This window comes from Phyllostomus discolor, chromosome 7 (genome assembly GCF_004126475.2).
Source record: "Phyllostomus discolor isolate MPI-MPIP mPhyDis1 chromosome 7, mPhyDis1.pri.v3, whole genome shotgun sequence".
In the NCBI taxonomy this organism is placed as follows: Eukaryota; Metazoa; Chordata; class Mammalia; order Chiroptera; family Phyllostomidae; genus Phyllostomus; species Phyllostomus discolor.
Genome location: NC_040909.2, coordinates 20,657,850 through 20,729,938, shown reverse-complemented (window position 1 = coordinate 20,729,938; position 72,089 = coordinate 20,657,850). Strand labels below are relative to the sequence as shown.

General features: G+C 39.5%; 1 long non-coding RNA gene across 1 annotated transcript; it reads left to right on the top strand.

The window, feature by feature from the left end:
* Positions 1-15,906: 15,906 nt before the first annotated feature.
* Positions 15,907-48,922, top strand: LOC118501584. The gene is made up of 3 exons (XR_004904207.1): positions 15,907-15,990; positions 44,261-44,339; positions 48,910-48,922. It is a non-coding gene; the product is annotated as an uncharacterized LOC118501584 (long non-coding RNA).
* The last annotated feature ends 23,167 nt before the right edge of the window (positions 48,923-72,089 follow it).

Here is a 72,089-nt window from a genome sequence, read left to right as displayed (position 1 = left end):
ATACTATAAAAATGTCTTATACCCTGTAGAGTTAAGAGTGTCCGTTCAGAAAGATTTTTAGGATTTTATTCATCTCTACAGTAAGAATTGTCCTATTGGTAGTAAATTCATTTCAAGAGTTTGTATCCGAAAAATGTTACCACTAATTGAAATACAGTTGAAAGAAGAAGCCATTTAATGAGCAGTTACACTGTATGCTCAGAGAAAGTATTGAGGAATGACAATTCATAGTTCTATAAGATGGAAAAATTAACGGTGCTTGAAGCATGGGGTTGAAAAGCCATACAGGAGGCCTAAATTGTGTGACCCCTATTGTTAGCAGTGTGCTAACCACAGACGATGCAACATGGTATAGAGCTATGTTTGACATGTAAAAATATCACAGTATGACTTTCTCTTCACTTTTAATTTTCATCAGAGTGACATAAAACCAGAATAAAATATTTGGGCCTGATTCATTTCAGTGGCAGTCTTGACATGGCTTCAGTGGTGCTTTCAATACATGTCTCTGAGTCCTTTGACATTCTTCCTTTCAAAAGGTGGGAGCTCACTCATTTCTCCTTGAATGTGGACCAGACTCAGCGCCTTGCTTATAATGAATACTGTGTGTAATTGGATATATAATGTAACTCTGAAAGCTAGGTCATAAAAAGTTGAAGCTTTCACTTGGTCATGTTCTCTCTGTGTATGTGTAGTCTCTGTGTGTTTCTTTCTTCCTTTCTTCTCTCCCTCACTTCCTCCCTTTGCTCCTTCATTTCTATTTCTTTTTTCCAGGGGGAATCAGCCACCATGGTGTGCAGACATTCAAGGAGGCCTTCCGGAAGAGTACCACATGAAGACTAACTGAGGATCCTGCTAAAAGCTTTCATAGACTTGATGGTCATAGTGGACCACCTTGGAAGTGAATCCTGCAGCCCCAGGCCACTTCAGATGTTGGTAGCTGTAACCAACATCTTAATGGCAACCTCATGAGAAACTCTGAGCCAGAAATACTCAGCCAAGGTGCTTCCCAATTATTAACTATTGACAGTCTGAGCTGCAACAATGTTTGTTACCATTTTAAGCTATGACATTTCAGGGTAATCTGTTACATGGCAATAAATAGCCAATAAAGCAGGGCTAACCCATGCTACCAAGACTTTCTAAAGTTTCTTTGCTTCTTTTCACTTTTTGAGTCTTCTTCAGTCTTCCCTATAATTCTATAAGCCTCTTCCAACTTCGTTCTGATAAACTCAGTTTCAATTGCTTGTTATTTAAAGAAGACAACTTTAAGGCAGTAGAAATTATGAACTTAAACCAAAATAAGAAAAATAATTTTTTAATTTGAGATGCTTTAATTCAATACATTAATGTATTGTGGATTTTATATTTTAAAACCAGAGTTTTATGTACCTATGAATTTTAGAGGTACTCCCCTAAAAGTGTGCACTTTGTCTGCTTGGCATTGTACAATTGTGACTCACCATTGCTATATATGTCTCTTGATGAATATTCTAAGGTTATATGACAGTTCTTTATCATGTATCATTTATAAAGAATTAGGTGATCACAAGCTATAAAGAATATAAGTGTAAGCTTATAAAATGAAATGAAGTGTTTTTAAACTAAAATATATTCATTATAGATTTATTACCAAATAATTGTGTTGATTTATCCACACAAGTGGTTGTTTCAGACAAACTTTGAATATCCCGAACTTTAGCATTTACCCTATGATTCTATGATAATTTTTTTATTCTCCACCTATTTCTATAAATTTATGGATAATTCAAGGACAAAAAGGAATCAATGTAAAATGAAAATGCATGCTCATTATGTTAAAATCAAATGATTTTGTTTAGTATGTTTAAAACAACAGTATGAGCTGTGCTTTTATATCAAACTCAAGGAAACTGGTCATTATTTTTTGTGGTCATTATTTTTAAAACATTGTTTATTGCATTATTCTCTTGCCCTCCTCTTTCTGTGCCTCTTCCTCCTCCTCTTCTTCCTTCTCATCTAAGAAATCATTCCACAGGCCCCACACTGTCCATTTTGTTTTGTATTATTCCTTCTCAATTCTTTAAATTGCATGTATTGCATATTGATCTTTCTCTAAGCTCAATAACTTTTTCTTCTGTTGTTAATCTTCACTTAAAGCTATCAAGTAAATTTTTAAATACCTTTGAGTTCTACAATTTCCATTTGATTTATCTTTATAGTTTTCATTTCTATTCTGAGATACTCATCTTTTCACTCATCATGACTATATTGTCCTTTAAAATACAACCATGTGATCTCACCTATAAGTAGAACCTAATCAACAAAACAAGCAAATGAGCAAAATAGAGCCAGAAACTTAGAAATAAAAAAAAAAACAAATTGATAGTGACTGGGGGGGAGGGGGAGGGGGTAACAGGGGAAAGAAGAGTAAGAGGCAAAGGAACACCAATAGAGGACTCATGGGCATGGACGAAGGGGAGGAATGACTGTGGGAGTTGGGGTAACAGGGCAGGGAGAGCAATGGGGAAAAAGGTGGGAATACTGTAACTGAACAACAAATAAATAAATAAACAATAAATAAATAAATAAAATATTTTTAAAAGCTGCTTTAAACTCTCTGTCAGCTATATCTAACATCTGGATATTTGGTATTGATTTTCAGGGACTGCTTTTTCTCTCAAATATGGTTCACATTTTTCCCTTTTCTTGCTAACTTTTGCTAAGTGCTTGACATTATGGATGATAAATTATCAGAAATCTGAATTACATTGTCTTCCTTAAACAATGTTGATTTTTTTTTGTGGCTGACAGATGAATTATTGATGGACACTTTTGTTCTTGTTGGGCTTATATTTATGCTTTTTAAAAAACCTCATTTAGACACAATTCAAATGCCATAAAAGTCACCCTTGAAGTACATGGTGTCGTGGTTGTTAATGTTCACAGAGCTTTGCAACTATCACCATAATTTAATTTAAAGATATTACAACTTTATTTATACTTACTTTAAATTTATGCTAGAACATGTCCTTCACTAAAGCATGGTTCTTATGCTTAAGATATTTCTCTAAAGTCTCAGCTGAGTCATGAATGAAGCCTCTTCAGTTTGGCCAGACCTCTAATTAATTCCAGACCTTTGTGCCCTCTAGTCTTACTGTGTAGCTCTCAGACTTGAAGAAGCAGTCATCGCTAGTCCTTGTGAAGTCTCACTCTGCACACATGCAGCCCAGCCCTTGGCCAACCGTTAATCCCACACATACTTCTGGGGCCCCATCAGCAGAGCTTCCTTTCTAAGGCAACATGTCGTGCACATTCCAGATTTCCTCAGTGGCCTGGATCACCAGTCTCTTTGTCTTCAGATGAGTGAGACCACCAGCCCTGTTAGCTCTGCTTTCCTGCCACTGGGGAAGCTGAGCTGAATGGCTGACTGTGGGGCTCATCTCTAATATATATATTCTTTCAGAAATGACCATCTTGTCCAGTCTGTTATTTATTTTATGAAAACAATGACTTCATATGTTTTCCAACTTTATAGTTCTTTCTTTCTTTCTCTTTTTTTTTTTTGGTGAGAGGACATGTCTGGTACCAGTTACTTTGCCATAGTTAACAGTTGAAGTTGCTTCCAAATGGATATTGTAAACCAGTTTGCTATAAAATTTCTGGACTTTCTTGTTAGTTTTTTGTTTCCAATAAACATTTATTAAATAAAATTGGGCTCATTCCAGATCATGACATTAGAGTGTTAAAAGAAGAATTAAAGCCTTGGACAAGTAGCTCAGTTGATTAGAGCATTGTTTCCATATGCCAAGGTTGTGGGTTCGATACCTGATCAGTGCACATACAAGAATCAACCAATGAATGCAGAAATAAGTGGAATGACAAATTTCTCTCTCTCTCTCTTTCTCTCTCTCAAAATAAATAACTAAATAAGCATTAAAGCTCATATAGTTCAATCCTCCATCTGATCATAAGGTTTCCCACTAAATATCAGCATGTACATGTTAACAAGTAAATACAGATAGCTTGTTAGGATGCTTCAGATAACCCTCCAAAGAAATACACAAAAAACTTAATAACCCCTAGTACATATACACCTGCCATATACATGATCAAAATAGGGAACTTGAGAATTTTTAATACAATGGATTTAATCTACTTCAAAAAATAGTTTAACCTATAAGTTGTTTCACAATTCAATTAATGTCAATATTTTGTGTTATAGACAAAGATATAATTATGTCATGAAAACCCTATATATTTATATTTGTATCCTATATTAAGTATTCTATTTTAAAATATCTTTCCATAGAGAAAAACTCAATTATTTTGATAGTTCAAAAATTACCTCTACAAATGATGGAGTCTACAAATTATGCCTAATTCAGGTAGAGATCTTTGTTCCTAAGGACAGAGTTCAACTTACCAAACTCATTTCACCAGGACCTTTCCTCTCAGTGGAAGAAAGCTCAATAAATGATTCCACCATTAATCTTTCTGTAGTTCTAAAATATAGTAACAATATACTAAAATTTTAAACCTATACTAAAAGACAGAATGTTGTATCTCAGATATTTTAACTATAAAATTTAAGTCAGAAACAGGCTTCAAAAGTATTTACGATCTGTTTTACAAATTGTAGCTAAGAGCTTTGCACAATTCATCTTCCAGATGTAGACACACTAATGAATTTAAGTGTATTAATTTTCCTCTAGCATTTACAATTAATTATTGCCTTGGTTTGGCAGTGAAATGTTAAAAGGGGTTCAAAGTCCAAGTGAAGTGATTTTTAAGTGCATTGGGAATGATGAGTTATATCCATTTTAACAATGCCAAGTTCTTTTAAAAGCTCCATGCTGTCAATGTTAAAGTTTTTAAATCAGAATTTCCTGTGATAAATGCCTCACTGAAACACAGAAAAGTCCAGGACAGGCATTTAACAAACAAGGAAATACATTACGATAATAAACTTATGAAAAGTGTGATGTTTTAGCATTGTCATTTATAACCAGAGAAATGAAAAATAAAATTAAATTGAGGTATCATTTTCTGTCCAAGAAATTGGTAAAATTTTTTTAAGTTCCATGATTCCAAATGTTGGCAAAGACATGATGCAACAGAAGACTCTTATGCACTTAATCTGGAGCATAAATTAGTATTTCCATACTTTGGAAAATGGGCATTTTTTTGTAAATTTGACTAAATACATACCCTACAACCTTGTAAATACACTTATAGCTCATACTGTCAGGAAAGTGGTGGATAATAACCTCAGAATATATAAACAGCAACAGATATAACAGCATTGTTTACAATAGGCAAAATGTAGGTACTAATCATTTTCCATCCATGGCATATGCATAAGGAAATTGTGTTATATAAATATACTGGAATATTGTACTACAAAACAACAGAAATAATTAACTGTACTCAAAATGGCATGGGGAGCCCTGGCTGGCATAGCTCAGTGGATTGAGCGCGGGCTGCGAACCAAAGGATCGCAGGTTCGATTCCCAGCCAGGGCACATGTCTGGGTTGCAGGCCACAGCCCGCAGCAACTGTACATTGATGTTTCTCTCTCTCTTTCTCCCTCCCTTCCCTCTCTAAAAATAAAATAATAAAAAAAATAAATAAATAAGTGCTAAAAAAAGAATAAACCACTATTCTCAGGAATAGCTTTGCCTCCTGGGTAGTATCAACCTAATTTAAAAAAATGGCATGGAGAAGTATCACAAACAATGTATGAAAAAATCAGACTTAAAATATTATTTATTATATATTTATATCATATAAAATGCAAATGAATTCAATTAAACTACACTGTTTAAGGATGCAGGGACCCGTGGAACAAGTATAGATACATTTTTTAAAGTAAGTATTGCAGAAGTTAGGAGAGCGATTACTGCCATGGGGAAAGGCAAGGACTGTAAGTAAAGAGTGGAATGCTGAGGCTTCTGGGTTGCTGGCTGTGTATTATTTCTGGACCAAAGTGGTATTTATAGTAGTGTTTGCTTTATAACAGTTCATTAAACTCCATGTTTTATATCATATTCTGAAAATATGCTATCTTTTGTAATAAAAATGTCTTTAAATATATCCAGAAGATTCTATATAAATGATTAGGAACAGAAAAAAGAAAGAATAGATAAAAGAGCATTGAAAGGTATTATAATTCTCTGTCTGTAAATAGAATAAAACAATTCAAAATGATTGAAATGATAATTTGTGTTATCTTTTAAAAAATAGGATGGCTCCAGGTTAGATTCATATAAGGGCCAAACAGTATCATCACAGTTTCTTTCAGCTCTTCACTGCATTTTTCAGATTATACTATCTGGTGGTTATAGGATGGTGGTCACAAAAGCAGAACAAATATTGCATCATCTTTTTTTTTATTAGTTAGGAGAGCCTTTTTCCACATGTCTCTTTCACCCCCTCTTCACACACATACAGATATTTCCTCTTCACTCATTGACTGAAATTGCATCTCAGCCGCAGGCCCCCCATTCAGGAATGGGGTCACCATTGCTGACTTAGACCAGTTATGTTTTACCCTCTTACCTCCTCTGAAGTGAAGTCAAGGGAAAGAATGCAGATAACTAAAATTGAGGTTCTGTTATATAGAAGGAAGAAGTTGAAATGTTGTCTGCTACAAATTTAAGACTATGGAAAATATCCCTGAAAATCATAAGACTTGAGGTCACTCTGAAGGGTACTAATCAACGTTCCTGAAAATGGCCCATATTGAAAATTACTCTAATGTACTTTTAAAGAATTAAATTACCAGCAGGTAAATATCATACTACCCAAAGAAAAAACACAATGAGGTTACATACGAATCCAAATGTTACAAAAGAAGGAGGGACCACTACAGAATTTCTAGGGGAAATATTCCTTATTTCTAATTATATTCCTGGTTATGCTATTGTTTATAGCAAGGGACAACAACAAAAATAGACTGTGAGACATGTATAGACTAAAAAGTGTAACCACCCCACAAACCTTGTTGAAACAAAATGCCTGAAGAGGATGTTCCTGGTTTTCTAGTCAAGAAAGGGCAAATTAAGTTGAAAAACTCAACTTGGGAGAGAATTGCATTCAAAATAGCACTGAGTAGTGAAATTTAAAATTTAGACTCTGTACTATACAGGTAAAAGAAGTGACTACACAAATATTAATTATTTTAATAGTTGTAGTTAATATTGTTTTTAAAATGAACTTTACTTTTAGGAAACTTTTAGATTTACAAAAAAGTTATGATGATAGAACAGAGTTCTCATAGAGACAGCACCCATTTCCCCCTATTGTTAAAGTCTTAGTTTAGTTTGGTACATTTGTTATAATTAATGATCCAATATTGATGCATTATCATTAACTGAAGTCCATGATTCATTCAGATTTCCTTAGTTTTTAACCTAAGGTCCTTTTTCTGTTCCGGGATGCCATCCAAGACATCACAATACAGTTAGTTGGCATTGTCTTTGGTCCCTCTTGGCTGTGACAGTGATTCAGACTTCCCTTGGTTTTAATAGCTTTGACAGTTTTAAGGGGTGCTGCTTAGGTGTTTTGTAGAATGCCGCTCAGCTGGAATGTGATATTTGATTAGACTGGGGCTATGAGCTTTGGGGAGGAAAACCACAGGGGCAAAGTGCCGCTCTAATCACATCATATCAAGGGTACATACTATTGTTGGAGGAGCTGACCTAGGACGAGACCTCCAGGTTGACCCATCAGAGACTCCTCACCCCATCCGCTGTCCTCGGAATGTGTGCCTATAGCAGGAGCTGTTTCAAGGGTGTAGCCTTGAGGGGGTAAGGTGCTGTTGAGTCTACCTGGACTGTATACATGCGTAACCCAGGTAAGGCCTCTAGATAAACTCTAAGATTCCGGTGGATGAATGCAGAGTTCTGCTCACCTTGTAGCCACCCCAGACAAGCCTTGTCTGTAAGTTCTCTTGCTTATTACAACTGTCGTCTGTCTATCTCAATAGTCTGTCTCTTTCTCCAGCATACCAACAACTACCAGTGTGACTTATGACTATTGATGTTAACCTTGATGACTTTGCTGGGGTTCTCCACAGTATAGGTACAGTTTTTCTAACCCCTTTCCACACTGCACTCTTTGGAATTCACTACGAGCAGCCTACCCTTTAGAGTGGGCATTTATGCTCCTCTTTCTTGAGGACAGAGTATCTACAGAGGTTATTTAGAAATCTTCCACATGGAAGATTTGCCTCTTCTTTCATTTATTTATTCATCTAATCATTTATTTATATGAATATGGTTATATTGTTTTGCATATTTATTTTTATTATAATCCAATAATTATTTATTTATTGTTCCAATTGCTCTAATTTTGCCCACTGGGAGCTCTTTTAGCTAGTTTCTGTGTCCTTCTGACATAACCTAATGTCATCACACTTCCTTACTTTCAGGCATGACAAGATGCTCCAGGTTCATCTTTTATATTTTCTGCCCCAGTTCTTTAGAGCCTTAGTACCAGGAAAATATTTATATCTCTTAAAAAGTTTGTGCTTCTTTTAGAGAATGGAAAAGTTTCCCTCTTTGCCTTCTCAGAAAGTCCCTCACTGACTTTGTGGCTTAATAACCAGAGCAATGTTAGCTTTCTTTGCTTTTTCATGGTTTTGATAATACACTTTTATTTTAACAGTAATTATTTATCCATTTATCTTTATGCATTCTGTTGTAAGAGATCTCCAACATAGATAGAAACAGATAAACATGTGATATATATAAAACAGATAATAAAATCTCCAAGATTCTACATATTCTTATTCTTTAAATTAAAAAAATACTGATTTTCAAGGATTTTTTTGCATTTTAAGGATTTTTTTAAACATCAGGATTTGAAATTTGTATTACCCTTTACAGTCACTTAAAAATGAATATATACAGAAATGGTTAGACTTCATTTAATAAATGGACTTTATAATGTATCGCTTGCTGGATAAAAAAAAATTAGTCCAAAATCTAGAAATTTTTAAAAAACAAAGATTTATCATTCCCCATCATTTCTGAAGGTTAAAATTCCAGGGTAGCCAGGTAGTTCTGGCTCAAGTGGCAGCCAAAGCCATGGTCATCTCAAGAAGTCCAGGGCTGGAAAGTCTACTTTCAAGTTTACTCAGGTGGTTGTAGGCAGGCCTCCGTGCCTAACTATCTATTGACCAGAGGCCTCCATTGCTTACCATGTGGGTCTCTCCAGAGGGCTGCTCGTGCCACACCAGCTTACTTCTACCACAAGGAGAAAGAAGGACAGTCCAAGACAGAAACCACAGTGTTTTATAACCTAGTCATGGAAGTGACATATGGCATGCCAACCATCCCACTATCTAATTTTAGACCATTTTCATAACCCAAAATAAGCAACCGTGAAAATTTCTGCTTGGTGAAAGGAACTGTAAGAAAATGAAAATACAAACCATAGCCTGGAAGAAAATATTTGCAAAAGACATCTGATATTAAAATATACAAAGAACTCTTAAAATTGAATGATAAAAAATAAACAACTGAATTTAAAAATGGGAAAAAGATCTGAACAGACATCTCATCTAGGGAGATTACAGATGGCAAATAGGCATGTGTCATAATGATGCTCAACATCATATGTAATCAGGGAACTGCATATTAAAACAACAATAAGATACCACTACCTCCTATCAGAATGGCCAAAATTAGGCACACTGACAATATCAATTGCTGATGAAGATACAGAGCAACAGGAGCTCTCACTCATTGCTAGTGTGAATCAAAACTGATACAGACACTTCAGAAGACAGTTGGGTGGTTTCTTACAAAACTAAACATACTCTTATCATGTGATTCAGCAATTGAGCTCCTTGGAGTTTACCCAAAGAAGTTAAACACTTATGTCCATGCAAAAACCTGCACTCAGATGTTTATAGCAGCTTTCATAATGCCAAAAATTGGAAGTAAGCAAATGTCCTTCAGTAGGTGGATGAAGAGATAAACTGTAGTGCATCCAGACAATGAAATATTATTCGGTGCTAAAAGGAAATGAACTTTCAAACCATGAAAACACATGGAAGAAAGCTAAATGCGTCTTCCTACATGAAAGAAGCTAATCTGAAAGGCTACATACTATGTGATTCCAAGCATATGGTATCTTGGAAAAGGCAAAACTATGGCGATAATGAAAGATCAGAGGTTGCTGAAGGTTAAAAAGGATGGGAGGGAGCACAAAAGATTTTTAGGGCTTTGAAATTATCCTGTGTGACACCGACATAATGGCAGACACATGTCATTATACATTTGTCCAAAACTATAAATTGTACAATACTAAGAGTGAACCCCATAGTAAAGTATGGGCTTTGCATGACACTGATATGCCAGTGTAGGTTTATCATCTCTGGTGAGGACTTTCAATAGTAGGAGAGGCTTTGTGTATGTGGGGAAAGAGTCTATGGGAAGTCTCTGTACTTTTGCTGAATTTTTCTATAAACCCAAAGCTTCCCTAAAAAATAAAGTCTAAGTAAAAGAAAAACCAATAAGAAAAAAAGAAGAAAAAACACATACCTGTTAGCAACCATTCATCATTCATTCATCCATCAGCCCCCCAAAACCACAAATTTATTTTCTATCTCCATGGATTTGCCTCTTCTGGGCCTGTCTTATCAACTGAACCATGTAGTGTGAGCCCTTTGTGTCTTCTTGCTTTAACTTACAATGCTTTGAAAGTTCATCCACATTGTAACATGTATTAGTACGTTATTCCTTTGTATGGCTGAATCCAGCAATGTACGAGAGTTCCAATTTTTCTACATCCTCACCAACACTTACTATTGTCCATCATTTTTGTGCTCTGTTGCCATTTTCATACCTTCCTTGGGAAAAAGTCTACTCAAAACTTTTGACAAATTTTAAATTTGTTTTTTATCTTTTCTTCCCGTTGAGTTGTGTTACTTGTATCTTCGAGGTGGAAAATCTTATCAGGTATATGATTTGCAAGTATTTCCTCCCATTCTGTGGATTGTCTTTTCAATTTTTGGTAGAGTCCATTGATTCTCAAAGGTATTCAGTTTTGATCAAGCCTAATTTATTGATGTGTTCTTTTGTACTTATGTTTTTAGTGTCATATTTAGGAAACCGTTAACTAATTCAAAGTAAAAAATGTGTACTTCTGTGTGTTCTTCAAACCATTTTAGAGTTTTAGTTCTTACATTAAAATCTTTTATCCATTTTGAGTTCATTGTAGATGGTATATGGCAGGGTCCGACTTCACTCTTTTGCAAATGGATATCCACTCATCCCAGTACCATTTGTTGAAAAACTTGTTCTTCATGGAATGTCTTGGCACTCTTGCTAAAAATAAATGTGACCACAAATGTACAGATTTATTTCAGGACTCTGTTTTCTAAACCGTGACCTTATATGTCTATCCTGATGCCAGTACTACATGGACTTGATAATTATAGCTTTGTAGTAAGTTTTGAAATAGAAAAGTGGAAGCTCCCTTAACTTGTTCTTCTTGTTTAAGATTGTGTTGACTATTCTGGGTCCCTTGCATTTCCATTTTAGCATGTCAGTTTGGGCAAAGAAAAAGTGGATGAGGCATTCTGCATGCTAAAAAACTAAACCATATTGAAGATTATTTAGCACCATAGAAAAATGCCTACGACGTGACTGTGGTCCATGAGTATACAATTGTATTGCACTCTGATGTGCATAGGTATGAATTAAAAGTTAAATAAGGGATTGTTATTAGAAAGATGGGATTAGGCATTGTCTTCCTTTTTCTTCCATAATTTCTAATGCCACTTTATAATAAGGAAAACATGCTTGAAAGTTTTGAGAAAATGATTTATTTCTGAATTCCTTAAAGCACCTGGCACATTGCATTGCACATAGTAGACACTTGGTAAATACTTCTTGGAATGAAAAAAAGTGAGTTAATTTATATGGCAGGTAGCTCAAAGTTGCTCTTTCAAAACAACTATTTATTCCAGCTAAATTCAACAATTTGTGCATACAATCTCCATGAGTCAACTATACTATAAAAGTAGTACATTCTTCATAATACTTATTTTTCTTGATAGACTCACATTTTCTCATCATTGTTACTGATTCCCTGACAACTGGGCCTTTAAGAAATAATTTGAAATATCAGGAAAAAAATTTTTTCAAGTGGGCAGGGTGAAGTAGATCTTATGATTTTTTTGCCCAAACAATTCTATTCTTTGGGAGATTAGTAGCTCAACTCCTCCTGAGATATCAAAATCTAAGACTGTGATCAGTGATCAACCTTGACTACCTATTACAGTATTCTTGGAAAGCTTTCCTTGGAAAATAATATGGCACTAATTGACACCCTGAAGAATTGTATCAACAGGGGGACACGGTAATTGTGAGATACTCACAGGTAATGAGTTGATTTTACCAACATTAATGAAAACCAGTGAGAGTTAGTGGGAGACTGAGAAGCAAGTGGAAAACAGCCTATCTGTATGGAATTCTAGTAATACCTACCACAAACCACTCCACTTTTACTTCCATGATTGATGATGCCACTGAAAGCACTCCATGGGATGACTGCACTTTCTTGAATCTGAAACTGTAGACTATTCATTATGCTATATATTTTGTACCAGGACCTGATATTGATGTACACTGTGTTAAATGAATCATATTTATCACTCTCTGTTGTAGCACAGGATGTACTGTGTATCTTATCTTACAGTCATGGTCCAAGGGGAAAAGGAGCCAGTGAGGTCCGGGAATAGACTTGGACTAGAAGGCAGATTAAGGATCTATGGAGAGAAAACTTGAGCCAGAACCTCTAGCAGGAACAATGCAGAGCACTCCAAATACCGATGAAAACCAACAGTGGGCTCCTGCCATCTGCATGGTGGCAAAATGACAACATCTGCAAAACCAGGTCCTCCCAGCTTCAGATTATCATCAGAAGAAGTTTCCGATGAATGGCCATACCATTTCCCCAAGTGTTGAACCCTTGGGTATATAATCATAGCCACACATTCTAACCAAAGTAAAAATGAAGTATATATACAGATATTTGAAATGAAATTACAGGTGAAAACTAAGGAGAGGAAAACATCCTATGCATATTTCTAAGCTAGTACTTTAAAAGAAAGCAAAACAACTAGATTTATGCATGGTGCTTAACCACATATAATTACACCATAGCTTTTGCTTTGTGTCTTGCCTTGCTAATATTTCCAGCATTTCAGGGCATATGACATTCAGCCAGGATGTGTCCTCAGGCGGTGGGTGAGCCTTGCCAGACCGCTACCATCCCCATAGACAGTGGTGTGGAGTCTCACCTAAGAGAGAGGAAGTTGCCTGCAGATATAGCATGGGAGGCAGCCAGGAGAAGTAAACAATTCCAATGGTTACTGATGTGTTATACAAAATAAAGTGGAAACACGAAACTACTATATCTTTTTCAAGTCACTGGTTCCAATGTGTATGTGAAATCTCTCTTCCTTACCAGGTAGAAGATCACTTAACAGATTTCATAACTTCCGGGTCACTTTCAGTTATTCACTTACATGTATTAAAAGTCCACCAAGGTTAAATTTCCAGTTTTATTTCCACCTGAGAGCTTTCTCCCTGATGACAGGCCAGTCTTAAGTATAAGGAGCCATAAAGGGTACAGGGCGTGCCTGGCCTGTGCTTATTTCTCTTATCAAAGCAGCACCTTGGATTCCAGGAGAATCAATGTTTGGTTTTTTGGATATTGTTTTTCCTTCTATTTCCAAGGCATAAGTCCCCTTTCCTCTGGTCTTAGGGGCTGAGAGGGGCAGAAAGGGGAGGAAGGAATTCTCAGTATTCAGCTGCTGTGTGTGGGTTGTCACAACTCCTCTGGTTAAGATGGGCTGATCATTTATACATTTTCATGCCAGGCAAGCAAATGGTGGCTCTCACAGGCAACAATGTTACAAGGACACTGCGAGGTTGGACTATACTTACCTCCCTGTGATGACTTGAGCTTGCCCCAGCCTCCTCAATGCCCTCACCACCTGACCCATAGGGCATCCCATAGTTGCTTGCTGCTGAGCCTCCTTTTCCCAGTGTTAACCCCTCTTGGGTGGGATTGCAGACACTAGTTCATGCCAATGGCCCCAAATGGGAAGCTCACTTATTGAAAGATGAAGTCAGTGCTCAACTCAGATACTCTCAAGTTCATTTTGCTACTTTTGTGTGATACCTCACCTCCTCCAGATTTCTGATTCCATTGCTTTAGAGAGCTAGCAACCTTGACTTTCCTTTGAAGGACTGCCTTCAAACCACTGGAGCCTACAGAGGTACCAAGACGTTTATTTCCCATAGGAGGTTGTTAACTGTGTAGAAAATACACTGTCCAGAAAAGGAACATGAATGCCCCGCTTTCTTAATTCAGTCTGAGCTCATTTAGAGGCTTAACTTAAACTCCGAGCTTCCCTGCAGAGTCCGGCCAAACCCTACTTGCTGTGGGACTTCCCAGCCCTTGTGTGGCTTTCTCCTCTTCCTTATTCTGCTCTCCAGTTCCCTTAGTGGGTCCCCTAGGAGTGCTTTCATAATAAATCACTTGCAGGATTTCTTAGTAAGTCCCCACTTGGGGCCTGTTCCTTACAACCTGACCTAAGAAACCTACACTTGCCATGGAGCTGGGTAAGAATGGAGGTCTGCCACCAGTGCCCCCGTGGTTCCAAATCTACCAGAAAATAGGTGTTCGGAGCCAGAATCTATCCATGGAGCCAGCAGTGGAAGCCAAAGAGCCCTCTCATGTTTTCTACCTGGCAAACGATAATCAGTCCCTCCTGTATTTAATAAGACCTGACGCTCTGGAAAGTAGAGTAGAAAATTGGGTGGGGTAAGGGGACTGAATGGCTGACATTCGTTTGGTTTTTAGTTTAAGCCAAGTTGTGTCTTAAGATGTTGAAACAAGAAGCCAGGACAACTGTTGGGTAATTCCAATGGCCTACATTGGCAGAAGGGAGGATACAGGACACGGTTCCCCTTGTCTCTGATACATAGCATTTATGAATGAAAGTGCTCAGCATCTCAGTGGCTCTCCTTTCAAACTGGCTCATCCATTACTGGGGTAATGATTTTCCGTCTGGGCAACAGCAAAGCCAAAGGCCTATTACACAGGCAACATAAAGTTAAAAAGACATTATGAATAAAACGTTGGCTCGTGCGGCTTTTGCCAACTCCAGAGAAGATTGCCTGGTGCCGACACGTGTTTATTACACTTAATAATGTTTACATAATTCTTCCTTGAGCTCATTAGAGCTGTCAGATCAGAAGTAAATGTGTTCCCCCCTCTGTTTATCTCTAAAGACTTCGCAGTCAATAAAGCAAGATGAATGGCATCCAGGGCGCAGACACGGTACTCTCCAGCTTTGCAAACACTGCCAAGTTAAACCGGGGCCCTGGCGGGCTCCTGGGTTTTAGGATTGCATCTGATCAGCCCCTTAGTTCTTGACCAAAAGAACAGTGCTTCTCCAACTTTAATGTATGCCAGCAGCTTGATAAAATACTCAGTGCCAGGGAGGCCTCACCCGCGTAGATTCTGATTCAGTTGATCTGGGATGGGGCTCAGAAATCTGCATTAAGAGCAAGCGCCTCGCTGATGCTGATGCTGATGCTGCAGGTGTATGGTCCATACTTGTCCTGTTCTAGAGGGCATTTCCAATCATTTCTTGGCGGGGGTACCCCTTAACAATTTGGGGCATCTTGGCTTATGGGATGCTTCCTAAGCCTCGGCCACGACAGCGGTGACAGCACCAGGAGCAGCTGCAGCCGCCTCATCGCCGCAGCGCGCGCGAAAACCCCACTGGGCCAGCGTGGCTCCGCGCGGTAGTCAGCCGGCGTGGAGGGGCGGGGCCTGGCGCCTGGGGGCGTGGCGTGGCGCCCGGAGGCGGGGTTCAGAGAGCCCGGCTCCCGCTGACTGCTCTCAGCGACGGAGCCAGGGGCTGAGGGCACAGCCAGCGGGCGGCGCGCCGCGGACTCCCAGGCAGCCCGCGGAAAGGTAAAGGCAGGAGAGCGCGCCGGCGGGTCTTCCCTCCCGGCAGCTGCTGTCCAAGTTCCGGAACGTACCTGGAGCCCTGAACTGTGTGTCTGGGCGTCCAGGGGATTTGCCCAACATCCAGGGAACGGCTGCCGAGCTAGGGTTTTGCGTGTATCGCGGAGGGGCCAGGGGCCGGGGGTGTTTGGGGTCTGCAGCCGGAGCCTGCTGCCATCCCAGGACATCCGGAGTCGGAGACAACTTTGAACAGCGGCCCTCCTCCAAGTTCCCTTTATTGCTATTGTCTTAGCGCCTCCAGTCTGACAGTCTCCCCGGACTCCAGCTTTGTTCTCATCAGGCCAAACCCGCGGTCCCCTAGGGCGTGAACCCGGGAGGCGCTGGCAAGTTGCACCTGCCAGCCGGATCCGCCCAAGCTCCCTTCGAATCCCTGCCAGGTCCAGGGCCATCCTGCGTACATTGGGGCAGGGTACCTCGAGACCTGGCGCCCACGGGGGCAGCCGTCCTCGACCCATTCCTCTGTGTGGTCTGGGATCCAGACTAGGGCATCAAAGCTCCGGAATACGCGTGATTTGGGGCAGGAGAAAGGAAGAGAGAAAGTTTGGAAGCCTGGGCTGGCGTGAGGGAGTCGGGCTGCACATGGTAACAGTTGGAGACAGTGCTAGGGGCTTGGCGCCGGGCAGAAGGACTGGGACAGAGACCGAATCTTGGGGGCTGAGGCTCCAAGCCTGGGATGTCCGCGGAGATGGGGTGCTCGCCGTGTGCGCGTGTTGGCATGAAAAGGCTGTGTGTAATTGCAGAGAAGATAGGTGAAAAGGGGAAAGGAAGGAGAGAGGTGCTAGGGAGATATGTAATAGCAGTACCCGGTGTGCTCTTCCCACCCCTCCACATATTTTGGAAAAGCTATGCAGGAGATGCCTTCTTGTATCTGAACTCCGGAGGTGGGGGTGGACGTGGGGGAGGAATAAGTTTTACCCAGCTAGAGCTGGCTTTGGAAGTGAACAGGTGACAGAATACTTCTTAGTGTGTGTGTGTGCGCGTGTTTGTGTACGCGCGCCCGTGTGCGCGCGCGCAGCGGCGAGGGATGCTGGACCGCCTGCCCAGCGAGCCTACACCCTGCCCTCTTCCAGTTAGCGACAGCGGTGTGAGTTTTTCTGCCACTCCCTGCCTGAGGCTGGCAGGCGAGAGGCTAAGTGATGGTCTCGGAGTGTGGCAGACAAAAGGGTGCACTTGGACGACCCTCCGAAGGCCAGGCGGCTAGGCTGTGTGTGTCTGTCTGTCTGTCTGTCTGTCTGGAAGGGATCCCTTTTCTGCCAGCTAGGGAGAAAACACTGGTGGCACAGGGTTGAGTAGCAGAAGCAGGAGAAAGACAGGTGAAGCGGAGCCCAAGAGAAGTAGCGGGACCGGAGGGAGAAGGGAGCAGAGATTTAAAAGCATCTTGCCTGATAACTGAATTTTAAAGAGATGCTGGTGGGGGGTGACTCTGAAGCTAAAATCTGAGAGGATGGGGGCACAGTCAGTTTGATGGATAAAGGTATTTTCGTGAACGATGTTAAAGTAAGTCTGAAACCTTCGCTGAAGTTTATTGCTGGTTTTAGATAATCTCCTTAGACACATCTTTCCAGGATCTACTCCAGAAGTACCTTGTGACTGTCAGAAAGAAGTAAAAGGCTTATATACACAAATAAAATGCAGCTAAAATGAAGTTTAAATGAAGCTTTGAGCAGGATTAAATGGCTTGTGTAACTGCTGAATGTTGCTGAAGTACTGTCAGGGCCATAAAATAGCCAGACAAAAAATAAAGGGGAACAAAATAATTGTAACAAGAAAATGAAGGCTTTACAAGAACTTCAGTAATGAACACATAACAATTGATGGTATGATGCGGTAATTATTTTCGTATTTACGCCATTAACGATTGTAATTTAACGTTAATGTCCTGGTATTTTATTCCTTCTCATTTGCAGACAAAAGCACATCTGAGACACCATCAGGGAGTAATTTGGTAATATAAAGTCATGAATAGAAAACACTAAACCATGCTCAGAACTCTGACAACATAAAGCGTGAAACAAAATAACCTCATTTGCTGTTTATTATCTGTCTTTATAATTCTGTTTACTATCATTTGCATAAATGAATAGCTAAATTGTATAGTATATCTCCTTTAGGAAAAAAAATACTTGATGCTTATAGATATACTGAGGGGAAATTAGCAGGCAGGTAATCCTTACATTAGGCACAAAAAAGATTTTTTTTAAAGTTTGTAGCATTAAAAGCTGCCTGGAAATAATCAGAATACAAATTCAGCATACCTAGGCATCCTTATTTTACTTAACTTGGTTCAAGTAGTTCTTAACAATATATATGGAAATTAGTCAATAGGCAGACCCTAAACTTCTTTTCTACCTAATCTTAACCAAATCAAACCAAACCAATCCAATATACTCTATTTTGTTAACCTGAAAAACTCTTTTTTTCCCTAGTCAAACTTTCAAAGGGTAAATTTTCTGAAATCAAGAAGGAAGATGTTTATTGGAGGAAGTGTCTGCTCAAAACAAAATTCTTTGAGCAGACACTTAAGTTATTAATATTTAAGACAAACGTCAGAGTTCACACATTTTAAAACTATTGTGCATGATTTTAACCTTTGGAACTTTCTAAAACTGCCTCACTAATATGATTAACAGGACACTTAATACTTGTATTGAAAGAACTCTGAAGCAATACGCCAGCATAACAGCAGAGCAGAATGTAGTGGTTGGGAGGAATCAGTCAATCACATGAATGCTTAAAAAAATCCATTTATCTTGCCAGGCACACAAAATATCCCAATGATTGAATGCACCTTTTCCCTTCCATACAAATGCAGTGGTCTCATGTGGAACAGCACAATGAAATCAGTATTACCTGAGGATGGATGGATTCCATGTGGGAATAAGGACCTTGTATGTATTTTAAGTGCAGGGGGAAAAATGAGTGACAGCAAGTTGCTCATTATTGTGGAGACTGGTGATTGTGTGAGATTAGGGCAAGTTCTCTCTTACTGTTTTGCTGGTTACAAACTTGGGAAATGCAATGGTGTGGACACAGTACATTCTGAATATAGTTTTAAATATTCCATTCAGCCTTAACAAAGGTCACTATTTGCGTTCTCACAATATGACAAATATTTGAAAAGCTGTCCTTTTCTGTATTTCTGTTGTTCTTCATACTATTGTTCTATAGAGAACTTCTGTATTTCTTCTTTGTTTTAAGGGCTAAAATCTGACTTTTGGTTAATTTATTTATTCATTTCTGCAACATACTTATTAAGACCCATTATTAATTACCAGATATTGCACTAGGTGCCGGGGATTCAAGGATGAGTTAGACTCATTCCCTGTAGTTATAGAGTGAAGGAGACATTGTGTGGATAAATGCATGCACTAAAATGTTATAAATGGCTCTCTATTTTAGGGCCTTGGAATGAGATCAACTGGGTTCAAATTTTAGCTCTGCCCTGCCCAGCTGACATTTTTTAACCTTTCTGAGCCTCAGTTTTCTCCTCTGATAGATGGGGAAAAGTACCATCCACGAATCATAGAGTTGTGAAGATTGCATCTTAACACACTGTAATATCTTCCGTACCCAAAACACACTCTGGATCCTCCACTTCTCAGCATCCCCTATTCATTTCTCTTCTCCACATCCTTACCAACTTTCTGGTGAGTCTTGTCTTTATATATGTTATCTCCACTTCCTCTCTTCTCTATCCATCTTATGCCAATGGGGCTTCTGGCTTTACTACTTATGGAAACAACTCTAGCAGTAACTATTAATTGGTGAGATCAAGAGAGCTGCAGTCTTACCCAACTTCTTGGAGCATTTGAAAGAGTTTCTTTTTCTTCATAAGTAGTCTCCTTTTGGCATCAGTAACTTTGGTGGCTTCTGTGACACTATGCATCCCGGGTTTCCTCATTTTGCCTTATTATTTCTTACTCAGCCCCTCCTTCATTACTCCATCTCTACATAAACACTGGATCTTTCCAACCTAGGGGCTTCATCCTGGGCCCTCTTCTTATATCTCCTCTCCATATCCCTCTCTTTAGTATTTTTCATTCCCATGGTTTTAACTTTTATCTGTATGCTGACTCAATTTATGTCTCCTGTTCATACCTGTCCTTTGAGCTCCAGGAACATTTATTCAACTACTTCTTCATCTGAATATTTCACAAGCATCTACAGCTTCTTACATCAGAAATTAAAATCTATATTACCAATGTCACCAACACACTAAATTTATTCTTTCTCCACTTTTTTTTTTATTTGGGAAATGATACCACCATATACCCAATCACACAATCCAGAAACTTTACCCCTTTACCACCAATATATTTCTTAATTCTTCATCATGTCCCATGTGTCTGGGTAGGTATCTACCTTATACACATAGGTAGGCCTACCAGTGTAGATGGTTTATATCTGCATCTGTTCTGATTGGCCAGCGACTTGACCATTTGAGCTGATAAATATGTTTTGCTGTTGCCCCTGTTTGTATTTACCTGCTTCTGTCCATTTCCATTGTAATTCCTAAAGTCCTAGCAACATTATCTCTCACTTGTTATTTATGTCCACCAGTGATGGATTTGTGTGTAAATTGTTAGTATCTCTACTTAAAACTAAACTGACTTGCTGAGGTTTACATATTATGTGACATACATTTCATACAATAGTACTAAGAAGCTGGATATCAGTAAGGGGCATCTACCTTTTAAGGATCCCAGCAATTTAATATTAATAGGTTGAATACTTTTTAAATAAGAATTTGTTTATGGGAGAGGAAATATGCTTAGTTGGCTTCCCCACCAAAACAACAGATTATGGAATTTCAGGTTGTGAACTTTTTGCCAAATTTGGAATACCATGCCTGCATTTAATTTTAGGGAAATGAAGTCAGATAAAGTTCTACCATTAAAGAAAGTTTAATCATAACCTTGAATGGTCTATTTTTTTTCCTCATGTCTAACAGAGTACATTCAATCAAAAAGCTAATCTAGAAATATAATTAAGAGATGGTATCAAGAATATTAAATGTCGGTGTACAGACTTTTTGGACAAATAGTAGCAAATAAAAGCAGAAGAATTAGGGTAACATGTATCATCAATGTCAACTCCAGAACTGTTTGTTATTTCAGTCTTCCTCTCTCTTGCTAGGAGGCCGGTGTTCTTAGCAGAGGCATCCTTGAGTACAGTTTACTTTGTAGACATTCCATTTGTACGTTACAAGATTTTACCTCAGCAGGGTAGCAATGACGTACATGTAACCATGAAAACCAGACTCAAGTAGTTTGTCAGTGATGTCATTACCATTTAAAGATGAAGTCAAAGCTTCAATTTTCTCAAGATATAGGCATTTTCATTCACAAAAGAGGTACAGGAATATAAGAAAAAATGGTTCAATTGTAAAAGTACTTTATATTCTCTGTTAGTCTGATGATGCTGATCCTGGATTTCACCTCTGGATCACATCAAGCTGTAGACTCAGACTATTTGTTTCCTTCCATTCTCCTTTTCCTTAGCTCTCTTCTTTCTTCCTTCTCTTCCACTGTTTGTTTTCTTATTTCCTCTTCTTTAATTCTTCCTTTTTACTTCTTAACCTTTTCTTATTCCTCCTCTGTTTCTCCTCCCCTTTTCTCACCCCTGTTCCTCCTCCCCTTTTCTCACCCCTGTTCCTCTTTACTGTCTTTCTTCATCATTCTTATGTAAGTAAAAACAAACAACATATAAAGCTCTACCTGAGCTATTGCCCTTGGTGTTACCACTATTAGAGGATTTAATCAACCACCTTATCTCTGCCTTCACTTCAAACTTATCTGAAGAACCTTAAAATTCTTGCCTCAGTTTTTCTTCTATCTCAACAAATGAACATATAAGAGGTGGAAAAAAGGGATTGGCAGAATTTCTCTGTGGATTCACAGGACCAGACTGTAGAATGACTCTTTTCCAATAAGTGGTCTTTCTCACCAGACAGTATAAAAGTAGCATGCCTACTTCCTGAGCTCAGGCATCACTTTGGAAGATGCATCTCCATCTTCACAGAATAATGGTTTAAACAACAATAACATCTACTGAGCATTCTCTGTGTGCCAGGCTCTGTGCTAAGTATGTTATAAATGTTATTTTATTTATCCATTCCCCGCTCCTGGTAGCCTCATATTATAGGCAGGCTATGTTATAAACAGACTAAACATGGTTAAATTATTTAAGCAAAGGCTGCAGAACTGAAAGTGTGAGAGTAGAAACTCAAATTTTCTTAGCTGCTGTGCTCTATAGTATAGTACAGGTACTTTCAGGATCAGCCAGGTTGGATAACTATGACTACATTCATATTTATAGTGAGTTAAAAGGATACCTTGAAGCCATAGTATCTGCTTTAATAGGGCACGCGTGAAAGAAATGATAGCTGGGGAGAGTGGTGTGTATTGGCCCTGTGGGCTCTACATGTATAGGAGATCAGCTGGGTAGATTTAAGGTTCGAGTCTCCACAGGAAAGCATGGTAAAGCCAGCTTAGTATAGTCCCTTTCTTCAGTGTGGTCACCAAGGAAGCCTGAAAATTAGTGGGATTGTCAGTGTGGGATGACCCAGCATCATAGGCTTTGGAAATGATGGGAGTGGGTCCGGACACATGTTCTTCTTTCTCTTTCAAGACAATGAGGTTTTAAATTTTGGGGTAAACATGCTATAGATTGTTTTTTTATGAGAATGAATGGAATAGACACTGTATTTCAACAGAGGAAAACTAAGATATCATGGTGTAGGGAAAATGAGCCTTGACTGAGGAAAGAGCAAAACTGGACTCTCTACCCCATAAACTGAGGCAATTGCAACCCGGTGGGCTCTTTGTTTGTTTGTTTGTTTTTTGCAGTGTTCACTTCACATGATTTTATGCATGGGGAGGGGCTGAGGATAAGAGAGGACAGCTCACAATGGGTGCTGATTGTCTTACCAGGGCTTCTAAAAGTAATCCTGCATTCTAACAAGATTCATTTCTAGTTTGACTTACAGGAGAGCATGGGCAGTCTAAAATCATGAGTATTCCCACAGCTTCCTGACTGTGGTCTTGCTTTTACTGCAGCCTCACCAGCTAGGTTGGTCCTTATACAGATGTTAGCTGGGATAGACTCTTACTATGTCTGAATCCTCCAGTGGCTTCCCACTCTTCCTGAAAGCCTATGACCTTACAGTGGTCTATAAGGCTCCTCATGATCTGGGGCCCTGGTAGTCTTCTGATCCCCTTCACTGGCCTCCTGCGTTGAATGAATGAATAAGTGAAATAATGGATTACTCTTGAGCGAATGATGGACTATCCAAGGTGCTCAATAGTGTTTGTTGAATAAAGAAAGAATGGGAAGACATTGTTTTAATGAAGACATTGGAGAAATTAAGGTTAGAAACAAAGGCATAGGAACAATTTGGTGGGTAGATCAATGCAGTTAAAAGCTGTATATCAGACCTGCTGGATGCTGACCTCAAGTTTTTATCATTTCTTTACTTAACAAGTGTTTATTGAGCATCTGCTACACACCAGGCACAAATCTAAAGCTGGATGTCTATCAATGAACAAGAAGTGAACGTCACTGGCCTCTTTTGGCTGATGTCCTATTAGGAGACATACATTGCAATAAAGTAGACAAAGGGGAATTATAAATTCAGGTAACAATATACCCTATGAAGAAAACTTTAGCAAAGAGTTGGGAGCAGGATAGTTTTAACTAAAGATTCCACACCTTCCTGGTATTAAACACTGAATTAAGTGGTCATCTGTCCCCACCTCTTCTGTGCTGAAGGTGGTACTGATCTCAGAGATGAGTATAGCTTAAACAGTCTTGTACTGAGTGAATGTAATATTGTCTTTCTTAAGATTTTTGCATTAGTAAAATAAGGCTTCCTTTTAAAATATTATCTGAAAACCAGACTTTGACAAAAGAGAAAAAAGGTCCCAAATTGATGGCTTCTGTGGATGTGCTCTGCATTTAATGTTAAAACTGTAGAAAGTGGTTCACTGATACAATGGCAATTGTAGTATTCTTTTGATTAATAATTTAATAAAGACGTTAAAATTAGTGTAGAAAGCTTTTTTTCTCTTGCCTCACACTTAGCCCATTCAACACTGTAGTTACAAGAGACAATTGTGAAAATTTTAAACTGAAGAGGTTCTGTTTCCATGGGATTTTTTGCATTACTTAATTTTCTCAGCACCCACTTTGGTCTCTTTATTTTCTGGTTTGTGTTAATTTGTGATGGCAGTGATAGAAAATGAATACAGGCTCAAAATCAATATGATTGGCTTAGGAACATAAGTGATTAATGACAAGTCACACCAACAAAGAAATAATGATTGCTGTGGATGAAGTGTTCAGAGTCGCTCTGATACTGCCCTGTGGGCGGGGTCCCTAGTGACCATGGTGCCTTTATTAGTATTCCATTACTGCCTTAACAGTTAACACACAGCGAGCAGCTTGAAACTTCACAAATGTATTATTTAATAGTTTCTATGGGTAAGAATTCCAGGCAGGCTTGGTTGGGTACTCTAAGTCTTGCAGAGCTGGACAAATCAAGGTCTCGGCCAGCTTGAGCTTTTATCTAGAGGGTCTAGGAAATAATTTGCTTTCAGGCTCATTTAAATTGTTGATACTTTTCAGTTCCATGTGGTTATAGGACTGAGCTCCCCATTTCTTTGATGATTGTCAGCTGAGGGTTGCTCTCAACTTCTAGAGGCATTTCTGGGTGTATGGACCCTTCCATCTTCAAAACCAGCAAGAGTAGGTTTAGTCCCTTCATGGTTCAAATATCTCTTCTACCTCCACATCTCTTCTACCTGCAGCCAGAGAAAGTTCGTTGTCTTTTTTTTTAAGAGCTTGTGTGATTGGGTTGGGCCCAGCCTGATAATTCAGGATAATCTCTTTATTTTAAGGTCAACAGATTAATAATCTCAATTATATCTGGAAAATCCTTTTTTGCCGAGTAAGGATACATATTCGCAGGGGTGGTAACTGAGTGGCTAAAATTCTGCCTATGCTAGAGCCTGTGAGATCTGCTTCCAGGAAAATGCTTGTCAATGGGCACAGACTAGGTGGCAACTAGATTAATTTAGAAACTCTAAAGTTTTAGCAAAGTGAAAAGTGGTGTTGTTCTAGTACATTCTGTAACAGAGCCGCTGCAAAGTAAAGACACCTACAATATTAAAACAAAACTCAAATATTGAATTTTGTAAGACATGGCCTCCAAAAGGCAAGCTTAAGTCCACAAGGAGACTTTCGGTCCTGGGGTGCACCATGCAAATGCCTTCAGGCACGCAGAGTCAGGAAGAGAGGCAGTCTGGGTACTCGGCCAGAGTGGTGGGGATCATGATCATTGAAGAGGGCAGCCCTGCCTCCGTTCTAGGTGCTTGTTTTGCTCTGCAGCAATTTCAGTCCAAAAAGACAAATGTCTGACTTGAAATGAGGGTTTAGAAATCTGGATTTTTGCAGGAATCTGGAAATCTGTGTGAAATCTCCAGGTTTTCTTTTTATGCCAACTAAATCAAAATGGAATATAATAAGAGTCTCCAAATGTATTTGAGGACTAAATTGGGTATGTGGGTTGCCAGTTAGCAATTTATGGTTTTACTCATACTGAGTAAAGTGCATGTTTGCATAAAAAAGTATTCAATGTGGTAGAAAATACTCAATTCAGGAGCTGGCATTGACAAAGACATTGAAGTACTCAAATAGAGTAAGACTAGGAAGTATTTGGCTCCAGTTTCCAGAGGTAACAGTGCCTTCAGTGGCCTACTTTTGTTAACCTATATTTAAAAATATAAATGAGGAAGGTGATTAATGCTATTATGCTGTTTCCCAAGTCTTGAACCTTACACAAGTGTCTAAAATATCTCTTTACAGATAAGGAGAATGCCCCTTAAAAACATACACTGGTTTAAAAGAGGAGCTTACCTTACAAGATATAAAATGACAGGAAGAGACTGAACACAGGCACCGTACAGATTCAGTCTGGAATCCATAGGGGTTTTGAAAACGTCTCCAGCTGGGTGGGCACAGGGCATCTAAGGGTGTAATGGCCTAGAGCACAGCTCTGTGAGTCAAACTAATTGGACCTTGAGCTAGGGCTCTACCACTCACAGGATGTGAGGCCCTTGGCAAAGTTATTTCACTTCCCTAAGATTCAGTTTTCTCACCTGCCAAGCAGAATCATGAATATGTAACCCAGAGGTGGTTGTGAAGATTAAATGGACTGATGTATTTAAAGCATGTGGGTTCTTATTACATGATGCTAGATCTGGGCACCCAGCATTTTCTCAGCTGCCATCAATTCTCAGGCTGTGGGTTTAAAAAAAAATGACAGGGTGTGTAACTTCCTAGATAGGACCACGTTTATCTGTCCCTTATCAAATGAAGTGGTGAGGGCATAAAGGAACAGTGTAGGTTTAGTCAGAATCTGAATCCTGAATTGCTGTTTTATCCCTGTGTAGCCTGTTGCTGCCTTAGGTGAAGTGGTGGGAGGGTTCCCCTCTCCCAGAAATTTCTAGCATGCTGTGGTTCCATAGAAAAACTTTTGGACTTGGTGCCTCAGGACCTGGGTACAACTACTGCTTTTACAATATTTCAGCTGAGCCGTATGACTGGGGGAACATATTACCTAAACCCTCTGAGTTCGACATTCCATTTGTATGAAAGAGAAAACCAAACGGTCTAACTCAAAATGAGCTTGAGAGGATTGTTTGAGGAAACACATAAATACTTTTCATAAATTTGGAATCTAAATTGTGTACTTCCTCTAGCGGGCCATTTTCTTTGGTCTGGCATGAGGGAAAGCAAAGGAAAATGTGAAGATGACACTCAGCAAGTCACTACTGAATCATTTAATAAATGTTTATTGAACATCTATCCTCTTTCAGCTCTGCTAGGTTTTATCAGGGGGTAAAAATGAAATAACACAAACCAGTGACACAGTCCCTAACCCCTTGGAACTCATGTTCTAGCCAGGAAAGAGAAACACCATAATATATTTCGATATACACCTTGATTCAATTTCTTGCAAAGTATTCTGGAGAGCAACGTGGCAGGAGTTTGAGGAGAGAATCCAGGAAGACATCCTAAATAAATAATCATTAAAATATTTTTTAGCTTGAGATCAGCATGCAGGATGTTCTGAAAGACATAATCAACCACACTAACCAAATGTCTATTTGCTCTCTGGAACTTACGTTGTTATATGCTCAATTGAACAATTCCATGTGCCTTTTCCCAATTTTTTACCTTAGACCACATTCCTAAAAGTATTACCTAAGGTTTCAAAATGCAATTGGATAAAGAAAACTTTACCTGCCACATCCCCAGTGATAACCCCAACATAGATCGGACATCAAAATGCACATACAGACCCTGTTCGTCAATTACAGCACATGGCATGTGCTGATAATTGCTCAGAACTGCTGGTTAGATGCAGGTCACCGTAATCTTCTCAAACTGCTGTAATAAATCAGAAAGTCCTTATTTAATTTAGATACTCTTGAAGGTGTGTTGCAGTTTTGGTAACTGTGAAATGCCAAGTAATATTTTGATAAGTTCTCTAAGAACTAGATTTCAAAGAAAAAAATTAAAGCAAATGTATTATAACCTTTTACATCAAAACTGAATATTATTACATCCATCTCAGCCTTTTAGTTGAGTAGAAAAATTAGACCAACAAAAGGCAAGTAAATTACATGATTCTAATCTCAATATCTTTCTTAATTATGTCTAGAATAACAAATAACAACTAATGAAATGACTTACTATTAATGAAAATATTAGCAAACACATCTCATAATCACAAACCAGAGTTTTATATATTAATGATAATAGATGTGCAACAGTTTTAGAAAGTATAAAATATACACATTTTAGAAATTATTATTTAAAATGTATTTATTAATGAATATATTTTGTGAATTTTATCTCCATTGTATTTTATATTATTACATGGAGCTCATAATAAAATTTGTACATGAAAAAACCTATTGAAACATTACCCCCTTTTATAGTTTGAATAATCAAAACACAGAAAATATATTTCTGGATCCTTGTTTTTAATTGATGCAGTCAATTTTTGTGCTCCAAAGGCCTAATGATGCATTAAGAATTCTTCATTTTGGCCGCTTCGATTTTCTATTGAGCAACATTTGTGAGAGTAATAGAATAAAGTAGTGAGGGAGAAGATTGAGAACTGCTCAAGAATGACTACAGTTATGTAAATGCGCAAATGATGGGAAATAATTCAGGTTATTTTCATTTTTCGTTCTTATTGGAGATTCATTGTATTTATATAAAAAACATGGAAACTATCCTATTATAGATTCAGAGCTATAGTTAGATTAGCATATTAAAAACTACTTCAAAATGAAGTTATTTTTTATCATTTTGAGTTCCTTATTTTCCTTATAGAGAAATAAATGCCAATTGGGCTGCAAATTATAGAGGATTATCTTCTCTCCTTATAAGAGTTAGAAATATGAATATTGTTTTTTGAGGAATTTGATTTGGGGGCTGAGGGAGTGATCTTATTAGCACCAGGCTTCCTTGGCCAGTAATCTCACGACTATGGGATATATATTAAATCCTTTTCTATTTATATTCTTTGGCAGGCTGTTATTCATTGTTATTGTGGAGATTTTGTTAAGTAATAGTTCTCTTGAGAAATCATGGGTGCTTTTTCGAGGTCACGATTTCCTCCCGTCAGTTAAGAGGGGGCCATACATCCTCTCTTCAGTTAAGAACCCGCTCTATACCCATTTTCTTTAACACATACTTTATTTGTAAGGTTTCTGACACCCCTTTCTTCCGAGAACTTAGGAGTGATATATCACTCTTTATTTTGTGAAGTAAAATTGATTAGAGGAAACAATAAACATAATTCTTTAAGCATGAAACCCAATATATTTTGAATACTTGGCTGAGCCGCCTTAGTGATCGTCACTCGCGTGTTCTCCAGGGACTGCTGGGCTGTGCCAAAGGCCTCCTGGTAAACAGTCCTCACAGTATTATTGTTTCAATCCAATGTGGCAAAAATCCATCCCCTTCCACACATGGATACCTGTTCTTTGCTGCCCAGTCATTGCCAGAAGGGGAAAATCAGCTAATTTGATGGTGGTTTTTTTTTTTATTCACCTAGAGGTTTTAATGATAGCTTATGTTTTTAAAAATTGGATTAATTCAGCAAGGATTCTGAGCAGAGAATCACAGATTAGATTTTACTGGGTTTGAAGGCTCACGGGAAGGTAACTCCCATTACTAAATCTATGGCACTTCAACAATCTATTTCCAGAAAGATGTTAACCTAAATGGATAAGACGACAGCATAGGCGACTGGCTAAAACATGGATCTAAAAAGAGAAACAATTTCAAATATTTACCTTTACTGCTTACTAGCTTTGGGACCACAGACAAGTTACTTCATTGCTCTGACTTTTTCCTCACCTATAAAAGGGATGTAACAGTGCCTACCTCTGAGAATTTGTTGAATTTAAATAGACAAAGTACCTGGCATGTAACAGGCTCACTATAAAGTGAGTTCCATAGACTTATATTCTTCATGGGTACATACAGATTTCAATCAACTATCTACCTCTTACCTGCCCACACAACAGCAAAGCAACACATCAGGGCAGCATGAAAATTAGATAAGCCTTTGGCTGCTCTAAATGTGGTCCTAGGGCCAGCAGCATCAGCATCACCTAGGAGCTTGTTAGAAATGCAGAGTCTTGGGTCCAACCCCAGACCTGTTGAATCACATCCTGCTTTTTAACAAGGCTTCCAGGTGATCGTGTGCACAGCAAAGTTTGAGGACCATTGAGAGGAACCACACCATTTTTCTTTTCTGACAAAGTCAATCTACTGTGCCATTGGTTATTCATTCCTTTTCCCCACTCACCTGTTGTTTTGGTGATGCCTGGGGAGAAAAGACACACTCAAGGTATTCTCTCAGCATCTGTATCTTGAGGCAGGTCAAGGCACGCACACTTCCATACACACCAACAGAACATCCCTCAGCATAGGGTCTGGCACAAGTAAAGCCTCAATAAATGTTTATTGAGTGAAATAAAACAGCCGACAGTCAGACAAGCAGACTCTCCCATCTGTTCTGCAGATGCACAGCAGCCCTAGAAGGGCCTGGAGAGAGATGAATGCGCTTGAGGTCTTTGCCAGGAGGCATTACCCATGCCCAACAGGGAGGAGGGCTTTGCTCATTGCTGTTCTTGCCAGGAGATCTGCTGAGGTTCTGAAAGCCTGTCAAATGTGTGCAGCCAGAACAAAGGACAGGGGGCTGCCTTTCTTCTCTCTTTGCCCTGACTGGCAAGGCTGGTGCCACAATGCTTTGGGAGCAGTGATGTTTTGGAGATCATCTTTCTTGCTTATAAGGGACAAAGGAGTAGGTAAAAAGGCAGGGCATCAGGGTCACATTTTCCTACCTCTGTAATGAACTGGGCTCAGTCTCAAAATTTCTCTATTGGTTTCAGGGCTTCAAATTCCTAAGTTGCCCATTCACAGGCTGGTAGAGGGTGTGGTTGCAGTGGGGTGGCAGGGAACCTGGGAGCTGATATTGCCCAGAGAAAGATCAGATGGAGAGAGAGTGCACTGGCTTGAGCATTGTGAGAAACAGGAAACTGTAGGTTCTCAAATGCTTGGGAAGTGAATTGTGCTGCATGACCTTGGACAGACCAAACATGAGACTTCCCTGGTCTGTAAACTTGTGATAAATACATTTACATTCACTTTGTCTACCTATACACAGAGTGTATTCAGTGAACTTCATGCCGAGGTCCTGAGACTATTGACATCTGGAGCCTGCCTCCCCAGTGAGTTAGCCACCTAACCACTCTTCCTTCTCCCTCCTCCCATGACCAGTCAGACAAAACTGTCATTGGGAGACTTCTTTTGGGGCCACCCCACCTTACTCTATGACTGCTTTAGCCTTGGAAACCTGAGGAGCTCGGAATATCTGCTGTCTTTATTTTTCTCTTCAGCAAACTCCTTCTCTGTCTTTGCTACAATTTTTTTTCCTGTCCATTTATCCAGAGAACAAAACTCTTATTTACCCAGCATGGCTGATCCCAGATGAGAGTTAAGGGGAAAACAATCAGATTAACACACATATAAGATTAAAATGCCACCTAATCCTAGATGGAATCTTTATTCATGAGAATTTGCAACAATATGAATAACATTTAATTTAGCATACAACAGATTTTGGGGTAAAGGGGACCAGCATAGTAGTTTGGCTAATACCAGCTGTGGTAACAGATACATCTCCACATCTCAGTGGCTCAATGAAGTTAAAGTTTCTGTAATATGTAGGTGACAGTGTCATGACATGCCTGGACTGAGGAGGAGCAATAGGTCCATGCTATTCAAGGACCCAGGCTAACAAAGACTCTGCCATCTTCCATGTGAGGTTTCCTGGTTACCCTGGGCATTGGCATCCGGTTGGCAGATGTAGCAAGAGAGGGAGGGTCATGCATGGGAGGTATTTGTCGGGTAGAACTAGAGGAGGAATGTATGCCTTCTGCTTACCTCACATCCTGTCAGAAATAGAATTAGGTAGTCATGCTTAACTACAAAGGAGGCTGGGAAGTGCCACCTAGCTGGGTGCCCAGGTTGTTGTTGATCACCATGGTTGCTGTACAGGTAGAAACTACCCTATTCCTTTTGAGTCTTTCTCCTGCAACTCCCTAGAGAGGTTCCACATTCCCTCCCTGTCCTGAGAGTCAAGTTTCTGTGACAGAAAGCCCTCCTCCCCAGCTGAAGAACAAGCATAGAGTCTCGGCATACCACATTTTGACTACTGCCAACAATTAATCCGAACTCAATTTCCTGTATTTCACAAGGATGTTGTGAGAATTAATGAATTATTTGGGGTGATTATCATCCCTTTGATCATTGTCTTCAGCCTGTGCTTTTACAGTTTACATGTCCAGGCACAGGCTTACCCAAAACCTTGGGGAGAGGCAGAGAGCTCTTCATCCTCCCGCTGACCACAGGAGGAAGTCGAGATGCAACCCGGTTCAAAGACACATTCTACCCACGTGATAGGATCCTTCCTGCATGCAGCACCCTCCGCATTAATACAGCTTTTTCAAAAAGCTATAATTTCATGGAGAGAAAAGATGAGACAAGAATGATGGTTTAATGCCTTTCTCATTTCTGTGCTGGCTCTGGAATCGGCCTGCTGGGTGACTTTTGGTGAGTTAATTAGCCACTCTGTCACAATCTCCTAATCTGTGAAACAGGGACTCATCATAGCAGTTACGTACTTACTAGGTTGTTGTGTGGAGTAAATGAGATAATGGATGTTACATTGAAGACATGATCTGGAATGTGACTTGTGCTTCATAGATATTAGTTGTCACTGTTTTTTGTTTGTTTGTTTGTTTGCAGGAGACTTGGTATCTAGTTCAAGGAGTACAAAGCAAAAATCATAGGGTAAGTGGTCTTACGTTACTGGCAAAACTGAAGTGGAGATAGAGAATGTGACAGTAGCATTGCCTATTGGCAAAAGGGAATACACTGCTTTTTAGTGAGATACACAGGTAGGAATGAAACCTTCCCAAGAGTCTTGACCAACTGGGACTCTTGCAAAGGCAGGGATTTTGAGGTCTGGCTCCAGGCACTGGAGCTGCCCAGGTGTCCTAACGGGACTCTGGTGGCTTCCCTTGAGTGACTGCTTCCCTGGGAGAGCAGACCTGTGTTGCTCAAGCCAGTGTGAATGCTCTTCCTTGGCAGAGGCAGAGCTTTCTGTCCTTGCTGTTGAAGGGAAGTTGTTTTGTTCATTTGGCCGATGAATCTGCAGAGGTGTGAGTAAGTGAACTTCCTTCATTTTTGTGGTTAAAATTAAAATATGTAAATAAAAGAAAGAGCAGAGCCTGGGATACAGGCTCGGGTGAGATTAAGCAGTTGTATTTACACCCAGGATGTAGGTTTAACAGCCCTTAATAATCCCCACATGCAGTACTTCTAAAACGTTACTGTGTAAGCAAGTCACTAGGGGCTTTAGGCAAAATATGGAGCCTCATTTGGCGGATCTTCAGTGAGGCCTGAGATTCTGCATTTCCAACAAGCTCCCATGTGATCTGGATGCTGCTTATCTGGAATGACCCTCTGGGTAGCAAACTAGTACGTTGCTTGATTGTTGGGGTTTGGTTTATTGCGGAAAAGGCATAGAGTAAAAGGGAGGCATTTCTTCCAGAATGGAGAAGCTGGGCCTTTAGAACAGTAAGTAGTTCACTAAGTGTGATCCCAGCAAGTCGGCATCAGCATCTTATGGTAACATACTAGGAATGCAAAATGTCAGCCTACCCGACCCGGCCCCAAACCTCTTCAACCAGCTAGTCCAAGCGTGGGACCCAGCAGTTTGTGTTCACAGGCCCTGCAGGTGATTCTGACACAGCTGAAGTTTAAGAGCCATTGCCCTGGAGGAGCTGACCCTGCCTTTGAAAGGTCTGGTGATGATGAAACCAATTCTCTAGAATGGTTCTGGGCTCCTGGAGCTGTCTCCTGGTCTCTTTCTGCTCAGCTTCAAGATTCCTTGGGCAGTTATATCCTGGAGTAGAAGGATTAGGTGTGGAGGAAGATTATTCCTCAAAGTCTTAGCTTGTCATATGAACCTTCTACCATTGTCCCACTTTCCTTATGTAGGGACCACATAAGACCAAATGTGTGGCCAATATAAAATCTGGGACATTGTTTCAGGGAGCAGTGATCCCCAAGGGGCTGTGAGTCTCAAGTCTTCCCACTGGGAACTTCCTTTGGTTGTGGTATTGGGCTGAACAGGGTTAGTAGCTGTCCAGATTTGCCTGAACCTGAGAGGCTACCCACAGCATGGACTTCCGGTGTTTATGCCAGGCTCCAGACAGTGTGGGTCACCCTAAGTGCAGCCCAGTGCTATTACAGCTTCAATGTATGAATCACCTGGACGCCATGCTAAAACACTGGCTCTGACTCAGTATTGTTAGGTTGGAGCTGCATTTCCAACAAACCCCCAGGTGACATCCTGCTGCTGGTCTGTGGACCACACTTGGACTAGGGGAAAGGCAGCATGTCACCCTTGGGATGCAAATTGGCTTCTGTGCAAAGACTTTGGGTTCCCCATAGCCACTTACACTGCGGTTGGGCTGCTCCATCCTGACAAATTCAGAGAGAATTTTAGGACCATCTCCAAGGCATTAGGATTGTGGTTTTGCTTGCAAAGATATAATATTAATAAATCTCTGCCCTTCTGGCCTGTAGGTTTTTAACCCATCAAACTGAAAAACTCTTTTTTTAAAAAAAAATTATTCTTTACAAGGGGAGGTGAGTGCTGTTGAGCCGTGACTAGAACATTCTCAAGCCTATTGATTTCTCAGTTTGTGTTTGAGAACTAACCACTGAATGCTTTTTATTGTTTGGGCTGAGCAGCTGCGGATGACCCAGGATGGTGTTTCTGTCACTTTTGGTCTTGTCTCTGCCTCACCAGTGGTACATTTGTCCTTCGGTTTACAGCTGTGGTTGACCTCCAGGTTTGCTGCTGTTTGCAGAGTTTCTGCTTTTCAGCATAATGAGTTTTGCTTCATCCATATCCGCCTTTACTAATTGCAACACAGCAGCACATTCTATATCCCATCTGTTTCCATGATTGATTGTCTTCTACTTCAGAGTGTCCTAGAGTGTTACTTTAAAAAAAAAAAGAATCAGGCTTCACTATGACCTTTAAGATGATCGTAACTTGTGTCTGTACGTAGGTATACCAGTCTATGCCTTATGACCACCCAAAAACACAAGAAATAATTTATTTGATGTTAATGTCCTGATTTTTCCTTACTCTCCACCCTGGACAGGCATGCCCTATGCTTTGTTGCCTTGTGACATCTATTTCACTCTGCTCACATCCCCCCAGGTCAGCCTTTCTGGCTACATGCCTTGTCTGTTCATGGATGAAGTAAGGGTGGACAGCTCAGTAGTCGCTCTCAAGAAGATGCTGGTCATAGGGCTTTCTGACAATGTGTAAAGTTGTTTTGATGCTTAGTTAATTCTCATTATTCATAGTAGTTATGGCCTATAGAGATACCTTGAACCTTAAATTAGTGAATACTGAACAGTTGCCCTTCAGGAACATACAGGGTTAGGTTTTTGGTCTTTTGGTCACAACATTTTCATCAACGGATCAATACATAACCTTGTTTTATGGTTGCTTCTGTACAAAGATGCCTTATCTAATATATATTGTTGAATCATGACATTGAACTCAAGGCCAACGGCACTATAACTCATGCCTGAATGAAGCTCATCTAACACACGTATTTTTTCTGTAAGGAACATCACAGCCTCTTGCACTTAAGACCAATGGACAGGGTTTTAGCGCTGTGCTTGGGAGCCATTTTAAATAGTGAAATCAGCAAAAGGCACAAAAATGTGAAAATTGGGGCACTTAAAAGACCATAAAAGGGACAGTTGTTTATGGTACGGGAGCTGAAAAGAGAAGGCAGAGTGCTGCCTGGTTTGACCTATGCCAATGTGCGCATAAGGTGACTCCGATTTTTCACAGCTTTGCCCACATTCACAAGTGAGCTTCAAAGTGCTGCACGTGTTGATTTGGGGGTTACAAATAAATTTCAGTGAGTAAGCAGATTCACAATTAGGGACTCCACGAAGAATGAAGATTGACTGTATATCGTTACCTAACCTTACTTTAAAAAATTTAAGTATAATTAGTATACATATTGTATTAGTTTCAGGGGTAGCATATAGTGATTTGACATTTATATACCCTACAATGTGGTCACCACACTAAGTCTAGTGTAACCATACTCTTGAGAGCTGGCTTTCTTCAGGTTGTGGAAGGACAAGAATTTATTGACTCTACACTCAGTGGGATAAAGGCATTTGTCTTCAGCTATGGAACAACTGCTGGAAGCGTGCTGGTAGAGGTCTGCCTTCTATACAAACGGAGGTATGTCACCGGGGCCACACTTTCTCCTGTACCAGTATCCGAGCTCTCATTTTATAAACAATATGGCAGCAAGCTTTCATTGGGTTTGATGTACATGACACTGAATGAATGGATCCCAGTGGTCAAGTACTTACAATTTCCATGTATAAGGTGGTTCAAATACAACATAGTAAACATCATGTGTCTAATAGACAATATTTGTTCGAAAATTTCAAAATCACCAAGGATTGACTACTTCCTATCTTCTTTTAGACTGCAAGTTCAGCATCTGTCTTTTTACCAAGGTGTCCCAGTACCTATTGTACAGTAGTGACTCAAAAAGTATTTATTGAATGAAATAAATACTTTTTTTTCATGAGTATTGAACGTGAATGAACGTGAAAGTATTTGAGCTGGTGTCTCAAGGCCTTACTTAGATCAGTTTTTTAAACTCTGTCAAATAAGTTTTCATGGGATATTTATCAAGTGAAATTACACTTCACGAATCAATTGTGTTTCAGGCGTATAGACTTTATTTAGCTTTGGTGTACTCTACCATCTCTCTAACATTTTATCATGAAACATTTCAAATATATAGAAAGATTAGAAGAATTTTATAATGAATATTCACATAGCCACCACCCATATCCTACAATTAACGTCTTACTATCCTTGCTTTATTACATACCTGTCTACCATCCATTTACCCATTCAACAATCCACATTGTTTTTTATGCATTTCAAAGTAAATTGAAGTTATCAGGGTATGCATAATATTGATTAGACTTATGTTTTTGATGTGACTTTTAATTTGTTTGGGTAACAATTTCTTTATCTGTGAAATTACAGGGTTGACAAATATCTATCATCCCTTCAGCTGAAGTTTCTGTGGTTTTGTGTGTTCTTAATCCATGGTTAAGTTTAGAGGAAATTAGTGTGTGGGTCAAGTTAAGAATAATCTGTAAATTTTGAACCTTGGATCAGGAAAGTTCTACTGAAGCACACCCACACCCACTTATGTATGAAGTGTCGAAGAGTTCTTCCAAGCTACCGCAGTGGAGCTGAGTAGTTGTGACAACCATATGGCCTGCAAAGCCCAAAATGTTTACTCTCCGGACATTTACAGAATAAATTTGCTGATCCCTGCTGTAAAGAAATAAAACAATTATAATGTAGACTGGGAGGAATCTGGAATTGGAAGAGTAATTTAAAAAACATTGATAGAGTTGGCAGAGGAGAAGGGGACATTCCACCAGAGATTTCACATGTAAGTGTGACTCTAAGTAAGATTCCTTTCTCTAGGTATGCTTTTTCCTCTGTGTGTGTGTGTGTGTGTGTGTGTAATTTTTTTGCTTTAATTGAAAAAGGGATAAACAGTAGTGATTCAAAGTCTATTCGTCAGCTTTTGCTAAAATAGGCTGTAACAAATTGACCTCAAGCCTCTGTGGCTTTCAACAGCAAATTTACTTGGCCTCCCTTGGTCCCCGTAGGTTCTGCTCTGTGTTGTCTTCTCTGGGAACTCATGCTGGCAGAGCCTCCCCTACCTGGGTCGTTGCCAGTGTGGTGATAGTGGGGGGAGAGAGAGCAAGACAGAGGGAGACAGAGAAACAAAGAGACAGAGAGACAGAGGCTCAAAGCATTGACTGACTCTTAAAACTTCTACTTAAAAGTGACACCTACCACCTTTGGTCACATTTCATTAGACAAAGCAAGTCATATAAGCAAATATGGGTTTAACAGGATGGGTCTGTTTAATACTCCTACTGGGAGAGGAAGCAGATAAATGTGAACAATAGTGCACTCTTCCTCACAGGGGTAACAAGGTCAAGAGATTTTTGTTGTTTAAAAGAGTGGCTTTAGTGTGTTTGGAGTCAGAGAGAAGAAACCTCTGCAGAGAGAAGGAAGTGCTTTCTCAATGATAAATGTTCCCTGCTGTTTTTCCTGGAAAGGGCAGATAGCCAGCTGGGTAACGTGAGGTTCTGGGTCTGGGGGTTAGACCTTGGAGTCCATGCTAGCTGAAGTTAAGAATCATCTAGGGAGATTGTTAAAATGCAGATTCTGATCAGTAGGTCAGGGGGGAGGTGTGAAATTCTGCATTTCTAATGAGTTCCCAGGGGATGCTGATACTGTTTGTCTGTGGACCCTATTTTAAGCAGCAACAGTCTACATCACCAGATAGTCCAAAATAACACAGGGAAGCAAGTGTTCATTAGCAACCCTTCTGGGTCAACCAGGTAAACATTGAATCCAAAGGGAATAAATGCACCTGTTCTGAAATGCTGAGCATTTCTAGTCAGTGTTGAGAGCATCTCCGAGACAGAAAAGAACAAGACTTTGAGAGAGCAGGGTGCTCTTTTGAATGACAATGAACAGATCAGATGGTATTGGAGAGCTGGGTGGTGGTAGGAGAGTGGGTGGAACAAGAGGTGTGGCTAGAGAAGAGTGAGGTGCAGATTTTCAGCTGGAGCGGTTCCATCCACTGACACCAGCCCTCACCATTCCACCAGCAGCCTATTTGTAATGGAATATGAGCCAGATGAAACATCAATATTCTTCAATCACAGACGGGATGCCAGAAACTGGCAATAAATGTTTTTTGAGCACTCAAACATGAACAGCAGTTGTCAGAATTCACATCTTTAGATTGTAGCAAATGATTCAGTACAGTTAATAAAAACCATTCAGCAATTTTAAGACTATGAAGTATGTTTCATTTGAGTTTTGATTGTCATAAATATCTTGCTAGTTAAATCTTCAATCAAAACTACAACTGTGGGACTTGTCATTTAGAGAGAAAATTTCAAGGTGAAATTATTTTCTAGAACTTCAGTGCAGTTTCTACAAAGAAAAAGCTGTAGTTTTTTGAAACACTTGACTTTCCTGTTTGTTGATTCCTTTTTTGATGACACGAACAGAAGAGTCTTGGCTGTGATTAATAAGATGAAGCCATGCTTGTATTTCAAATATGTCTTTACTTCTGCATGGATAACTCTTATATTTATAAGTTTTGTATCACACACATCTGGCATAGAATTCAGATCCTGCCACCTGCTTGCTAGGACCCTGAGGGCAAATATTTAAACTTTCTGAGCCTCCTTTCTTTCTTTTTTTATAAACTATGGACAGTATCTCATTGTGTTCACGGTGGGTTAGCAGAAACACAGTTGACATTACACAGAGCTGGCCCTGCACAATGAGTTGTATTTTTATATTTGTGGTACAAATTTGGAATCACTGTTATTTCAACATTTGGAGTGGCCCATGGATGGCTACAGTAAAAAAGATGGGCAGTTACAAGTGTTGGAGAGGAAGTGTAGAAATAAGAACTCTCACGTGCCACTGGTGGAATTGTAATAGGCAACAGCTACTTTGGAAAATCAGTTCAGCATTTTCTTAAAATGTTAAGCATAGATTTACCATATGACCCAGAAATTCTACATCTAGGAATCTATCCAAGGGAAATGAAAGTATGTCCACATAAAGGTTTGTACACGAATGTTCATAGCAGTATTATTCATAATATCAAAACAAAACAAATCAAATGCCCATGAACTGGTGAATGGCTAACCAAATGATAATAAACCTATACAATGAATACTGTTTTGCAATATAAAGGAATGAAGTACTGATATATGCTATAGTGTGGATGAGCCTCAAAACAATATGCAAAGTGGAAGAAGCCAGGCCCAAAGGCCCCATATTGTATCATAACATATATCTAGAATGTCTATAAAAGGCAAATCTATAGAGACCGAGAGTAGAATATGATTGCCTGGGGCTGCTATTTGGTAACTATCAATGAGCTTGAGGTTTCTCTTTGGGATGATTGAAATGTTCTAGATAGTGGCGATAACTGAACGACTCTGCAAGTTTACCAAAAATTGTTATATTGTACACTTAAGTAGGTGAATTCCATGTAAATTATAAATTTATATTTATGTATGTAAATTATAACTCAATAATGCTGTTTTTTTTGTAAAGAGTGAATCGTGTGCATTTTTGAAAGGTTTGATTATTTCTCTGTAGATTCTCATTGTTGTGAAATAAAGACAATCAGTGAAATGCTTTTGCCCCTTTCGGAAAGGTGTTGAATTCTCGAAGTTATCGTGAATGCTTAGGGAAGGCTTGGGTTTTTTTTTCAGGACAGCCCTGAAAACTAATAGCCTTCAGACACGGGCTGGGGATACAACATCTGAAAACAATAGAAAGTCCCGTCAGTAAATGCAAATCAATAACCCTGGCTGATGATTCCACATGAGTAAAAAGAGATTTGTAAGATGGAGTGTCTTCACTTTAGCCATTAAACTTCTCATTCACCAGTTCTTCATTAAGTGCCTGTCTTAAACCGGGCAATTGAATCTAAGATATCAGACATGTCTGAATTATGGAGATCAACTGCTTCATTGTTGGCCTTGGGCACAGGATAAAAGGAACCAAATTTAATATTCCCCCAGAAAATGATGTAAGGCGAGGTCGTTGGCAGCACCTGAAAGATACTGTCATGGAACTGCCATAGATGTGGGTATGGAAGCACAAGCACATTCAAGAAGACACACCGGGTCCCACTGTGTTAAAATGCCAGGGACCTCACTCAAGCATCAGATTTAAGAACTAAATGTGGTGTTGTGTGTGTGTGTGTGTGTGTGTGTGTGTGTGTGAATTCTCCGCCTTTACTTTTTGAAAATGGGAATTGCTTGGGAGCCAGTTGTAGTTCCATCATAAATACCTAAAAAACGCAGACACTTATATTTGACAGCTTGTTTCTTTTGAAGGGCTCTTACTGTGGAGGTGCAATCTGAGTCTCTTCCCTGCCCCCCCCCGCCCCCTCCCCCCGGCCCCTAGGGCAGACGGGCACATCTGGGCCAACACAGGAACTCTCATCAGACTTCTCTGGTTGGCAGTAAATGCACTTAGAAGTCAACAAGAATAGAAGGGGACTCAAAGTTGCTGCCAAAACAATGAACAAAAAGAATCCTTTTTTTTCAGTGCATCCTACATGGATCAGAATAACTTGTGGGGAGAGGGATCTATTATTAAAAAATTAGAAACTTGAGGGACTTTACTGTATCACACTGTTGCTAGGGAAGTAGTGAGCAAAAGAGACAAAGTTCCCTGCTTAATGGGGCATTTGTTCTGGTTAATTGTTCTCCTAGTGGGAGCCCTGGACCAACAGTATTTCCTTTACTTGGGTACTTAATTAAAATGTAAATTTTCAGGCCTAACAAAGCAGAAACTTTGGGGGTGCAGTATACATTTAATAAGTCCTCTATGTATGGATGCATGGTAGCATTTGAGAAGCATTCTTCTAGGGCAGAGTTTTTCAGTCTCGGCACTGTTGACATTTGGAGCTGGATAATTCTTTGTTGGGGGGGCTATCCTGTGCAATGTAGGATCTTTAGCAGCATCCTGGCCTCTCTACTCATGGAGATGCCAAGTAGCTTCCCAACCCCAGATGCAACAATAAAAAGTGTCTCCAGATGTTGTGAACTGCAGGGTGGACGGGAGGGCATGGTAATCATCCCAGATGAGAATGTCTGCCCTAGGACAAGGCTTTTCAAAATAGTCTGCTTGACCAATGCTATTAGCATTACTTTAATCATACTTCTGGAGGTGGGAGTGAGGAATCTGTGTTTTAACAAGTTCTTCTGGTGATTCCCAGGCTGCTAAGGTCTAAGAAGCAGCATCCTAGCAATAGAGACAGGCAAGAAATGATGAAATATATACGTACACATACATCACTCGGAGTGATTAGTATGCTGCCCATAAGATTTGTGAGATGCAGTGTCTTCGCTTAGTCCATTACACTTCACTCTTTGGAAGAATAGGGAAGGCAGGGAAGGAGCACAGCGTGTTCCGGGGAGGGGAGAGCTGTAAGTTTTTAACAATACGGCCATCAAAAGTCTCACTGAGAAGGTGATAGCCAATCAAAGACTGAAGGAGGAAGTCAAGAGGTAACAGGAAAGAATGTTGCAGACATAGAGAAGAGAAAAAGCAAAGGTTCTTGGGCAGGTATATATCTAGCAGGTTCAGAGGACATTATGTAGCTCAGGGTGACAGAGTGGAGGGGTCTAGGAGGAAAGTAGTTAGAAAAGAGTTGAGAGCAATAAGGGATGAATGAATGAATGAATGAACGAACGAACTTACCTGTGTTTGAACTTGACTTCTATTTGTACTGTCTCTGTGTCTTTGACTATATTCTGTGGTCTTTTTGGATCTTACTTCCTCTTCTTTAAAGCAGATTAATGACTGATCCCTATAGGTCTTTTCTGAAAAATAAAATGCTTGAATGATGGCAAACTTTTGAGACAAGATAGTATAATTCATATTTCTGAACTTTCAATGTGTAGCATATTACATTGCTCATAGTGCATGACCAATAACTATTATATGCATTGGAAACAAAACAAAACAAAATTCAGAAAAAGTTAGACCTACCTTATCAGAAGCTCTGTGGTAGAGATTGGTAATCTGCATTTATAACAAGTTTCCCCAAGTAATTCTTGAATATGAACATTATTTTGAGAATCTTCATTCTCATTATATTTGTATCCTGGTCCCTATTTACTTTGTTGAAATGTCATAGCAATAGAATTTTCCAGGTGTGAAAATTAACACACGAGGCTTCCAAGGCCTCCGGGAGAAACCAAGTTGTAGACCTATCATGGCCTGCTCAGGGGGTTATACTGGTGGGGGGGTGGCTTTTAACTTTGGGCTAAGGCTTTCTGTATTAAACATTCAGAAGACTACTCAGAGGGAAGTAACTCCTTTTTGGTTTGCTCCAGCCAGTCACTAATATTAAGAAACAGAAACACTACACTCCGATCCTCTGTGTGATGAAAGTAACCCTGAGGCAGATTAGGTATTACATGCACCATGATGGCCTTGAGGTTGGTTAAAGTCATCAAGGCAAAAGATTCCTAGTACCCAATTATTTAAGTTCTTTTTTGTTGTTTGTTTTTTTGCATTGCCCTCAATTCATGTCTCCCTGCCAAGCTACTTGTCTACATCATTATACTTTGATAACTTCATATGAAAACCTCAAACTTTAGTAGCTTCTTTCCTCCTAAGTGCTTGGTGTTTGGGGCATTTTCAACCTTTAAAAATAAACTTATCTTCACCATGTTACTTTTTGGTTATTTTGCTCAACCTTAATTTGCTGTCAGGAACCTCAGAGATTAAATTTTACCAGGTCTTAAAGCTACAGCGATTTGAACTGCTGAGTTTTTCTACCTAAATTCCCGCCCTGTGAGTTCAAGAGGTCAGACGTACTCTAAGGCAACACTTAAGCAGTCTGTATCCTGAGAAAGCAATTGGATTAGTTAGTTCAAATCCCTTTCTCTGTTTTCTTCCACATTAAAATGATGGGGTAGGAGAGTGCCAAGATGAGCTTTAAACTGATTTATTTGGTAGCGAAAATTCACCAAAGCTGTAGAGAAAATGCCTTCTCATCCTGATAATTCAGGATGACGGCCTAGAGTGAATTAGAAAGCACACAAATAGTTTTGTTCACTTACACATTATAGGTATTATGAATTAGTTACACTAATCAGTAAGATATATGCACAAACAATTTAAGGAACTTGAAAATCTAGGATGTTGCATTTTATTTTGTATTATAGCTGGACGACTGTTACTTTTAATTACTTCTCCTTGCAAGCCCGGCAACATAGCACGTCTCACGTTTCACAGACTGCAAAGGCTTCAGGGTGTTTTGGTTTGTTTTAAAGTTTTTAAGAACTTTTACCTTCCAGGATTGGGCTGTATGTAGCCACCAAACTTTTCCTCCTCTACTTACCCTCCAAGAGGCATTTTGAATTAAAGTTGCTCTTAGGATTGTTACAAAAATAATAGGATGCATGGACACATGTGAATTTCAGATAATCGACAAATATATTATACATATAATATATGCATATATTATGGAATAGCTGTATATACACAATATATATGGAATATTCCATGCACTATTTGGGACATACTTCTATTTGGGACATAATTATGCTAATAGCATATTTGTTGTCTATCTGAAATTCAAATTCAACAGGGTGTTCTGTATTTTTATTGGCCAAATCTGGGAACATGAGTTGCATCTCTTTGGCCTAATGCAGGGGTGTCAAACTCATTTTCACTGGAGGCCACATCAGCCTCTTGGTTGCCTTCAAACTCCCCACTCAGTCATGGGAAGGAGGTATTGTGAGGAAGCAGGCAAAGACGCTAATTAATCAAATTCATTTTAAGTTTGTTTTTCTGAATTGTGCCATTTAAAGCTGCTAAATGAAGGAAATTCTGTTGCAGGGTTCTGAATGTCACCATAAAGAGACTGTCACCCATCCTTCTCATCTAGAGACCTGTTCTTGGGACCTACGGACAGGAGGTACGTGTCAGATTTACTCCGTTTAAGCTCCTCATACTCTTACAGGTAATTATGTTGAGCAATGCTCTTTGTAATTGGCCTGATCTGCATCTTGGAATATTTGTTCCAGTTGGGTTGAACCAGGAAAGTAGTTGCTTGCCAGGAAGAGCTCAGAGAAAAGAACTGATGCGGCTTCCCGTTTTATGTTGAGGTACCTTATGAAAGAAGTGGTTCTGGGGGTTGGGCGGTTTGTCTCTTTTTGGGGTGGACCCTGAGCTGCTACTGATACAGGATGGATACAGGATGGTGGAATTTTGTCTTAGAGCCTCGCGGTAAGAAAACTTGGTCCCATTTCAATTGTAACACAGTTTTAATAAATATACGTTAGAACGATCTCAGGCATGCTGTTACTGTCCTCACCTGGAAGTTAAACAGAATGTTCTAAAGGAACTCTTCTTACCTGAGAGGGTTTTGGTCTCACGCCATCAAATTCTGGCAATGCTAAATGGGATTTAGAATTCTAAGTCTTTCTGGGTTAGCCTGTCTTACAAAATCCTATGTTCAGCAGATATCATTATGTTTTGCTAAATCATTAAGGTTTCCCAGGGTGAATATGCAAATATATTAAAATCTAAAACATGTGCTTTATATGCTCTCTGTTGGGAGTGGGGGATTTAGGAGTGTAGAGCAGATATTTGCAAACTTTTCTGTATAGGACCAGATGGTTCCTGTCACAGTTACTCAGTTCTGCCATTGTGGAAGTAACGCAGCCCTTGACAATATGTAATGGAATGAGCATGGTGTGTTTCACTAGTGTTTCACTTATGGACACTGAAACCTGAGGTGTACATTTTCAGGTGTCATGAAGTTTTTCCCCCAGTTAAAAGCTGGGGATAGAAAAAGAGTGCTGGATTTGTTCCACAGGTTGCAGTTTGCTAGTGCCTGTGTTAGATCAATAAAACCAGGCAAGTCGTCCCGAGAACCTCTGCTTAGCTTGCACATGTTGACATTGCAGAGACCTGATATCGCCCTCATATTCCAGTGATGGTTTCCGGAGAGCTGGGCCCAAGTCAGGACTGTTGGTGCCTCAAAGGCTCAGAGAGCACATTTCCAGCTGTGCGTTATGGGAGAAGGAAGGAGTGTCAAATACAGAACACACTGGGCGCATTTGAGTATTGATGTTGTGGGGTCTAGGAACACGCCTCCTGCATCTTGACCATTCTACCTTCCCAGCCTGTGGCCTTTCACCTGCCTCCACCCTCTCGTGGCCTTCTTTTAGCTCTTTAATGAGTTAGCAGGACTTGAGGGAGTCAGGAGCTTGGCAGCTGCTTTTCCACAGGTCATATGGCAAAAGGCTTCTTTATATTTTATATTATTGCTTTTCTGTGATTGAAGGGTTTTATGTCAAACACTTGGTAAGGGTTGTTTGAACATAGGTGTACGTCAATATAGGCAAGTCCATGTAGAGCAGGGGTGTCAACCCATTTTCACCAGGGGCCACATCAGCCTCATGGTTGCCTTCAAAGGGCCCAGTGTAATTTTAGGGCTGTATAAATATAACTACTCCTTAACTGCTAACCGAGAGCTCAGTGCTGCTGCCGGGTAGAAACAAGGTGCTGGGCCAGATAAAACAAGGTGGAGGGCTGGATTTGGCCCATGGGTCTTATGTTTGCCCCCTGTGACATATAGGATACTAACAAACCCACACACTCCTCCTCCCCCCACACCCCTTATTCTCTACACAGTAAGTTGGGGCATGATCACTGAAAAAAATCTTTACAAAAGAAATAAGTGCAAGCGCACCTTAAGCAATGTTTCCTTAAAATCATCATAAGCTTTCTCTAAATAACATCCTCCTAAATATGTTGAAAATAAGCTTACGTTTAAAAATTAAAACATAGTTCCTTGTGTTAGCCAGCAATGTGTTGTGTGGCCTTAGATAAGTTATTTCACCTCTGTGCACCTGAGTTTAGTAAAATGAGGAACTGGAACTCAGTGAACTCAAAGGGCCTTGTATAGATACTTGACTTAGAAAGATGGTAGTGTAGTACATGGTGTAGTGAGGTAGGTACGCCTATAGAAATCACTAGTGGAAGAGCATGATGGTGTTCCTCCAAAATTCATCTGTTGAAGTCCCACTCCTCCTCCTACCTCAAAATGTAACCATATTTGGGGACAGGGCTTTTAAAGAGCCAGTTAAAGCTAAACGAGGTCACATGTGTGGGCCCTAATGCAATAGGACTGGTGTCCTTATAGAAAGAGGGAGATCATAGGGATACTCCAACACAGAAGATGCCATGTGAAGAGAAAGCCTCAGGAGAAACCCAAATTTCCAACTCCTTGATCGTCTAGCCTCTAGAAATGTGAGTAAAATCTCTTTAAGTCATCCAGCCTATGGTATTCTGTTATGGCAGCCTTAGCAAACTAACACACATGATATTACAAGAGTTGAGTAGGGGGCATCATCCCTGAACGGACCTCATGGAGCAGAGGTCCTGGTGTGAACATTGTTCCCTCCCTGCTGCTTGCTCCACCTAACTCCTGGTCAGGGGCCTCTAGTGTGGCTGGCCTGGAAAGCAGAGGTGATGGGATGGTGTGGCCCTGGTTGGGAGGAAATGCCCAGTGTTGGGGATGACAAACAGTGTGGTGACTGTGGAGGGGAGGAGAGGTTTGGAGGTGGGAGGGGGCATAAGGGGGATAAATGATGATGGAAAAAATACACTAAAAATCAGTAAGAAAACCACTTGTGTTTTGTTATGAGTGTATTTTTCACATGAGTTGGTGAGAATTCCTAGACTTTAACTTATTTCCCACATACAGACAATATTTAATGCACACCCTTACTGATAGAGAGGCAGTTCACAAATGTTAATTTAAGGATTCTTTCATATTCTTAAAGGTCATTGAGGACCTCAAAGATATTTTGTATGCTGGTAATAATTATGAATAGTTATCATGTTAGAAATTAAAGCCAAGAAATTTGCTTATTGATTTATTTAAAATAAGCCTATTGAATGTGAATATAAATAACATCATTTATGAAAAATCATTTTCCCAAAACAAGGAGATTAGTGAGAAGCAGAGCATTTTCCCACATTTTTTGGAACTCTTAAGTGTCTGGCTCAATGGAAGGTAACTGGGTTTGTGTACCTGCCTCTGCATTCAAGCTGTCCTGAATCCCATTTCACGATAAGCTCTGGAAAACTGCAGTGTACACACTTGTGAGCAGGAGAGTGAAAAAGCCAAGCAGTTTTGTATTGTTATGAGATTAGTTTTGACTTCGTGGATGTCCCGCAAGGACTTGCTCCATCCCAGTTGGAGCACCTCTGATGCAGCAGTATCCTAAGGCGTTCATTCCTTCAGTACGGTTGAGTCACCTGTCCTATTGTCCAGGCACAAACTTCTCACTGGGACTGTCTTTTTGAAGTTGTGGCCTGAAGATGGTTGTCAAATGAACACGTAAAAATGTCAAAATTAGCATGACTTCACAACTTTAAAAAACATGGCTGAAGGTAAGAGAAAGGAAGAGACCTGTTTCTGGTGGCTTGTGTTGCCCGTAGGGTTGGGAGGTTTTGTGTGCATGGTTTTTTGGCATTGTTTTGCACTCTTCTTATAGATTTCTATTTATCTATTAATAGGAATCTACCAGTTGTCAAGTGTTTATTGAATGATAGCAGAGGCTGAAGTGATTAAAAAGTATAAGGCAGAGAATTACAGGTGTGGGGCTTCTCATCTTTCACATGACAGAATAAAGGTCCAGAGGGGTCGGGTGCATTGTCCAAGATGACTCGGCTAGGACGTGCTATATTTGAAATAGAAGACAGATCTCCTTTTTGTATTAAATTGTGCTCTACCTGCATAAGTTTCAAACCAAATATAATTGTGAACCAAATCACAGAACATAGATTCCAAGGGTGGTCATTCAGCTCCACAGACACTCAGGAAGACTGGGGTTATCAGGAAGATGTGGGACATCAGTGACATTGAGGCAAACTTGAAAGTGCAGAGAGACTGGGTGGGAACAGAAGAATCACAGTGGAAGGAAGGACGTGGGGAAAGGCACAGAAAGAGGGTAGATGGAAAGGAGAAGGGCCTGGTGACCATGGACGGGCTATGCTGGGGAATAAGGAGAGAGGAGGCTCATGGATGCGATGCTGGCAGCCACACGCTCTCTGAATCAGGGCCTTCTTTTGGGAGACGTCTCGTGTAACGCATGGGCTGCAAAGAAATGGCTTGTAAAGACAGCCTTCCTAACAGAGCTTTACAAGGGTTCCACCCACAATTTTGGTCATTTAACTTCATGGATGAACCAACCAAGGGAGCTAACCAGCCACAGATGTTTTGTTTATAGCCAGAGGAGTTCATGTGAGCTTGGTGATGACATTTCCCTGTCTATAAAATGCTGATAGTTAAACAGTGATACTGTGTGAAGCACTTGGAAATCTCTATCTTGAGAGGCAGTTCTTAAGTGTAATGGTTTAATGGTCATTTAGCATGATGGGCCTTCAGAGGGTAATATCATTTGCCTGCCAGTTAAAATGAACACTTCTCCGTGGGAAGTCAAAGATCATGTCAGCGTAACGTGGGTTAGGTGAAGGAGAGCATCAAGAAGCGAGTGCCAAAATAGAGAGTAGGGAATAAAAATCTCTTCTATGTCTAGCCTGTTCATAAATCCAGTGTAATTAGAGAGCACCACCAATTCCCACTAATTGGGGGCGGGTCAGCGTATACTCTGAATTGGTAAAAAGTTTGACTTATTCTTTTTTAAAGAGCTGTGGCTTTATTATTTATCCCCCTTTCTTCTATCTCTAACATAAAACCTTTCTCATCTTATTTGACAGCCTTACCTCTTACTTTGTTGATAAAAACTGAAGTTACCCAAAAGAATGAACCCGAACTCCTTGCCCGCCTGAAACTTCTCTGTCTCCCCTCTCCCTGCTGGTGGTATGTGGGGAAGGGACCTGCCTTCTCCTTTGTAAGCTCTCACTTACAAAGGCAGGAACATTTTATCAACTTCTCCATTCTCTTCCTGTGACTGCTGTCATTTTAAAGGTATTCATTTCACCCCACACTTAAGTGTGAGTACCCCCAGTCACCGGGGGTGTCCTGACTGCAGGCAGGGTGGCCACTACTCACTACTTATACTACTGCAGGGCCTGGGACTGGCCATAGACACGTTACCTCCTTCTCTGTCCAGCCCACAATCCCTCGTGGTGTTTCCTATTCCTTTGTCATCAATATTGGTATTCTCTGCATTTCATCCTTGGCCATCTTCCTTGCTCGTGCTCAGCATGGGTAGTGTTGTTTGCACCCACCTTTTAAACTAGCATCTTACCCTGTCTTTAATCTGCACCTTCAACCCTGCTGTTTCCTTCAAGCTCCAGAACCTGAAAATTCAACTGAAAGTTGGCCATTTATATCCCAAGTTCAGCATCTCAACCCCGAACTTAGTGGTTCCTTCTTTACTGCCAGTCACTGCTGCTGGCATCAGCAGCCTGGGGCAGGGGTCCCAATCCAGCCTACATGTGCTTTTGTTAATGATGATTCTTTGGAACACAATGATGTCCACTTGTTAAATGTGTTTTAAAGGGGACCATGTGGTCTGCAAAGTCTAAAATATGCTATCTGGCCCTTTATAGAAGGAGTGTACCAACTCTTATACCAGAACATGAAGATCTTTTGAAGAGCTTTGGAAGTCACACTGCTGGCTGCAAGGTTTTGATTTAGAGATCTGAGGTTTTGCATTTCCTAAAAGATCCCAGGTGAGGCTGGTTTAGGAACTACCCTTTGAACAGACTCTAAGAACAGTGTTCTCAATGACATCACCATTCACTTCTATCTTCTAAATACGTTTAAATCTCTCCTCTCTATCAAATCTACTCACTGAAAAGATTTTTTAGGCATGCACGTCTGTCTGTACAATAGGACAGTTCCCAGCATCTTCCCCGTACCTATAGGTGTACTTCATCAACTTGAACAAGTTATGGATCCCAGGTAAAGGAAAAAAGATGAGACCACAATAGGATGCCCATGGTATTTTTATTTTGTGCCAAGCACTTTGCAGCTTAAGCTCATTGAATTCTCACAATGGGCCAGTGTGGTAGGAACTTTAATCAGCCCCATTTTCCAGGTAAGCAAACTGAGATTCAAAGACAATGTCACGGAGCAGGGAAGTAATAGAATCAGAATTGGGACCCAAGCAGTCTGGCTCCAGAGCCCATACTATACTTGGTCTCTCACAGCCCTTCCCCCAAGCCCTGCCTCGGGCTAGCATGTTTTTCTGGTTATAGCGTTACCTTAATATATACAATTGAAAGCTCAGATGTACTCTCCTGGGCTAATAGTTCTGTACAACTCTAAAACCAAACCAAAGTGAATACAAAGACACAACTCCAAGGACATTTAAGTTAACATTAAATTGATATGACACATGGTGCTGGATGCTTTACTGAATATTTAAATTGTCTTTTGCAACATGAATTGGTGTCAGTTCACTGCAGTGAGGTTCTTGTGAATTTGACCTCACTGTGCACCCTGAGGCATCTCATAGCTGTTAATACATTCCTCTTTCTCAAACTTTTGTGATACCTTCACTTTTACAGTAAATATGGTCTGTCACCTGAATGTGCCATAAAAATATTAGATTGACCTTTTTTTCTCTCATTAAGCTGTTTCTATTGTTTATTATTAAATGTATTGGAATACCATTGGTCAGTTGCAGGTGTGCAACTGTGTAACACGCCATGTGTATTCTGTGTTGTGTGCTCACCCCTCACCGAAGCCTCATCTTCCTAGTCTCCTTCCACCACCATGTATTCCACCCCATTCACCCTCTTCATGCTCCCCCATAACCCTCCGTCTGTGGTTAACCACCATTCTTTTGTCTATACCTATGAGATGTGTGTTTGTTTCTTTCTTTTTGTTTTATATCTCACATATGAGTGACAACTGTTCCTGGATAGTATAATTTGTCACTCACACAATCAAAAGAAAAATATTGGTCTTGACTCCCTGAGGGATTCTCGGTGGGTTTTCAGGTGGTTAGCGGCAGACCCCCATCAGAAGGACACGGGCCCCCACGATGAAGTCTAACTCCTAGGCTGATGTCCAAGGCCCTTCACACCTGACCCTACCCATCCTTCCTTCCTTATTTCATCTACTACTTTCTTATACTTAGCATTTCATCAATACTAAATTGCTTGCAAGTCTAGGTACTCAGTAAACTGTTTCATTCCCTTGGGACTTCGTACAAATTTTCCCCCTGAATGACTCATGATTCCAATCCTCAAGTTCACCCCTCAAGTCCACTCTATAGGTCCTTTAAAATATGGCTTTAGCAAAGACACCTCGTAAACCAACAAGCTGACAAACCAGTGACTTGCTGCCATGCCAGGCAAGGCCCCTGTGAGCTGCCTTGTCTCATACATCATGGGTCCAGGTAAACTCCACAATGTCACACAACATGGCTGAGAAATAGGCGTCATGTGGAAAGGGAAAACTTACAAAGCCAGGATCAGAGGTGGGATGTGAGTCTCCCAGCATCTCCTTAACGGCCACCTAGACGTGCTGCTGGGTCACTATTATCTGGTGGCCTCACAGTGTGGGTTTATGTCCCAAATGAGGGATATTCTTCCCCTGTCACTCTTCCTTTTCCAGGGAAAGCTTGAGGGCGAAACCTTCTCAGAGGAGAAAAATCAGATGACCTCGCACCAGGCAGACTGAATTTTGGAAGAAGAGCAATGCCTAGAGGTCTCTGGGAAAAGCAGCTCCCAGCCCCTGGATACTTTAAAACCCGTGGGAAGTTGCTAACCCACCTGTGGGGGAAGGGAGCATGAGCATGAGGAAGCTGGCCATCGGTCCCCTCCCTGGCAAAGGGGGAGCAGGCTCAATGTCCAGGCACCTCAGTGAGACCTCAGGGTCATTTCAGCTGTGCTTGCTTACTCCTCTGCCCTCCTCGTGTTCAGGTCCTGCCAGGTTTTTAGTGGTCCATTAAGTTGAAAAATCAACTTTGGAAATTATCTTAGGAAAAAATCTACAAAAATAACAAATGGGAATGGGTAGAGGTTTGGGTAATTCTCATTGATTGCTATTGAAATCAAGTCGACTACCAGGCAGATTTCCAAGTCAAGTGTCAAGTAAGGATTCCCCGTTGAGATGAACTTCGGTGTCTGTTGAAGTGATCCGTATGCGTGACAGTCCTTCCCTGCCGAGGAAATTGCAAGTTCACGTCTCTGGATGGGTTGCAGAGAAAATAGGCCTTGATAGTTGTGTGGTAGGAACTATAAAATTACAGTAATTGTGCTCAGCCGTGTTAGCACTCAAAATGCAATCTTTTCACTGCTGATTCAATACAACAGTATCTAGTGCTTGTGTTACATGAAGGTGTTAGCCTCTTGTCTGGATGTGGAAAATCTAGGTTTCGAGATTGAGATAATTCACTTAATATACAACAAGGGTAAGACCAAGGGTAGGAGTTTAGAAACATATCTATAACAAATGATGTAAACTGACTTAGTTTTTAATTCACCTCAGTCTCTTAAGACTTTTAAAAAGTGAATCATTGTCAAAATACTTCATATGTTAACTCCATTTGTGGCTATTTTCTATCTTTGTGAAACAAGAAGTCGACTTTTCATGTTATATCTGCCTTTTCTCCAAGGAAATCTGAATAATTCCTGATAAGGTATAGTCTCTTACTCATTTCTGTAGTTATTGTTTTAAATGTCTTACATTAAATACGTAATTGAACCCACTAATTGTAAATAAGCTTGCATATGTAAGTTTTTTCATAATACTGTTTTTTAAGTTATTGATTTTTAAATATAAGGAACTTGGTCATTTCCATGCAATATTGTGATATGTTGGAAAAATATCTTATTGACACAGAGTATATGGTTAGAGTTTAGAAGATATGGCTCTTGTACAAATACAAAATTTACTTGAACCAACTAAAACCGTGCTTCATAGCCTAAGAAAATTGAGTTTAATGCTTATTTGCTTTTGATTAAATAATTATGCTCAGTGTTTGGAAAAGAAAGGAAAAGTATAAAGAAGATGAATCACTCAAAACATTTATATATATATATATATATATATACACACACACACACATGTATTCCCTCTTGCTTTTAAATTAAAATTTTACTGTAAGTTAAATTTTCTAAGCAAGAACATGTTTCCTGTCATTAAATATTCTTTGAAATTGTGATTTTAAAAAATCTGCATATAGTCCATTATATAGATGTGTGGTAGCATATATTAACCATTTCTTTTTATAAACATTAACATATTTCTAATTGATATTTTATAAATAAACAACACACATAATCATATTCATGTTTATACTGATTATTTCCTTTAGGACGGCTTCCTAGAAATTGGAACCACTTGATCCACTAAATCAAAAAGGGAGCTTCATTCATATGGACCAAATACTTTTCAGAGGAAGTAGACAAGTTTACACTGCTTTCAGACCACATGAAAGGAGCTCATTTTACTGCTCCTTTACCAGCATAAAATCTTACAATTTTTAAACAATCTCATTTGGTAAACCATTTTTATTTTTGTCTCTCTCTGGTTTTTCTATTTGATTCCATAGATACATCTGCTGACTCAGTAATTACTAAAATTTTATAATGAACTTTAGTTATTCAGTCCCCCTCATTACACTGTGTGGTTCCCAGCACCCTCCTGGCTGCTCACACCTACCTATTTTTTTTTTCTCATTTGAAAATTGGAGTCAAATTTGAATTACAATTATAGCTCAGGGAGAACTGTCATCATGCAGTATTGAATTTCCAACCTGGAATAGATTTGTCTTTTTCGTCAGCTCTGTGTTTGCCCACCCTTTCTTTTTTCTCCCTTTGAACCTGGTGACTTTGCCACGATATGCTCTACTGATTTAGACATCAGTAATCTTTTTCTCCATTTTAACATCTTAATTTCATTTTGCTCAGTTTCTCTCAGCCTGTTTTTCAAGTAACTGACCATTTTTTACCATGCTTGTCTGGTTGATTTAGTATGATTTTATTTCTGTAATAGTTTTGGTTTTCACTGCCATTCTTTTTCTGAGCTAGGCTAACTAAATTTTCATCTCCTTCTGTTACCTTTAAAATCGTGCATCTCTTCTTTGTAATCTTGTTTTATAGGAGTTATTTATTGATTAATTGCTTTGAAATAATGAAGAACTTTATCTAAGATTTTTATTTTGCTTTGTAGATTACATTTTCATAGTTGATGTATTCAGGGCAGTTATAGTCATGAAAGAATGTATATAGCAGATATACATAGAAAAGATAAAATCATAAATATAATACTTAAATAATAGACAAAATAAATATATTTCATGAAAAATATATCAAATCAATAAAATCATAAATAGTAAAGTACATTAATAGAGCAACCCCCCCATTCAATATCCAGTTTAAGAAAGAGAATGTTGTCATTACCTCTGAGACCCCTGTGTACCTTTCACTTTCTGTTTCTTTCCCTAATGGAACCTTAGCACTCTCCAGAGTTTAGTTAATTATCACCTTGTTTATGATTCTGTCATTTGTATGTGTGTTGGAATAACATACTGCGTGTGAGTATTCTTGTGGCTTTCCATAATCACCATCATTTTGTACCACTGAACTTCTTGATTTTTCCACACTTGCTTGGTGAAATAAAATATCTCGTGATTTCAGTTGGCATTTACCTAATTTACCAATGAGGTTGTGCTTCTTTTCATGTGCAGTGAACATGTGTTTTATCTTTTATGAAACATCTGTGATATTTTTCTGTTTATTTCTAGAAGTTCTTAAATATTTTGCGCTCAAATTCCTTATTAATATATTTTGCAAATATCTACTCAGTTTGAAGCATATCTTATCTTTGTGGTATAAACACAACTTATTCATTTTAATGAATTCTAATTTTATTTTATAATCTATCTCAAGGAACTAAAAGTACTCTTATTTTCTTATAAACATCTTAGTTTTCCCTTTCATATCATTCATTTGGACTTGAGTTCTGTAGCTGGTGTGAAATAGGATCTTTATTGTTCTGAATATAGAAACCACTTGCTTCCACACTGTTTAATTTATCATCTATCATTACCTCAATGATAAATATATTTTCTGTCATAAATTACATTTCTGCATGTGTGTCTTTCTGGGCTTCTTAGTCTCTGCTGTTTATAAGGTCGTGGAAATACTGTTTTGTTTAATTCTTATTTCTTTACACCAAGTCTTGATTTCTGATAGGTCAAGGCTTCTACCTTATACTTCTTTGAGAATGTTTTGGTTTCTTTTTTTGCTCTGCTTTCCTTAATAATCTTCAGAAGCAGCTTGTCAAGTTCCATGACAAACTCTGTAGGGATTTTTATTGAAATAGCTTTGCCCGTGTGGATCTCTCTAGGCGCAGATACAGTTCATGAATATGGTATTACTCTCATTTATTTGACTTCTTAGCATATTTCAGAACGCTAATATTCTTCCACATGGAAGTGACATAAATTATGCTCGGCTTATAATAGATACATTATTTTTATTATTTTTAATGACTGCTTTTGAGAAATCACATTTTATGCTTCTTTAGACTATATACATATAATTGACTTTTATATCCAGAAAACTTTAGGAACTGATATTATTTTGAAAATTTGTTTGTCGCTTTTTTGAGACCATATTATGTGTGGTTCTCATTGTCTTTTCAATCATTCCTCTGTGTGTTGGGGGGGGCAGGTGGGGGTGGGTGGAGGAGGGCGTCTTACTGAGCTGATTAAGGTCTGTCTCTAGTACAGTTTTTAAGAGAGCTTGTGATGGTGGCCAACCCTGTCTTGTTCCAGATTTTTAAGGGAATATATTTAACCAGTGAGTTTGAAATTTTGCGGCTAGTAACCTCATGTTTGGCTAAGGAAATTTACTTATACTCTTCATTTTCTATGAATTTTTGTGGTGGTATGAATTTTTATTTTGCCTTTCATTTTGCACTCACCCAGAAAATAATATGGCTTCCTCTTTAAGCCTCTTTCAGAACTGATTAGTGAATTTTTACCCTTCATCTTTTACCTACTAGGCTCTGAATTGCTCATTCCTTCTTTCTTGATACACTTTTTTTTATTTGGCTTGTAAGGACTTTCCCTCACTACCACCCCTCTCCTGGGTTTCCTCCTCACATTTCAGTTCCTTTTTCATTATTCTTTCCTCTGGTCTGTAGTCACAGTTCTTGTACTTTTCTCCTTTACCACCCTTCTCATTTCTTGGTGATTTCTAGGTTTTTATGCCTACATCTCCAAATTTATACCTCCTTCCCAGTCCTCTCTCCCAAACACCAGATTTGGATATCCAGCTGAAGCTTAGCACCACTGCCTGGATGCCTCCCAGATAAGCCAGTTAAGCCTAAACCAAACTCCTGATCTCTCTGCCCCATGCCCACCCTCCTGTTCTATGCATGGTTTCTTGATGTTTGCTGTTGGTAAACTTATTGAAACAATCAGGCCAAAATATTGGACTAATTCTATACTTCTTTCTTTATCCTACACCTCATTTCTAATGAGTTAAGAAATACTAGTAGCTTTCCCTACAAAGTATATGTGGGATTTCCCACTCCTCAACATCTCCAGCGCTATCACCCTGGTCCCGCCACTGTCATCTTTTGCCTGCCAGCAGGCCTCTGCTTTGTACCCTTGCCCATCGACAATGTTCAATATGATCATGAGTGTTCCTTTTGGAGAGTAAATTAGGCCATGATTCTTATCTTAAGTCCTAGAGTGGTCCCCATATAACTCAGATAAAAGCTAGAATCCTCACAGAGGCTTGCAAGGAATTATATGGACCTTCTGCTCCACCCAGCCTCCCCACAACATACACGTTAAGTCTCTGACCTTCTCTGCCACTGTTATTATCTGCCTTGCATTCCATCCCAGCCTTACAAACTTCTTGCCATGCCTTGAACAGAGTGGTACCTCCTGCTTTGCAGCCTTTTCTCTAGCTCTTCCTTCTATCTGGAAAACTCTTCCTTCTACCTGGAAAGCTCTTCCAACCAGGGATCCACTTAGCTAACACCCTTGTCTCCTTTAAGTCCTGGCTCAAATCTCCACCTTCTCCCTAAAGACTACCCTAACTACTTCACTTAACATTATAAGTTATAAATGCATGCACACCCCTTACCCATTCCTATATTCTAATTCATGCACCATACTCTACATTTCTTTCACAGCACTTTTTTCCCTATCATTATGTATCAGGGGTCAGCAAATTTTCTCTAAGGTTCAGATGTACACTTTTTTGCTATGTGGACAGTATAATTTCTATCACAGCTACTTGACTCTGCCATTCTGACATGAAGCTGTCATAGCATAGACAACATGTAAAAAAATTAGTGTAGCTGTGTTCCAATAAAACTTTATTTACAAAAGCAGACCAGAAGCCAAATTTATCCCATGGGCCATTAATGGAATCTTGTTCTACAGTTAATTTGTCATATTTACCCCTTTCTAAGGTTTGTATTACCTCTTGCATGAATGATGAGCTTATAAAACCATGTCATAGAGATTTTAATTTTTTTGTCTTTTCTAAGGACCAAAGGGATTTTGTTGGTGCTGTCTATGGTATAGTTTTATAATTTATCATTTTCTGCTTCTTTTATTTAGTATTTTTTTTTTTATTTTTTGAGCTTATGTACTTTTTCTGGATAATTAGCTCCTTAATTATTAGCCTTTTTTTTCTCCCTACAATTTACAGCTATACATTTTTCTTGAATAAGTGGTTTTACTTCATCCCACATAATTTGGTATGTGGTATTATCACTTTTGTTTAGCCTCAAATATTTTCTTAATTCTATCACAGTTTTTAAAATATTCATGTTTAAGGATCCACAATATAGTAATTGCTAAAAATTTTTAACATTGGGAAACAAAAGACACTCACTATGTTAATTTTATACCAATTCACATTATACATGGGAAAACAGGATTTTCTCATTTACAGAAATATGATGCCAATTAGAAAAGTGGAATTTAGACAGTGCCATTTTATCTATAAAGTATTTATTACTATGAATTGGTGTAAAATTACAATATATAATCTCATTCTGAGGCATAAACACATTCAGAAGAAAAATTTACATAACTTATAAAATTGTAAGTAGCAGGAAGAATATTATTTTATTAAGCTTGGGGCTATCTTGGAATATTAATAAGAATATTTAGGACTGAGAGTTAATACTACAAATTGTAATGATGATATATCTCTAATAAATGCAAATGCATTTGTTCTATCGTGTGTATTTTCTCTAACTTTTATTGGCAGTGCCCTGAGTTGGAAGAGTGCTTAATGGTTTGATGTACCTTGTAAAACCTATATAATTTTTTAAAAATTATTTGTTTCAATCTAACTAGAGTTACTTCTGAGTTATGCAGTGCTTCTTAGCACCTCTCCTTAACCACTTAAATGTAGTTCCCCCCAAAAGACAAAACATTTAAACTCTGAAAAGTTTTGATGCATTTTCTTAAAAATCTGATATTGATCATAATAACATTTTATATGAGTTGGTGATTATTTTCAAAAATAACTTTACATTTTTAATATATAAACTGACATAATCTTTCTAAACTTTGATAAAGACTTAGGGATAGAAATTTCCACCCCTGGCTGGTGTAGTTCAGTGTATTCAGCATGGGCTGCAAACCCAAGGGTCACTGGTTCAATTCCCAGTTGGGGCACATGCCTGGGTTGCAGGCCAGGTCCCCAGTGGGGGCCACATGAGAGGCAACCACACATTGATGTTTTTCTCCTTCTCTTCTCCCTCCCTTTCCCTCTCTCTAAAAATAAAACTTAAAAAAAGAAAGTAAGTTCCAGGTACCTTGAAAAATCAGGGTGCTCAGATGGCTAAAAATGGATGTGTTGAAAAGTGTTATTAAAGAAATCATTTATGACTTCAGCCTCCTCTACAAAATCCTTAAGGTTCACTTGTGAGACATTTATCCAGTAAGAATATAAGACCATGACCAAGATACCAAGTACAGCTAGGGTTGAATTACCACCCTAAAGGGAGGGCGTTTCTGTGAAAATTTACATGGAGAAGAGACTTCCAGGTCTTTTCATGCACTGTTCTCTAAGAACACTGGCAGAATGACTTGCACCTCTCAGAAGGGAGATAGAAGGTCTCTTAGGAGAAAAAAAAATAAAACTATAGTGATGATTGAGGTCCTGTTAATGAAATGGGCTATCTACCAGTCTACAGGCCTTCAACATGCATGTGGGCTTTCTGTGAGCTTTTGAATGTATTATCCGATTTTTCTTTTAAATCATTTTCACAATATGGAATTTACTAGGTATTTTTTACAACACAGGCATGCATTCAGAATGAGAGGAAAAAAATAACCACTTCACCATCCAGTGACATAAAGGAAAAATAAAAGTAGTATATGTACAAGCTTCCAAAATGAGAGCAGTAAAGAGACAGAAAAATGAGTGTTTAGAGGCTATGTTGTTGGCTGCATTTGTGTTTACAGTTGTTTTGTCCTAGAGAATGAAGTCTTTTATCATTACATAATAAATAACTCTCCTCCAACTCCAACGTTTGTCCTAAATTCTCTTTCTTCTGTGTTAACTTTGCTAGATCAATTTCCTTTTTTGTTGGTAGTCTCTCGCTAAGTCTTTTCTCACCATTTTAACTGTTCTGGGTTTTATGTGTATCCCTCACAAGTAGCATACAACTGGATTTTGTTTTCAAAATTGTCTTCTTCCTGCTTGGCATATTTCCTTCATGTTGCTTTTTTGTTGCTGTTTTCTTTGCTTTCTTCTATCTCCCATTTTAAATGCTTCCCTCGGATATCCGGTAAAAGCCTTGGTTGACTGCTTGTGATTGAGAGTGAGAAACAAGCTGACTGGAGGCTCTAAAAGGGTGGCAGGGGCCTGTCAACCATGATAAGTGGTTTACATAGGAATTTGCAATGCCAGCAGTATTGACAAATAATTCTTTGTTGTCAGAGGCTGTCCTGTATATGGTAGGATGTTGAACTACGTCCTAGGCCTCTATGCATTAAATGCCATTAGTACTTCCCAATTCTGATGAGCAAAAATATTTACAGGCATTGCCAAATGTTCCCTGGAGTAGGGGGTTGAGTGTGAAATTTACCTGGTTTACAGCCACTGCTATTAGTGATCAGCATGTACCATTTGTCGAGGAGTCCCTGGTATCAGGAGTTTTGTGATTCCTCTTGGATTAATGAGATTTCCCAGGAACAAACCCTACTATCTCCTGGTAAGTTAAAGACATGCTTGAAAATATTCGTCTAATTCTCTGTGTCTTCTCTTTGGCAGAGTACCCTTTTTGTTAAGAAACTCCACCCTCCTCTCCCTGGACATGGGCTTAACCAACACTTGCAATGACATTCTCCAGACCAATGATTGGTTGACAAATGCATATGTGACAGAATTCTGACCAATTTGACCTAAGGGAGAGTCTTCACTAGTGATGGTGGTGGTAGTAGTAGAATGGCTGGAAAAGGTTTCCTTGTTATAAAAACACACGGAATAGATAGTTTTCTCATCAGACGAATGGTGTTGAGGTTGGTCGTGAATTCTGGAACTTCACGCAGCATGGAAGGGAACCCAAAGTTGAGGATATGACATTGTGCAACCACTAATTTAACCAACCGTGAAAACAAACTTCAGATATTCTTTTAACTTAGATTTTATAAATCTCCTTTTCTGAGCCATCAACTGGATCTGGATTTTTAAAAATTGCGACAGAAATCATTTTAATTGATATTTTCCAAGAATAAGTTGCATTTTAAAGTTATCCACCTCTAATAATTGCATCCTTTTATTTGCATCAGCTCTTTGATACTCGGGTGCAAAATGCACATTTACTTGGATGTATGTGAAACCAGACTTTCGATACCTATAAGTTGGTATTTTTTTAGGCCACTAAAGAAATACTTTTAAACTCAAAGGAATAGTGGTCTGGTCTATTAAACAAACAAACTTTAAAATACTATGAAGTGAAAGAGGGCAAAGCAGGGAAACAATTGTTTTGACATTCTAATTATAAATACATTAGACTTGGTGCAAAAAAAAATCATCAAACCATCAGTCTTGACGATGGTTAAGTTAATTCAGTTTTTGAAGTTCAATAATTCATCTGCGAAGTGTCAGCAGCTGGGTCTTGTTAATGGTAAGCCTTTCATTCCTGTTAAATCAATTGTAAATAATACAACCCCTCGGAGAAAAATGATGAAATAAGCATTGATTTCCAAATTGGGTGTTAGATATAGAGCATTAATAAAACACATCGCAAGCCAACAAGTACCTAATATGCTCTGATCACTGAAATAATAATCGGGGGGAAAAATCAATGATTTTCTTTGTGTAAGTTGTATTTTTACAATTCATTTGTATCTATGTATCATTATATCAAATTTCACATTTTAGACCCTCTGCAGTTAATTTTCATTATTCTCACCAGCAAAACCAGTGACTTCTGTGTCCTGTTAGATTCGTTTCTCCCTTCTTCTAAATAGGTGACAAACATCTGGTCACATAGTGTTTTAGTTGCCTGACACCAATGATTTTGTTTTGTTTAATGCAATACAATCATCATTTACAGCAAGCCACATAAAACATTGCAGAAAAAATGTAACAGCTCTAATAAAACTTTCAAAGGAAAATAAAGCTCTCTAGCAGGTGTCCATAAAAGTGCTTTATGCCCACAAACTCTATTAAATGTTAATGCCAGTGTCCTGTGACTACCACAGATGGAGCCTGGCTGAAAGGAAAATGCGCCTGTGAAACCATGATTTTCCAACAAAAGGGGTTGGAAGGGCAATGCCATGTTATCTGTTAGACTGAATTATGAAAGCCATTAGGGGCTCTATTGATTGTGCATTTTATGAAGGACTAGTTTGAGGAAAAGTACACGGATTTTTTTTAAAGCCATACATGGGACAAGAGAGGAAATACCGAGGGCACAACTTTCAAAAGAGCACCACTAAACTTCTTCAAGTTACACAACACAATTTTTAGCTAGGGTTGTTCCCTGAAGATGAAATAGCTGTGACACAGTGATGGCGGATTTGGCCTTGGTTTTCCTATTTTAGTGTTGTTCCTCACGTTTCATTACTAATTGCATTCTCTTAGTCTCTTGTGCTATCCTTTTTATTTCTAGATGTTTGTTTTGCTTTAAAAAATGTTAAATGTATTACGGTGGCAACTGGTTAATAAGATTATATAGGTTTCAAGTGCACAGTTATATCATACCTCATCTGTATATTGCTTTGTGTAGCCACCATCCAGAGTCAAATTTGTAGATTTCTTTACAAAATCCTTTTGTGAAGTTATTTGAAAAAGGTTCTGATGTTATAAAATGGTTAAATACCTGTGAGTGGGATGCAATGTCTTTGACCTCAATAACAGGCTCATTTGCTCTTTGTAGGAACCAAATTTTGAATAGATCCAAATGGCCACTGCAAAATAGTCAAAAATAGAAGATAATTACTCACAAGAAAGAAAAACATAAGCTGAATACACAATGGGAAGTGACTGTCAAATACAGGGCCTGGGAGAATTCACACCTGCTTGAGTGTGGTTGGTAGGGTAATAATATGGGTGTAATAATTTATACTTATAATTAGAGCATTTCACCTAATGTCATATGGTGTGCTTCAGTGGGATTTGTTATGTTACAGAATTACATGCTTATGATTTTGTATTAAAAAAAGGCATTATTTGTGCCAAACCCTGTATAAAAGAACGTGTTTACAGAATGCAGGGAACTTAAAATCTGACATCTTTCCCCCAAACTTACACAGAGACCAACTACTGTGTATTCAAAAGTAGAAACCACAATGATTACAGAACTTACATTATACCAGGTGAAGACTTTTGAAAGATTTGGGAAATTTTAGCTGTGAGGGAGGAAGGCTCAGACTCAGGCAGTCAACTAGCTGGTCTAGGTTCATTTATCCGGATGGCCATATAATTACTTTTCCAAAGGGGGCAGCTGCACCTTCGAGAGTAACAGGGAGATCGTACTAATGATGTAAGGCTGGGACAACAGTCATGTACAAGGACTGCACTGAGCAAACAAATTGTGTGGTCATCCTAATTTTTAAAAAGGAGAGTTTGATGGCAGGCATCAAAGGGTTTAAGTAGGATCAGTATGGGGTGTGGGTGGTGGGGAGAGAGGAAGAAGGGGATTAACATTGGATTCTGTGTAAGGAAGGAACATGTAAGGAACTCTTAAGTGGCTGAAATGGGATGCCTGCCTGCCTGCCTGCCTGCCTGCCTGCCTTTGGGAATTTCCAGTTAGTCAATGAAGTTGCTCAAGTAAGATTGTGAGGCCATTTAACATGAATGTGTTAATGGGAATTTGAACATCAGAATTATGGTTGGACCAAATGAACTTCAATGTGTTTGCACACTTTGAGAATCTGTGGTTCTAAATGTTAAATGAAGAAGTCCCATGGAGAGCTGTACATTCTAAATCACGTTGTTGTGAGATCCATTCATGGAATTATATTCCAGAATGAATGCAGTCTAGCATGTCTGTAGTGGAGTTCTCAGTCGCTGACAGCAGAACCAACCTCAGCGTTGGTCAAGAGTGAGCTGGGCAGAACTCTCTGGACCCTAGTGTTGTGTAACAGGACCTGGTGTTAGGATGGCTAAACCACAATTGGGTAAGACACAAAACTGAGATATAGATTGGAGACCTTGGACTTTCAACATTCCTTTTGAAGCAGGGTCTGTAATTCCTAGAATGTTCTTCTACTGGACTTTTGAGAAGACAGAATGTTTCAAATAGCCCATCGGATGTTCTTTCCAGTGAAGCTGCATCCTATGTGCTAGTAATTGAAGCAGTTTGAGCTGTGCAGACACTTTGTTAAGTAGTATTATCAAACCAACCTCTGTATTTGTATGCATTATATACCGCCTACTGCTCTACATGTTATACTGGACTTTCTAGAGTGATTTAGGGGATTTTCAAGGGCGGATCTTGACTTTGTGATTGTAGCCTCACTTGCTGTCATAGATCCAAATCCCTGTGCCAGGATACTCGTGACTTCTATCTATCTGATAATCCTTTTCTCCAGCTCAAATCCCATATTCTCTGCAAACCTTCCCTGCTAGCTATAGTTAAGGTTGAGCAACCCTATCTTAGCATCTGGTGGCATTTCTTGTCTGTAAGACAAATTTTGGCATTGAAATATACCTGGTTTTATTTCCCTCTCTTTGTAGCTTGGATATATGTGCCCCCCCCCCCCCCCCACCGCTGCCAACTAGATTGCTCAGCCCTTGCTGGAGGGACTGAGTCACTCTTCTAAGTCCTCCAGGGTGTGGCGCTGGACTCATCTGATCCTTAATTGAAAAGAGGGGGATTACAGGAATCTCATGATACCCCACCGGCCAGGTAGATGTTTCTATGGATGAAACTTGCTACTCTTAGGGCAGCCTGGACCATAGGAAAGGCTAGCCTGAAAAGGCAGTGATGTAAAGGAGATGTTCTGTTTAAGTTCATTTTAGGCTGCTTTCCTATATTCAGCCTCAGTGTCTGTGATATGAAACCCTGTTCTCACAGAAGGTTTCTAATTATTTTTTAAATGTTTTTTCTTCCTTTGGGAGTTTTGAACACAAACAGGCTGACTTGGTAGTTATAGATTCATATTTGAGATCCTCATTTTACAAACAATACAGTATTAATAGTTTGAAAAGTATTCCCTCCAGAAGAACCATAGGTTTCTACTTCTCCAATACCTGCTGTTTTGAATTAATGCCATGGAGGCATGGAAACTGGTGTATTCTGATCACCTGCGGATTTGGGTTCGTAAGTAAGGCCCATCAATTAGAAAATGGCCTGTGCATGAAGGGATTGCAAAAGGGCTTATAAATCGCATGTCCTCTGCTCACTGGTGCGCAGGAGAAAAAAATAACGCGTGGTGAAAACTTTCTGGGGGCCAGGGGAAGAGGCAAAAGGGCACTTCTAAACAATGGAAAATATTTTTTCAAGCTACTGTCACAGTGTAAGATGGATATCTGTAATATATTAGAAGGTAAACTTTGGCCGAGGCCCATTTATTGTAGCACGTTGTTACAGTGTATTAACTCCGGGCAGCACTTCACGGAAGTGCACACGGAAGCTCACTTCATTAAGTGCCCTCGCTCCCTAGTGCTGGGAGTAGTCATTACACCTTCTTTGAAGCCTAGAACTATTTATGAAAGAATATTATAGTTATGCTTACGGGTAATATTTATTAAAAGGCTGGTAAATGCTTAAGAGACATAGCAGCGACTGAACAAGATGGTCACTTAGAGTGAGGAAAGAAGATGATATGCAGACCAACTTCTGGGATAATCTCACACCTTGCACAGCTCTTCTAGAAATGATGCTCAGCGTTATGGTTGCCTGTAGGTTAAAACCTCTTAAAGTTTATGTGATACTATTCTTTCTTCAAATCTTTTCTTCGTGACCTACTGCTGTTCCTGGACACTTGGGAGCAGGACATGATTGACTTGCAGCCACTCTGGCCAGCGCTGGTTTTGCCATTGGTGGTATGACAGCCTCAGGGGAGAGGGCAGTGCAGTGGGGACTGAGGCAGTGTACTCCCAAAAGGTTTTATCTGGATCTTGGCCCAAGTGTGCTGTGAGGTCGGCTGACCCATACGCATGATTGGAGTGCCCGTGGCATACATGGTGGATATTGTTAAGATTACATGACACTCAGAACTAAATTAACATGGGTTTAAATGATTAAAGAAACCCATCTTTGTTGCATGGAAACAGTGAAAGAGCCAGATATAAGCTGTCTCACACATGATGGGTTGAACAATGGGCCAAATGATGGGCTGTTCTATGTAACGTATGAAATTGTATTTATAAAAGCATGATGACAGCCGTGGCTGGTGTGGCCCAGTGGATTGAGCGCTGATCTGCAAACCAAAGCATCACCAGTTTGATTCCCAGTCAGGGCACAGGCCTGGGTTGCGGGTCAGGTCCTCAGTAGGGGGTGTTCAAGTGGCAACCACACACTGATATTTCTCTCCCTCTCTGTTTTCCTCCCTTCCCTTCTCTAAAAATAAATAAAATCTTAAAAAAATAAAAGCATAATAACAATAACAAGGATACAGGTAATAGTAAATTTCCTTAGTAGCAAATAACCTCACGTATACCAATTTGTTAAATACTCACCTCAGCCCTGTGAGAACTTGGGCTAAAAACAGCACAGCAACTTACACAGGTTACAATGGTGATGCTGGGTTTTGAACCCAGGTAATCACAGCTATTTGTTAACAACCATGCATAGTGGCTAAAAGCTAAGGTTCTGTAATCAGCTAAAGCTGAGTTGACATGCTGAAAATCTGATATTTAACCCACAAGGTTTTTTTTTTTCCTCATTAATCTGTAAACTGAGCGTGGTAATAGAATGTAACTCTAACAGTGCTTTCAGAGTTTTGATAACTCCGGCATACAGTAAGTGTTTGGTCAATATTAGCTTAGCATCATTTTAAAATAGTGGAAGTAATGGGGCTATCAGTTGATGGGTATAAAACAGCCTGGTGTGTACGTATGAGCACGCCTGGGGGCAGGTTGGAAAGGGGGGGTGTGATAGAGGAGGGGGTGGGATGTCTGGTTTTGAATAGGCAGTTTAACCCACTCCACGGAGTTGCCGCAGCACGAGTGTGCAGAGAAACTTCGCCCGAGGCCTATACTTCCACTGCCTTCATTTTTCGCAAATTCACCTCGCTTTACATCTGAGAGTCCTGGATCATATTTAACTGGAAAACAGCAACTGTCAATCCAATTTCCTCTTGATAACATTGTGAATTTCCTTCTCTAATTGGATAATAGAATTATTGAGAGTTTTTAAAATAGAAAACGGGACAATCTGCTGAGCACAGGAAGTGATAGCCATGTGCTGGACTATCTAAGCGCTCAGGGCAAGCAACCCGAGCCACAGAATGTGTGGATTCATCAAGACTCACAGAATGGTGGTCCGTCTCCCTTTGTTTTTACTTCCTGATCTGAGTGCTATCACCGCAAACCATCATTATCACCTCTCTTACTAGTTTTGCTTTCCTTGACTAATTCATCCCAGGGCAGCTGAATTTCACTAATGAGACCGCTTCACTCATTCGAATATGGGCTCTTCATTGGTGACCCAAAGCAACAGAGAAGATCTTGACTTTTGCAAAAACCATGTTTTTGCAACCTCCAGTTACTGTGCTGTTTGGCATTATTTATGACCTAATAGTTGTCAAAGGCATGAAAATCAGTTCAGCAACTAACAGGATCAAATTGGGATTTTAATATTTCTAGAGATATTTTTACATTAACGAAATTATACAAAGAAGTTGTTGGCAACTTTTTTGCTCCTGAAATCTTTGTTAGTAAACATTTGCTTAAACTATTTAAAAATTTTCAGTGTCTCCCCCTTTCCTTCCCTCTCCAAATGTGTGTAGTTTCATCCTAATATAGTACACACACACACACACACACACACACATTTTTTAAAGGTATCTGCAGTAAGAACACAAATTCCACTTTTTAGAGGCTTTTAGTTTTTTAATATGAGGCCCAAGATATAAAAGGGTTCTGGAAATAAGAAAAGTTTCCCTGTTATTAAAAGAGTTGTTGAGAATTTTTTGGCAGACCATTTTAAAGAAATTACCTTCAGGCTAAAAGTAAGAATATTAAAAAATATTTTAAGTCAAAAGAGTTTCTATGAAAGAAAAGCTTAATAATGTCTGGGTAGCACATTCATTATTATAATGTGATCAGTAGTATACACAGTAATTGCATATATAACAACTCTACATTACCAAGTAAAAATAGTGAAGAATTAGGCCAACTGGATGGGACTGTGGTTTACTGCCATGTGTTCTTTTCATTCTTTTTCCAGAGGTTATAGCTTTTCTACCATCTGAAAGCGCTAGTCTTTGACACCGGCCTGCTGGCACTGTTGATGGCAGCTCAGTGAGAATCGTGGCACTGAGCTTCAAGCTGTGTGACCTTCTAACTCAAGTTCCTGACCATGCCTAGTGCTGAAGTTCCTTAACTGTTACTGGTGGGGGATTTCAGGAAACTAAGGACCCACTTTCACGTTAATCAGGCTTTCTGAAACTTGGACTTGTGTTTCTTGGGCAGCACCATGGAGAGATGAGACATTGTCATGTGTCCAACTGATGGTAGCTTTGAAATGTGGGCTCCCACATGACGTAGGCCCTACATCACAGGGGTGTCAAACTCATTTTCACTGGGGGCCACATCAGCCTCGCTGTTGCCTTCAAAGGGCTGAATGTAATTTTAGAATTATGTAAATGTAACTACTCCGTAACAGTTAAGCGAGAGCTCAGCACTGCTGCCAGGTAGAAACAAGGTGTCGGGCTGGATAAAACAAGGTGGAGGACCCCGATTCAGCCTGCAGGCCTTGTGTTTGCCATCTGTGATGTAGGGGAACCTGGCTAAACAGAGAAATGGGAAGACCTAAGAAATAGTTGCTCTTGGACAAATTCACAGACCACACTTTCAGAACCAGTGCTACAGACTGGAGAAGGCTTATTTATCTAAGTGTTAATGTTTAAACTGCACTCATGGATTACTGTAAGATTTATGTATTTTTCCTCTTTTCATATAGTCATTATCTCTGTTTCACTTGCTCTCTGCAAGTGGGCTTTTTAAAGGAAGCCATGAACACTTTAGAATGGCTGTTGTAAAACACACAGAAAGTAACAAGTATCGAAAAAGACGAAGAAAAATTAGAATCCTGTACATTGCTGATGGGAATGTGAAAGGGTGCATTTTCATTGGAAGACAGCATGGTAGTTCATCAACAAACTTAGATGTAGGATTAATGTGTGATCCAGAAGCTCAACTCCTAGCTATGTACACTCCCAATTAAAAGCAGGGACTCAGACAGACATTTGTGCCCCCGTGTTCAAAGGAGTATTATTCACAATAGCTGAAAGGTGTAAACAAATGTTTATGAAGAGTGAATGGAGAAACAAAATGTGGTATATGCATAATGGACTACTATTCAGCCTTAAGTAGAAATACAATTCTGCTGTACACTACAACACAGATGAACCTTGAGCACATTATACTAAAGGCAAATAAGCCAGACAGTGAAACACAGATATTGCATGTTCCCAGTTATATGAGTTACCTAGGACAGTCAAATTCATAAAGAAGATATAAAGGCCCCATGGACATGGACAACATGGTGGGGACTGACTGTGGGAGTGGGAGGTAGGTGGGGCAGGGGAGAGCAATGAGAGAAAGTTGGGAAAACTGATAGACAAAATCCATAAAGAGAAAGTAAAATACAGTTACCAGGGGCTGGAGGAGAGGGGGGGAGTGCGTAGTTATTACTTAACGTGTACCATTTAGTTAAGATAAAGTTCTGGAAACAAGTAGTGGTGATGGTTGTATAGCAGCGTGACTGTGCGCTGCCACCGAACTGCACACTTACTCATTGAAAGTGTAGGTGTTCTTATGCTTCTTTTATGACACCGAAAAGGGACTGTGCAGAGTGTTGCCCACACCCTTCCACTTGTCTATCACAGAGTTTCTGTAAGGCCTACTAGAACGGTCTAGACAGTCTTGTTGAATGACTGATGAACTTAAAATGGGGCCCTATTTACTGCGACAGTGGAAAAATAAACCTCTACTTTAGCTACGTCTCATACCACAATTTGAGCAGCTATGAAAACGGACCTACAGAAATAATGTACACATTTGAACTTGCCCCGAAGTTAACCCTTCACATCCCAACCACTGGCAGGGCTTCCAGGAAAATGGCATGTCTGGATTTGCCTGAATGGGGAGCCATTTTCCGTAAGTTTAGCGCCCAGAAAACCGCTGGAAGTCAGAGGCTGTCTGATTTGGCATCGCCGATGTCTGTCTCTGACACTTATGTCTAAATTAGACTGCTGCTAATTAAATCAACGTGTAAAACCAGCATCCTGCCCTGTGTCTCGTCCTTCAGAAAGCAGGGCCTTGCCAGGTTGGGTAGTTGTCCGTATCTATCATTTCATAATTCCTAACCTTAGGCGTAGCTGTTTAACTCAATTAAATGTGACCAAAGTGAACTTTGTTGAAAAACCTAATAGTAAAATAAATATAGGGAGTAAAACGCTCAGGGGTGATTTCTGCAGCTTGAGTGAGGGCTATTAATTTGGGGCAGCACTGAAATTTCTTCTCTTTGAAGTGTGCTGTGGTGAAGGGGAAGATTGTTCCTGACTTTAACATTGCTCTTCTGTTTTCACAAAACTTTAGTACGCTGAAGTGACCAGCTTCATTAATCCTTGCAAATGCTATAACAGTATACTGTAAAAGTATATTGCAAGTATGAAACTATATATATATTTTTTTAAGATTTTATTTATTTTATTTCTAGAGAGGGAAGGGAGGGAGATAGAGAGAGAGAGAGAGAAACATCAATGTGCGGTTGCTGGGGGTCATGGCCTGCAACCCAGACATGTACCCTGACTGGGAATCGAACTTGCGACATTTTGGTTCGCAGCCCACACTCAATCCATTGAGCTATGCCAGTCAGGGCTTGAAACTATATTTTAAAACTATAAATGGTAAAGTTGTTTATTTAGGTTGAATGTTGGGTACAAGATGAATAGTTGATAGTTTGATGTGGTTGTCATTCTTTTTCTGGGTCTTCCATTTCCCTTACAGTTGTTCCCCCCTTATTTGAGGGGGATATATTCCAAGGCCCCCAGTGGGTGCCTGAAACCACATGTATTACCAAACCCTATATATATTGTCCGAACCCTGTACATATTGTGTTTTTCTTGTACATGCATATCTTGTCACTAGAAGGAAGCAGTTTACAGCTTCTCTGTGGCCCATTCGAATGTCTGCCATCACTGCTCTCGTGCTTTGGGGCCACTGCTAAGTCTCAAGGGTTACTTGAACACAGCACTGTGATGCCATGACAGTCAATCTGCTAACCGAGACAGCTACTAAGTGACTGATGAGCAGGGGGTGTACACAGTGTGGAGACACTGGGCAAAGGGCTGATTCCCTACTCAGACTAGCATGTGTTTTCACACTTATGAATTGTTTATTTCTGCAACTTCCCACTTAATATTTCTGGACTGCGGTTAACTGTGGGTAACTGAACCTGCAAGAAAGTAAATCTGTGGATAAGAGGGGACTGTTGTATGTATTCAATAAAGTTTTAAAATCAGAAGGGACTTTTACCTCCAAAGAACACAAAGTTCTGAGAGGTGTTGAGATTTTTCTTTGAAGAAGGTGTTGTTTGGTGAAATGGCTTTGACAAATGTTAGTTTAAACAAAACTTTAAAAAAAATTACAGGACTTTTAAGAACCTTTACTTCTAATTTGCACCATGGATTGCCAAGAGGAAAATTTGTAGAATTTAGTGTTCTAAAACTTACTACTAATATAACTTTGTTTTCCCAGAGGCATCTCCTAGAAGTAGGGGATAATAAAAAGGACTTTGAGAATGTTGGCTCAACTTCCTGTATTGGGAAAATAGAGGAAGTAAAAACTTTAGACCTCATAGTTTATTGGAGGTTGTATGACCTTGAAAATTGATTATTTTCCACTTTGGAGTGCAGAGGCATGGGCTTAGGGGTTGAGACCAGAGTTTGAGTCCTCACTCTGTTACTCAGCTAGCTGAGCACCCTCAGACATTTCCATAACTCTGATGATTCATCCCTGGATTGGGGCATTGCTCCTTCCCATACCCAACTCATAGGGTTGTTGCCAGCAAGTGAGATAATGCTTGTGAAATAGCCATGCAAAGTGTGATGCA